General features: G+C 39.6%; 3 protein-coding genes across 3 annotated transcripts; all 3 read left to right on the forward strand.

Annotated features, from left to right (window-relative positions):
- Positions 1-15073: 15073 nt before the first annotated feature.
- LOC104225988 (uncharacterized) lies at positions 15074-15565 on the forward strand. Its single transcript, XM_009777871.2, has one exon. It carries the CDS (start codon positions 15074-15076, stop codon positions 15563-15565), a length of 492 nt encoding a protein of 163 aa, XP_009776173.2.
- Positions 15566-16232: 667 nt separating this feature from the next.
- Positions 16233-16955, forward strand: LOC138887077 (uncharacterized). Its single transcript, XM_070168790.1, has one exon. It carries the CDS (start codon positions 16233-16235, stop codon positions 16953-16955), a length of 723 nt encoding a protein of 240 aa, XP_070024891.1.
- Positions 16956-42016: 25061 nt separating this feature from the next.
- Positions 42017-52534, forward strand: LOC104233820 (polyol transporter 5-like). Its single transcript, XM_070170675.1, has 4 exons — positions 42017-42262; positions 42450-42812; positions 50458-50913; positions 51518-52534. The coding sequence occupies exons 1-4, from the start codon at positions 42109-42111 to the stop codon at positions 52138-52140; spliced, it is 1596 nt and encodes a 531-aa protein (XP_070026776.1). The 5' UTR covers positions 42017-42108; the 3' UTR covers positions 52141-52534.
- Positions 52535-65284: the final 12750 nt, after the last annotated feature.

The following is a 65284-nucleotide window of genomic DNA, read 5'->3' on the forward strand; positions in this document are numbered from 1 at the left end:
TGTCGGGAACTCCGAATCGTCTTCCTCAAAATCTTCTTGATGTTCTTGTTTGCTGCTTCTACAGCGCCATTGGCCTTGGGCTGGTAAGGAGTGGAATTCCTATGCGTTATTTTGAACTGCTCGCATACATCTCCCATCAAGTGACTATTCAAGTTCGCTGCGTTATCTGTGATGATAGTTGCAGGAATGCCGAAACGGCAGATAAGATTTGAGTGTACAAAATCCACTACAGCCTTTTTAGTGACCGACTTGAGAGTGACTGCCTCTACCCATTTTGTGAAGTAGTCGACGACAACCAGTATAAATCTGTGTCCATTTGAGGCCTTCGGCTCGATCGGACCAATGACGTCCATGCCCCAGGCAACAAATGGCCAAGGTGTAGACATGGGATGCAATTCCGTGGGAGGTGCATGAATCAAATCACCGTGTACCTGACACTGATGACACTTCCGAACGAAACCAAAGCAGTCCTTTTCCATGGTCATCCAGTAATAACCTTCTCGAAGGATTTTCTTTGCTAAAACATACCCGTTCATGTGAGGTCCGCACACTCCTGCGTGTACTTCGTGCATGATCCTTCTTGCCTCCTCGGTGTCAACACATCTTAGTAGATTGAGGTCCGGAGTCCTCTTATACAACAACTCACCGCTCAAAAAGAAACCACTTGCATGCCGCCTGATGGTTCTCTTTTGATCTCCGGTAGCATGCTCGGGGTATTCTTGTGTCTTCAAGAACCTCTTGATATCATGGTACCATGGCTGCGTATTCGATCCTGTCTCGATTGCGTTGCAGTAGCCGTGTCTTTCCCTGATTTGGATTTCCAAGGGATCGACGTGGGCGTTGCCTGGGTAAGGTAGCATTGAAGCCAAAGTAGCAAGTGCATCCGCTAGTTCATTGTGACACCGCGGGATATACCTGAACTCTATTGATTTAAAACGCTTGCCGAGGTCCTCCACGTGCTGTCGGTAAGGGATAAGCTTGACATCCTGAGTTTCCCATTCACCTTGGGCTTCCCGGATAATCAGGTCAGAATCTCCCATAATCAGTAAGTCTTTGACATCCTGATCGATCGCCATATGCATGACCACGATGCAGGCTTCATACTCAGCTGTATTGTTTGTGCAAAAGAAACGCAGTCTAGCTGTGGCGGGATAATGCTGACCAGAAGGAGAAATCAAAATTGCCCCGATTCCTACACCTTTGGCGTTTATGGCTCCATCAAAGAACATCTTCCAAACATGAGCGTTCTCCGAGACCACTTCTACGGTGTTTATTTCTTCATCTAGAAAATAGGTACTCAATGGCTGGTATTCCTCATCGACTGGATTTTCGGCCAAATGATCTGCTAGCGCCTGGGCTTTCATTGTCGTGCGAGTGACATAGACTATGTCGAATTCAGTAAGCAAGATTTTCCACTTGGCCAGTCTTCCAGTAGGCATCGGTTTCTGAAATATATACTTCAAAGGATCCAGCCTGCTTATAAGGAAAGTAGTGTGGGCTTGGGGATTTGAAAGATATTCTTTAATTTTGTCAAAAGCTTCTTGACATTCAGCCGTCCATTTGATCGCCGCGTCTTTCCTCAATAGCTTGAATATGGGCTCACACGTGCTCGTCAGCTGGGCAATGAATCGACTGATGTAGTTTAACCTGCCCAACAAACTCATCACGTCTTTCTTTGTTCTTGGGGGAGGTAGATCTCTGATAGATTTTATCTTTGTTGGATCTAGTTCGATACCTCTCCTGCTTACTATGAAGCCCAAAAGCTTGCCTGATGGGACTCCGAAAGCACATTTGGCTGGGTTCAGCTTCAAGTCGTACTTCCTTAGTCTCTCGAAGAACTTCTTCAAGTCTTGGATGTGATTTTCCTGCGTCCTGGACTTGACTATCACGTCGTCCATGCACACCTCTATTTCTTGGTGCATCATGTTATGAAAAATGGCAGTCATGGCCCTCATGTAAGTAGCCCCAGCATTCTTCAGACCAAATGGCATAACCCGATAATAGTAAGTGCCCCAAGGCGTGGTGAAGGCAGCCTTCTCGGCGTCTTCTTCATCCATCAATACCTGATGATACCCAGCATAACAATCTACGAAAGACTGGATATCATGTTTGGCGCAATTATCAACGAGGATGTGGATGTTGGGCAGTGGGAAATTATCTTTGGGACTTGCTCTATTCAAATCTCGGTAATCTACACATACCCGAGTTTTCCCGTCCTTTTTCGGTACTGGAACCACATTTGCCAACCATGTTGTATACTGGACTACCCGAATCACTCCCGTTTTCAGTTGTTTGGTGATCTCCTCTTTAATCTTGTCACTGACCTCAGTTTTGAACTTTCGTTGCTTTTGTTGAACTGGAGGACAATCAGGATGAATCGGCAATTTATGAACCACTAGATCAACACCTAGACCCGGCATGTCATCATATGACCAAGCAAACACGTCTTTAAATTCAAAAAGAAGTTGAATTATCGCCTCTCGCGTTTTCTTGTCCGTGTGAATGCTTATTTTGGTCTCCCGGATTTCTTCAGGAGTTCCTAAATTAACCGGTTCGGTGTCATTCAGATTTGGCTTAGGTTTATTCTCAAAATGTTCCAACTCTCGGTTTATTTCCCTAAAAGCCTCTTCTTCATCATATTCTGGTTCTGGGTTCATTATTTCACAATTAAATAGCTCGTTGTGATCTGGGCGTGAAGTCCGCAAGCATGTCATATTTAAAGCCGCATTATTACAACTGAAAGAAAAGATAAAGGAAAAAATAACAAAAATCAGAACAAAGGGAAAATGAGAAAGCAATGATGATTTTTTTATTTTTATTTTTCTTGGAATTTGGAAGACGACAATGTTTACAACTCAGGAATTCAAAACAACAATTGAAGGGAAGAAGACATCCAAGTTATATCTTGGAGATAACTTGTGACTCAGGAAAGGTGGCAGGACAGGTCTACCCGGACTTCCGTCTAGTCGGAAATGGCGTGGCCTCCCAGATTCGAAGTTTGGCGTTTGGACCCACATATAGCATCTCAGCGGTGCTTGTGCCTTCTCCTGGTTGAACCATGTGAGCCTCGTAGAGCATTTCTCTCATTGCCCCACATATCTCCTCGATTTCTTCAGCCGTGAAGACCTCATCGTCTTCTTCTTCAGTGTACTTTGGCCTGATGAAAGTTTCATATAAATCCGGCAATGGCCGAGGTAATTTCCAACCCTCATTTTTCCTTTTCTTTGCCCACTCTTCATCTTCTGGAGTGGGTTGGAAACCTAATCCAAAAAGTTTCTTGGTGGTCGGCAAGGTGATGGGTTCTGTTATTCCTTGCAGGGTTCGTCCAAGCCCTTTCCCTGGCCTGAACCCATGTCGGATCATCTCTTTGGCTACCATGATCGAGGCGTTGGACAAGAAAGGTTGGGGGCAAGGTCTTCCCTCTTCATGCTGCTCTGCCAACACAACTTCGAAAGCCTGATAGACCGTGTGCTCGCTCCCTTCCCTTGGTTCAAGATATGGGATGGATGGGTCCAGATAAATAGACTGCTCGTCTTCTCTGTGGACCACAATTTCCCGGTCTTCGTACTCGAACTTCACCATTTGGTAAAGAGTGGAAGGCACAACTCCCGCCGCATGAATCCAAGGTCTGCCGAGAAGAAAATTGTAGGACGTGTCCATGTCGAGCACCTGGAATGTTACTTCGAACTCGGCTGGTCCTATAGTCAATACCAGGTCTATCTCCCCAAGGGTGTCTCTCTTGATGCCGTCGAAAGCCCTTACGCAGACATTATTGGGGCGGATTCTTTTGGTCCCAATTTCCATTCTCTGCAGTGTGGAGAGTGGGCAAATGTCAACGCCTGAACCTCCATCCAACATTACCCGCTTGACATAGTAGTCTTCGCATTTAACCGTCAGATGCAAGGCTTTGTTATGAGCCGCTCCCTCTGGGGGTAAGTCGTTCTTGCTGAAAGAGACCTGGTTAATGGCGAAGAACCTCTCCGTCATCCGTTTCAGTTGTTCAACTGAGGTTTCAACTGGTACGTATGCTTCGTTCAGGGTCTTGAGTAAGATCTTTTGATGCTCGGCCGACCTCATCAGCAGTGATAGCATGGACACTTGTTCGGGGCATTTGCATAGTTGGTCTACCACTTCGTAGTCTGGCATTTTCATTTGTTGGAAGAAAACTTCCGCTTCTTCAATGCTTACAGGCTTCTTTGGTGGGAAGCGTCTCCGTGTGGCGTTGCTTAGCTCTTGGGTGTTCGAATACCTTCCCATGAAAGTATTTTCCCGAAGTTCTCACGTGACTTCTTTACCTTTGTACGTTACCAACGTCCTCTGATAGTTCCACGGTACTGTGGACGGGTTTGTCATCGGCTTTTGTGGCACGCGTTCGATAACCACTGGCTCGTTCAGCCGAGGTGGTTGAATCGTCCCCCGGACCACATAGGCCCCTTTTGGTACGTACATAGGTTTTGCCCTTTTGACCTCGAAGCTCTGCGGCTTCTCTGCTCGACCTCGTGGGATGAAAAGAACTCCATTCTTCACAGGCACCGTCTTCTTCTCCACCTTCTTTTCGGGCTCGCACTTTACAGTACTGACCTTTTCCCCTTTTTTTGGTTTCTGGGCTGTTTCAGGCTTTTTCCCTGCGTCGACGATGGCAATTATAGCTTTCAAAGCAGGGTCAAATTCTTTGTCTTCGCAAATCATTCCGATCAACGGCCCGTTGTTGTGAGCAGGTAATGGATTGTTAGTCACATTTGGGACCTCCTCGTCCCTTAGAACTATTTTCCCTTGCTCTATTAAATTCTCGACTACCCTTCTCAAAGCCCAGCAGTCATTTGTATCGAGCCCTTCCGCTCCTGAATGATAGGCGCATAAAAAAACCCGGTTTTGTAAGAAGGTGATGCCGGATTGTGCCTTGTCTGAGGGACCGGCTGCAGGAAACCCAACTGGACTAGCTTCGGGAACAAAGTAGAGTATGGCTCACCGATGGGCGTGAAAGTCCGCCTTCTAGGTGGTTCCTGAGGGCGGAAGTTATTTTAAGGAGGCTGTGGGTTATAGTGGTTGCGGTATGGAGGCTGATTTCTGGGAGGTGGAGCTTGGCCTCGGTTGGCTTGTTGTGGCGGATGGACATAAGGCTGGGTGTTCATGACCATGTAGGGTTGAGGAGCATATGCCACATTTTGGTGGGGGTAGTAGTGTTGTGGGGTCCTTTCTGGAAAACGGGGCCTGGGATTACGATATTCCCTTGCTTCTGCTGCTGCCATGGCCGTTTCTTCCTTTTTCTTCCCTCTTGCCATTCCTCCGGACCCGCTTTGGACGGCTTGGGAGGTTGCCCTTATGGCTGCCTGACTCAAAATTCTACCCGTTTTCAGACCGTTCTCCACCATCTCTCCAATCTTAATCGCTTCTGCGAAAGGCTTTCCCATGGCTGACATCATGTTTTGGAAATAGTCGGACTCTTGAGCCTGGAGAAAAGTTGTGACCATTTCCATCTCATCCATGGGAGGCTTCACCCTCGACGCCTGCTCGCGCCACTTAATAGCATATTCTCTGAAGCTTTCTGAAGGTTTCTTCTTCAAGTTCGACAGAGAATTTCGGTCTGGTGCAATGTCGATGTTATACTGGAACTGTCTCACAAAATCTCTGGCGAGATCATCCCATATATGCCATCGGGACATTTCCTGTTCCATATACCATTCTGAGGCTATCCCTACCAGACTTTCCCCAAAATATGCCATTAGTAATTCCTCTTTTCCGCCGGCTCCCCGCAATTGGTTGCAATATTTCTTGAGATGAGCAATGGGGTCACCGTGTCTGTCGTACTTCTCAAACTTTGGGGTCTTGAAACCCACTAGTAGGTGCACGTAAGGGAACATGCATAGATCGGTGTAGGAGACGCTTTTCTGTCCGCTCAAACCCTGCATGTTCTTCAAACTCTGTTCAAGGCTTCTCATCCTTTTGGCCATCTCATTTTGTTCAGCAATTCTGGGGTTCTGATCCTGCCCAGGTGCAAGCTCGCACTGAGGCTGTGGAGGATGAGTGCTGGTGGCGAACCTAGTTGGTTCCATTGATAAAGATGGTGCTTGGAATGTAAACGAGGACGAGTCAAAATTCGGCTTGTATGCAGCAAGTTGTTCCGTGATCGGGCAGGGTGGTGCAGTAAAGATGTTTGTGTTTACATCCATTGTTGACACTCGGGGATAAGAATCAGAGGGCGATCCAGCAGAGAAGGCCGAAATGGCTGGGTACCCGAATGGGGTGGCAGGATAGCTTTTGGGGACATTAGAAGTCCCGCTTGTCCTGGAGAATAACTCAGGGAATCTTGGGACGACGCTTGGTGGCTCTTTTCCGTTATTCCAGTCATCCAGCATTTCCAACATGCAGAGCCGTAGGATTCTATTTTCCTCCGCAGTTGTGGACTCGGGCGTGAGGACGACCGAGATCGAACTCTCTTCGGAAACAGGAACTGTCGGCAAAGGAATTTCTGAAGACATTTCTATGCTTCCTTTTGACCTTGTGAAATAAGTGTGAACACCGCCTCCTGACTTAATAACAGGTAATTGAACACTCCCTTTCGACCTCGTGAAGTATGAGTGCGAGGCCAGACTTTCACCAAACCAACCGCCTTTTCCAAAAACCTGAAGGAACACAACGACAAACGAACGGTTAATTCGAAACAAATAACAGATAGGCAATCTCACGTTGGGGCATGATGCACCTGTACAGTTAAGTGGATTCCTACATGTTTGCGACGAAAGCATGCGTCATTCCAGCTTCCTTTTTAGGATTCCCCTTTTTTTTCTCTCTTTTTTTATTATTTTTTTTATGTTTTTTTTTCTTTCTTTCTCCTTTTGTTACTGTTTTCAATTTTTGTGGTTAAAATGCGACCGGATCCGACGAGGATTGCCTACGTATTACGATGCCACGTGAATCAGATTATTACGTAGTTCAAAAACAAATGAGTGTAAGAAGAAACACACCTTTTATTACTGAAACGATCTATTACAACCAACATTTTTGAAAAAAGGAAGAGCAAACCTGAAAAATAAACATAGACTCGAACAGACTAAAACACCCTGATGCGAAAAGATAGACAGAAGATGTTACGATACAGACTCGACCTATGAATACATTATGGTTTTGAACATTGGTGCCCGCGGGGCATCGTTCGGCCTCGCCGCGGTCCTAGGTGTGAGATCCCTTTCAAGTTGCTCCAACTCATGCATGGTCTGCTTGACATAACTCATCACTGCCGAGAGAACGGTAATGCTGGTCATGTTCTCACACCGTAGACATCGTCTGATGATGGCGTGGGCGATGGTCCTGACCCTATCTCTGGTTTGTTTCTTTTCTATGAGCAGGCGTTTTATCTGATCACTGCACGTTTTTAAAACCTGAGAGTCTTGTATATGCTGATTCTTCAGTTGCCGTACTTCTGTCTTCATTTGGGCCAACAGGTCGTAACAGTATCTGCTCTCAAATTGGAAATCCTCAGCCCGTTTAGCTGCTTTGACCTCAAGTGTAGCCATCTCTCTCTTCATTTTAGCAACAGTTTTCTCGTGGTCGTGTTTCAATTGGTTCAAGTATCGGCGATGTTTATCTGTTCTTGTACCCCACTGTGCTTTGAGCTCTGCCATGACATTTTCAGACTCTTCTAAACCATCTCGCCATTCCCTGACTTCTCTTTTCAAACCTTTTATCAACTGCTCGTCTGATCGACTTCTGGGTTGTTCATCAAGGGCTAATCTCAATTTCTGGATTTGGGCCTTAAGTTCTTCATTCTCTTGGATCAATCTATTCTTTTTGCTTCGATCCGCAATGATTTGTATGCTGTTATTGAATTTCAAACTGTCAATTTGTAGCTTCAAATCACCGATCTCTGCCCGATACCCCTTTTCTTTTGCTAACCAGTTCCATTGCCCTTGGGATGACTCAACGAAATCTTTGAGATGAGGTCTCTTAGCTGGTCTCTCGTAGGATAGGTCACCTCTGAACCAAGCGTGATACCCTGGGGCAACTTCCCCTTTTGATGCATCCATCACACAAGTGTTTGCTGTCAGATGTTGGCACTCACTCCAGATTTGGCGAATTTCCTCTTCGGGGAAATGACCGTCCGGGCTGATTTCAATTACTTGGGTACTCAGATCTTCATCTTTTAGTACTACTTGATACCTCCCAAGTTGCCTCAAAACTCGATATGGTGCATACGGTTGGATGCTTTTAAGTCCCATTAACAGAAAGTGGGGCCTGGTTGCCGGCATGTATATGATCTCCTCAACGGGCAACCATCCGAGCGTCCACTGGATTTGGTTGGCAGTGAGAGTTCAAAAAAATGAGGTCCACGCTGTGACTCCCTCGGGTAGACTGAACCCTTTGATTCTTGTGTAGAATTCTCCAATACAAGTTTTTTCGGGCGAACCGTAACCCAAAAGCGGGGAGCGGTGGCATAAATGATCGGTCATCCACATTTGCAACAATAGGTTACATCCTTCGAAAAAGTCGGCTCTGGTTCGGCAAGCAGTAAGAGCCCGGAAAATGTCAGCCATAATCATAGGCGCCAGAGTACTTTTATCTTGGGTGAGCAAAGTACTGACGAACCCAGTTACTTTTAGATCGATGTTTCCGTCTTTCCTTGGGAACACTATAAGACCCAAAAAGGCTGTCATAAAAGCTACCAGCCTGTGTTCGTCCCACTTTTGTCGGTTGCCTCTACTACATAGTTTGAAATCCGGCTTATTGAACCCGCCCACGTGGCCGTATCTAGCATATATGAGGTGGAGACTGCAGAAACCTTTGGCAAGATCTGGATGGTGAAATGTTCGGGGTATTTTTAAGAAATCCAGAAACCGGTGTACCGTGATGGCTCTAGGTGCAATCAAGTATTTGAACCTTAACGGAGCTTCATCACCTCCAATGTATCCCGCTATTTCCTCCAACGTCGGGGTGAGCTCAAAGTCTGAGAAATGAAATACATTGTGCGCTGAATCCCAGCAAGTGACCAATGATCTGATAATATCACCCCGAGGCTGAATGTCTAGTAAATCCGGGAGATCTTTCAGATATTTCCTTACTTTGTCTTGCCCCTCCTTGCCTAAGTCGTTCCACCATAATCGCAACTCAAAAGGGATCTTGGTCATTATTGAAAAGGGTTCGTTTTGTATCGTGCTCATCCTGCACATTTATTAGGGTGATTATGCTAATGAAAAGACTTTTATTAGACTCAAAATAAAACTAACTAGATTTTTTTCAAGATTTTTTATTATTATTATTATTTTTTTATTATTTTTTTTTCCAAAGCGACGAACTTGATTTTCAAATGCGGCCTTTTAGCACTTCGAGAATGAAGACTTTAAGGCTGCGAGGATCAACCGATCAAAAATGATGACCAAAGATGGCCGTTTGTGCAATGTCAGCCTTCCGGCGTCCCGTTTGGGAACATTCGGCTGTTTTTACAAAAAACGGCATCACCCGACTCTTTATAAAAGTGGCAACATTTTGTCATTTTAAAAAAATGGGAGGTTGAACCCGATGAGAGTTGCATACGTATCTCACACCCTGCGAGAATCAAACCGGCGTAATTCGGTCGGATCAGAAATAGGGGAAACAAATAAAATCTTTTTAAAGAAAAAGAGGAATAACTATTTTTCTGGAATTATATATATATTTTATTTTATTTTATATATATATATATTTTTTTTTGAAAAGAGACTAAGGAAATATTTATACATTTAAACTTCTTTTTTTTCATTTTTGTTTGAAATTTCGAAAATCTTTTAAAGAGATACTACAAATGAAACCATAATTTTTTTTGAATTTTTCCTTTTTTTTATATATATTTTGGATTTTGAAAGTGATTAAAAGGAATAAATCAAACTAAAAGACAAACTTTGTTTTCATTTTTCTTTTTTTTAAAGAAAATTCCAGCGAGGTTTTGACATTACTTGGACATTGGTTTTTTCCAAAAATAAGTAATTATCTCCCTACCCTGTTATTCTTTTTTTTCTTGAAAATTTTTGGAAACCGGTCAGCATGCAGATCCGAAGCAAATAGATGCGCAAAACAAACGGGATGCAGCAGGACGGTCTTTTCATTTCAGGTTGCCTGTCCTAGACGGACCCAACCCCTGTGTTGAATCCCCTATGTCAAATGCAAACATGATGCAGATAAGCGTTCCTACTAGGGATCCAGCATGAGGTTTCGTTATACTAGGTTTATAACCTGGGTATATGTTCTAGACTGTGTACCCGAGCGGACGACTCGAGTCGAGGAGGGGGCAACTTACCGGGAACCAAAAGGCCATCCGGCTTCGTAACTTATCCGTCCTCTTTCTTATTTCAGGTGTTGACACTAACAGAATAGGGAGTCTCAACCAGTAAGCACATCCCCGGAGGTGAAGAGAGAAGGGTTTCGGCACAGTTTATATACAGTTCAGATAATATCAAAGCGGTAAAAGATAACATTTAGCACGTTATGTCAAAACATGTAATAAATATCAGATAATAAAAATATAACAATTATTCTAAGCTCGAATTCTTGAACCCTGAACCAGTGGTTCTGGGTTAGTAATTCCCCAGCAGAGTCGCCAGAGCTGTCACACCTCCTTTTTGCGCGCCCAGCCCCGAAGGGTTTAATGCGCGAGGGGAGTTTTTCCAATTTAAGTGACAATATTCGAAATGAGATTATTTATTTAATTCAGAGTCGCCACTTGGGAAAGGTTTGGTTTTTGGTGTCCCAAGTCACCGGTTTATCTTGAATCCCAAATCGAGGAAATTTTCGACTTTTCCAAATGAAGTCTGCGAATCAGAAATTCTAAGTAAGGAATTTTGTTGACCCGAGGGAAGGTGTTAGACACCCTCGAATCCAGTGGTTCTAGCACGGTCGCTTAAATTGTTATAATGGCTAAATATCTGATTTTAATACATGTTGTGACTTATGTGCTTTTATTGAATTTAAAACCACTTTTATTACTATTATTTTATTTTTTATACAATTGCAACGTCGTGAAAATGCATCTCGAACCACGTCACAATCAATGCACCCGTAGCTGTTAACACACTTCGACTTCGTTGAGATTTGGATTTGAGTCACATCAATGTGCACCCGAGTTTAAGAATGTAGTTTAATTAAGTCGCGCCTAAAGAGTCTAAACGCGCTATTATCTTTGAGGGGAAGACCGTGAAATTCACTAAACAGTCCCTCCCAAATTCTAAGTATTTATTATAATCAATTATTGAGGGCCCCGCAACGAGCATCTTTATTTGACGAGACTCGTCTCATTGTTTTTTAAAAGGGATATCCTAAAGTGACTACATTTCTATTATGTTTGTCTCTAAAAATAGAAGAAAAAAGATACGTGCTTAATTCAATTGCATTCTTTGGCCAACTCCGGATTCCTGTTAATCATCTGATTAGTTGTTTACGTGATGAAGGATGCTATACCTTGTGGGACATGCTTTTAATTTGATAAAAATTACGTACAAGCTCATGAAACGCTACACTTACTCCAAACATTTCTTGAGTTGAATTTAACTAGACTTATTTAAACTAGATTAAGGGAGTTAACTACCAGAAATTGTTACTAATGGGATTCAAACATGATCCTACATACTGCCTGACAAAGTTGAAACTCGAGAATGTAAAACTGTATTGTATTTGGCGAGATTTGAAAGCCATCCACCCTACATATTCAGAACATGCTGGAGAACGAGTTTGAATTAACAATTATACTAAATGGTTGCATATTCTATGAATTATAGTTACATCCTGTATACCACTTAAATGAATCACATATCACGATTTTAAATTAGCATAAGCTTCGATTAAGTACAAACTTACTAAAATATTCTCTATTGAACTACAAACTAAAATTTACACAATTTTAACAATATTTATAAAAACTGTAAGTAAAACAACAGAATGATCATAATTCCTTCAGATCTTTCAATTCATGCTTTTCATCGTTACATCAGTTACACCAATGTGGGACTCGAAATGTGTACCTGGGATGCTGAAAATGCAAAGGAAAAAGGAAGAAGATTGGAAAATCAGCAGCAGCAACAACAACAAAGCAACACAGCAGCAATGACGAACAAGTAACAGCAGAACAAGTTCCAGTGTAGAATGCAGTTATGGTCGATGGAAAAAAAGTAGCAAATGACAGCAATAACCAGTAGCGTAGGATCAGAACTCAGACAGGCCAAATCCAGGAATAAACTAATGCAACACACAACCAGTAACCACAGTTAGGACTTGGAAGAATCAGTGTTGATTATACAGGTTGAGACAAGTGAAATCAAAACAACAATAGGAAGAACAGTTTCTGATTTTATCTGTATGTTTTCTATCTCTTGCTCTCTATCTCTCTCCTGTATATATCCTCTCTCAGTGTATATCTGTATATGCCTGTCTTTGTGGTGTCTCTCTGTGTATGTGTCTGTATCTCTTTTTTTTGAATCCCCTAAACTAATGGAAGTTCTGCCTCTTTTATAGCCTAGCATCAGCTCTTTACAGTCTGTAAAACCTATTCAGATCCCTCCCATGTGGCCTGCCCCCTTTCCAGTTTCCACTCAACTATTTAAAGTAAAACCCTTCCCATGATATTCCCCTGCCAGCCCTTTATCATCTTATTTAAATTAAAACCAGGGTATGTGCAGCCTGAAGATGGCCTGACAGCCCATGCTATCCCATTTGCTCTAATTATTAAAGCACTATAGTGCACATGCTATCAATTCAGAACTCAAGCTGAACTGAAACCACAAACTAAACTATAAATGTTTCTGATTCAAATCCACAAACAGCTACACTTAGTTCCCAGTTGGATTTAGACAGAACTTCACACAAAAACCATAATATGAATCAGATTATTATCATTCAAAGCTAAACTAATCGGCGACGTATATCGACTCGACTGTACTAATTGTGACACAGGACAAGCAATCGATCAAACAAACATAAATAGGGCCTAGGCTGTTCTTGACAATTTTTGCACGATACAGGGGAAAAACAACACGCAATATTGGTTTGATGATATCAATTAAATCGCAATATGTATACTACTACACAGATTCAACACAAAAAGAATAAACAAACGACTAAATAAAAGGTCTTGATAGATATGGGGCACAAGCTGACCACAGGAATCCCAACATAAATAAACAAACTAAATAAATAGGCTGATAGACTAATCTAAAACTAAAATAGACAACAAATGAACAAACCTGAAAAGCTTAAACATAGATGACCCAGGCTCGAGCTTGATTCACCCATTTGAGGCCGGACAAATCCTAACCGAGGTGTTCTCGAACGAGAATACTTCGATTAGGATCTACTAGACCCCAAACTTTCATTTTAATCCAACAGACTCCACAAATTCTTGTGTTCTAGGGTTCGATTTTTTCAGATTTGGGTTTTCGGGATTTGTGGGTAGATTCGGACCAAACCAAGCTTGGTTTGGTCACGAGGGAGGTCAAGGGATTGTCTAGCGTGAATCCGGGGGGTTTGGTGTAAGTCGAGGTCCAGCTCGAATCTTCAAATGAAGATTCGAGAAGGTGGGAGGGTATTCGAGACAAAGGGACAACAGATCTATGTTCAGGGTGGTGAGACGGTCCTATGGTGTTAAGGTGGTGGTCACCGGCGTCCATGCCGTCAGGTTTTTGGTGAGGGGAAAGGGGGGCGGCTCTAGGGTTCCGTGGTGGCTTGGGTTAGGTGAGGGGGATGAGGACGAAGGAGGGGTGTTTGGATAGGGGGCGGGGTACGAGAGGAAAGCTTATATATGGGGTGGATGGCTTGATCTCGGCCGTTAGATCAATCGAGATCAACGGCCTGGATCTGAAGGTTTAAACGAACGGTGTCGTTTGGCTTAGTATTAGGGCCAGGGTTGGTTCGGGTAGAACGGGTCGGGTTTGTATGTGGGTACGGGGGATATGATGAGGGCCGTTAGATCAGGGTGGCTTGAACGGCTGAGATGGGTTGCCCCCTGAAACGACGTAGTTTTGGTGTCAAACTACGTCGTTTGGAGACCTGGAGATGGGTCTGCTGGACCGGTTTTTTGGGCCTCAGATTTTAAATAGGGGACCAGCCCAAATCTATTTTAAACCAAATTGCACCCTTTTCTTCCATTTCTGATTTTAAAACACAAAACCCAATTAAACAAAATTAAACCTCATTAATTAACACTTAAAGCAATTATTACACACATATTAAAATGTTAAAAATAGGTAAAATCAAACCAAGGCAACAAATAGGGCAAAAGATGCATATTTTGTGATTTTTTTCTTTTAATAACCGGAATATGGTTCAACTACACACGACACACATTTTTGTGTTTGATAAAATAAAAATGGACAAGATCACAAATAACTAATAAAAATGCCACGTAAAAATCCAAAAATTGTACAACAAGACCAATTGCTATTATTTTTGTTTCTTTTGGAGTGATTGTCGCGAAAACAAAAATCACGTGCTCACAATGGGTAAAATTATAATACGTACTTTATTTATTTATTCTTAAAAAGAGTGCAAAATCAAACGTGGACAACTAAAGTGAACAGAGGAAGTAGTAATTAAGAACTAGTCGATGAGGCTTAAGTAGAAAGTATAATGAGAATGTACAGAGAGAAACTCTGGTGATCGTTGAGCAAGGTAGCTAACCTCGACGGCCACGATGACTCACCGTAATCACCTTACACTCCCTACATAATCACCTCTTCCAATTGATAATAGGAATAGATTAATTACACCAGAAAGTGGTATTCCTCAGAAAGTAGCCCCAATGCAATTGTTACACTGGATGCCAGGTATGGGGAGTGCCCCTACTGTCATGCAAGCCCCACCGGAAACGGAGAAGGATGAATCGCAAGTAATGGAACCAGGATTGCTGACAGCGGTGCGGAAATTAACCTACTCAGCTGGGTCTCAAAGTACAAAGCAAATCATGGTAGAGGTAGACAAAGACAACATAGTTCAAACACAAGGCATACAACTAAAGTTCTATCCTTCGGTAGTCAAGGATGGAGTGAAAATGGCTAAGCTGAACCCACAGGAGATAGAACAACAGTGTAAGCAATGAAAAACAACTTTGATTGGATATATGCTAGGGGGAAATCCGTCGTTCAAGGAGATGCTCAAATTTGTCTATGGAGTATGGAATTTAGTGACGACACCAACGGTACTTCTTCATGACGATGGATATTTTATTTTTCGATTTGAATCTATGGAGGACAAAAACTTAATTCTGCAAAATGGACCTTACACCTTCAACAATAGACCTATGGTCTTGAAGGATTGGGATCCAGATTTCCAAATTCAGAATGAATTTATGAGAATAGCTCCTATATGGGTTAACCTACTAGAGCTGCCTATCCAGTGTTGGGCTGAGGAAAACTTAGGTAGGATTGCTAGTCTGCTAGGCAAATCTACTTGCACTGATAAACTTACTGCACAGTGTGAAAGAGTTTCATATGCTAGAGTACTCATTGAAATGGATATCACACAACCACTACCAGATGAAGTACTCATTGAAAAGCCATATGGAAGTAGCTGGATGCAGAGAGTGGATTTTGAATGGAAATCAAAACTTTGATTGGATTGCAACAAGTTTTGGCATGGTACTTGTGAGTGTCAACAAGCAACACAGTAGGTTGAGGATCCAAAACAGCATAAAAGAAGAAGGAAGAAGAGAACAAGAATGGAATGGAAGCCAAAAGCAACAGATACAGAAAATAACAGAACATAGGTTTTGCCTCAGGAGGAACCTATACAACAGGAGACAGTAGTAGAGATACAAGTAACTAATAGAGGCAAACAGGCAGTGGTTACCCAAGGATCAGCTGGCAGAAAGAGCCATAAGGATATTAATTATGAAGAACTAGCTAGAAAAAATTCATTTGCACCCTTGACAATACTGGAAAGGCCATCAAATTAAAGTCATCAAGGACCATCTCTAGTAACGATAAAGCTCAAAGGGCATCTGAGAGTACCAATCCTATTAATCATAATCCTCCATGATTATTGTGGCCTGGAATATAAGAGGACTAAATAAGTCCTACAAGCAACGAGAATTCAAAAATTTCTTGTTGATGAATAAGGTAGATATGATAGCTTGCCTAAAGACTAGAGTCAAACAACAAAAAGCTAAAACGATACAAATGAAGATGGGTGCTAAGTGGAAATTCGAGGATAACTATGCTTATGCACCAAATGGTAGAATTTGAATAGGTTGGAAAGTAGCAAATATTCAAGTCACAGTAATGGATGCCTCAGATCAGATAATACACTGCCTAGTCAAGGATAAGAATTCATCATTTACCAGCTACATAACATTTATATATGGACTACATACAGTTCAGCACAGAATCCCACTCTGGAGAAGCTTGAGAAATATTCAAAGTAATGGACCTTGGCTTATAATAGGTGATTTTAATAGTGTGCTACATATGGATGACAAAATGAATAGAGTCTCAGTTCACCAAACAGAGATAGCTGACTTTCAATATTCTATTGATGATATTGGGGTGGGGCAAATCACAAAAAGAGGCTGCAAATTCTCATGGAGCAATAAGAGGGATGCAGATGACAAAATTTATAGTCATATAGATTGGGTTCTTGTAAATGCTAATTGGTTCCAACAATATAATGTTGTGGAGGCTCTCTACATGTTTTCATGTTGCTCAGATCACTCGCCTATAATGATAAATACTGATGTTGCTAAGTTGAAAGTGAAAAAGCCTTTTAGATTACTATCTATAATGATGCAATTGCAAGAGTATAAAGAGGTAGTACAGGCTACCTGGAGCCAACAGATTCAAGGTCACACAATGTATTCAATATGGAAGAAGTTGAAGTTAATAGAGTTACAAACCAGGGTCCTTCAACATGAGCACTCCTCAGTTGATCAAAAACTAGTTCAATTGAGAGATACTTTGAAGGAGGTACAGGGGAGCTTAATGAAGACTACTTCAACAATTTACTAATTGAAGAGGAAAGAAAGACCATGGCACTTATAGAGAAATGGGAAGCAGTACATGAGCAAATAATGAGACAGAAGTCAAGGGCCACATGGATCAAATTAGGGGACTGCAACACCAAGTACTTTCATGCTTATATGAGAGCCAGACAAGCAAGAAACAAGGTTAATTGCATATATAATGAACAACAGATCAAGGTCTCTGAGCCTAAACAGATACAGAAGGAGTTCACTCAGTTCTTTCAACAATTATTGGGTAAAACAGTAGATGAACTACCAGGCATTGATATTAATATAGCAAGAAATGACCATGTCAAACCACGAATCAACAACAATAGTCTGTAACACCAGAGGAAATAAGTTAGATTGTGCAAAGTCTTCCTAGTGACAAGGCACCTGGTATTGATGGATATCCTGCTGAATTCTTTAGGAAATTTTGGCCAATTATTGGAGGGGAGGTTATAGAAGCAGTACAAAAATTCTTTGAAACTGGCAGACTGCTGAAAGAAATCAACTGCACAACAGTCACTTTGATCCCCAAAGTTCAGAATCCTACTTATGTGAAGGATTTTAAGCCTATTGCTTGTTGTCCAACACTGTACAAGATCATTGCTAAGGTACTTACAGCTAGACTTAAACTAGTTGTTGATCTACTGGTAGGGCCTTCACAATCTGCCTTCATAGAAGGTAGAAACATACTTAACAATGTTATAATGGCGTATGAACTGATTAAATGGTACACTCAAAAACTAGTCTCTCCTAGATGCATGATCAAGGTAGATATCAGGAACGCATATGATTCAGTAGAATGGAGCTTTTTGAGATCAATACTACTTGAATTTGGGATCCTATCCAAGATGGTAACATTGAACATGGAATGTATAACTACTATTAGTTATACATTACTATTGAATGGTGGATTAACTGACATATTTGAAGCAAAGAAGGGGTTAAGGCAGGGAGACCCAATGCCTCCATACTTGTTTGTGCTGGCAATGGAATACCCGAACAAATCATTAAAGGCTCTCATTCAGAATCCTGACTTTAATTTCCACCCAAAATGTGCAAGGCTACAAGTTCTACAAATTTGTTTGCTGATGATCTACTGGTGTGCTGTAGAGCAGATGAAGTATCCATGAAGCTAATGATGGGAGCTTTTGAACACTTCTCTACTGTTTCTAGGCTGAAAGCAAATTTGGAAAAGAGTTCATTATACATAACAGGAATGCCTATGGACTTCAAAGATAAAATGTTAAATGAGTTACATCTAACATTGGGAACTCTTCCATTCAAGTACCTTGGAGTTCCTCTGTCCACACGGAAGCTCACTATCCACCAATATATGCCACTAGTTGAGAAGATCGATGATAGAATCAGAAGCTGAATGTCAAAATTTCTTTCCTATGCTGGCAGGTTACAATTCATTAAGAGTGTCCTATTTGAAATGAAGACCTATTGGGCACAAGTATTCCTCATTCCAAAGAAAGTCATTAAGCGTGTTAATAACATCTGTATGAGCTACTTATGGATTGGAGTACATGACAATGCTCATAGAGCTCTTGTTGCTTGGGAAACACTGTGCAAACCAAGAGCAACTGGGGGTCTAAATATTATCAATTATGAGATATGGAATAAGGCTGCTTTGACTAAACTCCTATGGGCTATAATGGCAAAGAAGGATAAGCTATGGATTAGGTGGATACACAGTCATTACATAATACAGAAGGATATTACTACCATGGATGCTCCAAAACAGGCCAGCTGGTTAGTGAGGAAACTTTTCACTGCTAGAGAATGGTGGTCAACTGACTTAACAATCATAGAATCCTTTGCAACTGATGGAAAGTTCAGTATTAAGAAGGCCTATTTACATGCTATTCCAAGGTATCCTAAATCCCAATGGAAATCACTAGTCATGTTGAATGGAATTATGCCAAAACATCAATTCATACTATGGATGGCAGTACAAAGAAGGCTAGCTACTGTCGACAGATTGGCAAAATAGGGACTACAGGTGCCACAATCATGTGTGTTATGTGAAAGAAATATAGAAGAAATACATGTCACCTATTTTTTGACTACTCCTACTCATAAAGCCTATGGAAAGGAATGCTAAGTTGGCTAAGATATCAAAGAAGTGTCACAAACTGGGAAGCTGAAGTAAAGTGGTTATCTGCCACTGCTAATAATAGAAACCCAAGGAAAACAATCCTAGGTGCTGTGTTTGCAGCAGTGGTGTATCATATCTGGATGGAACGAAATGATAGAAGATTTCAGAACTAGAAAAGAGAGGCCATGGACAGAGCTAAAGACGTTACAATCCAAGTACATATAACAGGACAACAAAAATGCAAATGGAAACCTGTATTGGTAACACTGAATAGTTATCCTAAATTGTAAACATATCAATTAGGATAGAGGAAGATCCACGCATGTTATAAGTGGTCTTTGATAGGCAACCTCACGGTTGTATAGTTTCTTGTTTTATTGGTTGAGTCTTGAGACCTGTCAAAAAGTGCAGGTATTGGACAATCGGTTATAATTATTTTTGAAGACAACGTAAGCTTGATTCTACGTGCTTACCCATTTAACTATTTCCTAGCGATATGACATGATTTATAATTAGAAGTCATAAATTATACATACACACCCTTCTCTATATACATACGTACACACATATTTATATGTTTGTAATTATGATATGCATTTGCATATTTAAATAAATTCGTTCACTGATCATTAATTATTATATCATGATTAAATATCTTTTATTCTTGAATGTTCTTGATTCCATAAGAGGGAAATAATTATTAAGGAAATTAATTAAGTATCGTCTTCCGATCCTCTTTCTTCAGGCATGGGATTGTACGGATCTAAGTCTAAGAACTAGATATGTCAACGTTCACAAATCAGAGAGTAATTAAATATGTCATATCCAATATATAAAACTATAAAAGCATTAAGTAAGATTGTGACTTCTTGTTGGCAACAGTTTGTCGCCATAATTTGAGCTGCATATTTACATTTTATATATTTATAGTTTCATATATTGGATGTGACATATTTAATTACTCTTTGATTTGTGAACGTTGACATATCTAGTTCTTAGACTTAGATCCGTACAATCCCATGCCTGAAGAAAGAGGATCGGAAGACGATAATTAATTTCTTTAATAATTATTTCCCTCTTACAAAATGAAAAAGGACTTTACAAGTTTTGAGAGAGAATTTTCGGAGAGAGAGAGAGGGTTCTAAAAAACCTTGCCTCTTCAAATGAAAGAGGTCTTCTATTTAAAGAAAGAAAAAAAAAACATAAAGAATCTTTGAATAGTAAATTGGGTTTCACATCTGGGTTTCTTATACAATGTTTATACTGTTGGGAACAATATATCTACTGTTGTGTGGGGCTCTGAACAGTATATTTATTGTTCTTGTGGGGTCCTCGACGGCTTCACTATTTCCCGCTTTCTCTTTTTTCTAATTTGTTCATCGTTTGGAGGAAATCTTCCGCTTCTTTAATTGCATTATAAGACAATATGACCACAGTAGATTCAATCGAACCCATCAGAGACTGTCTGAAATTCAGATTTCTAGCATCTCTAAGAGCTGCTAAAAAGGTCTCTGGTAACCCTTTAAGGGTTAAAGGTTTAAACGCAATTTGAACCATACCAATATGCAAGTAATGATAATGATGTTTATATAAATCAACTTTAGCTGAATTTAACATACATTTTATATCGTATCGTGTTGTTTAACAAACGAATAGTCTATTCAGAAGAATTTAATGTACATTTTATATATATATATATATATATATATATATATATATATATAAGCAAGCCACATAAGGCATAGCCGAAGTTTGAAAATATTTACAAGTTTAGCTGCTTTAAATCAACTTCAGACAATCGCGTCTGAAGCTTGGCTTACCAAAAACTAACTTCAGACAGTTTGAAAGTAAACAAGCTTTCAACATTTTTGTCTGAAGTTATAACATTATTGAGAATGCATGGAATTTTTTAAAAAGTGGCTATGGCTGTGCAAATAGGCTGCCCTGCAAAATTACTTTCATTAACACACATCCAAAAACTGATGGAGTAATCGTTTTCTTGTTCTATCCTTATTTGATATGCTAATTTATCAATGTCATCGTAAAAGAACTTCTAGTTTCAGAAGGTTGGTTATGCCTCGTAGGTTGGATTTCGGGTAAGTGCACAGATAGTCATTCTCAGGGATGTTATATTGAGATTAGTCATTATTTATTACGTCCTGAATTTCTAAACTAAAACTCTTAAATTCAGGACAATTTAGAATACTTTTGTTCTGAAAAATTGACCTGGATAACTAAAATCAAGGACGCACAGGCTAATTCCTAAATAACAGGCCTTTTTAGTCCAAACGGTGTCATCGATCACCGGAAAACTTTAGTTATTACACATATAAACATTGTTCAAAAGATATATATATATAAACCATATGACATTGCTGAACAAAAGATAGTGTCTGGTCTGATGGTGCAACGCCTCACTTGCGACGTCGAGGTTTGGGATTCGAATACTTCGTATGCGTTTCTTTTGCATTTTTTTTCTCTTCGTGGGTTTGGTGTTGTTGCTCTTCTCTATTTCTTATCTCCCATATTTATTGTAGTAATTTGTTCATCACTTTAAATTTCGACATCGCTTACAAAAAGTCCTGCGTAGAAACCAACTTTTCAAACTAATGCTTCTACTCTCTCTGTGATAATGTATTCCACTTCAGGTATATATATATATATATATGTTTTCTATAACAATTTTTTGTGTAAGATTATTATGTCCAAGATGTGGTATTATTGTTAATTTATGTAATACATAAACGTTGATATGCATTAAGTTATAAGTTTACACGTAACCATGTAAATGTTGTTTACAACGTACCTATATATTTTTATCTATTACAACAGATTCTTATGAACGATTACTTTATCTAGATAATCTGATAATTATTAAACTTCTTTTACACTATTATTATACATAAGTTAAAACTCTTCTCAATAACCAACAAATTCAACATCCTTGTATATACATCTCGCTATAGGAGAAAGGGAATTAAACAACGGAAATAACGACAATGACAGGCAAAGACAAGTTAAGGTGTACCAGAATTAACATTTTTTATATTTTCACTTTTTCTAAATGGAAATCCTCGTAACAGCCAAAATTTGTTCGAGACTAAAGATGATTGAACTGTTTCCTCAAAGATGATTAAAAGTGATTAGGATTCTTAAATATATTATTGAAAATATATAAATCATTCATGTATTTTTCACTCACTGATCAAACACGCACCGAAAAATATTTTTTCCACTTACTAAACGAACACCCAAATCACGTGGAGTATATTCTATAGACCCGTCTCCCTCTAGTGTTTGACAGCTTAAACAATTATATCCAAGCAAATCACGTGGCGTTGGAAAGAGAAGTCACATAGTCACTGGAGAGTTGGCCAACATAGTCTAAATGATGAGGTAATATACAAATACTGAGATATTTGTCCAATTTCCTAAACTAGAGATGAAAAAGAATTGTAGAGAAGTTATTTCTCAAAATACATATGCTCAATGAATTGGTAGTCTGATGCATTTGATGAATTTAACTACACCTGATATAGTTTACGTTGTACAAATTAAGTAGATATACTCGTAATCCTATTCATTGATCATTATTATGCACTTGCAAGACTTCTAAAATGTTTGAGAGGTATCATAAACTTTAGTATTAATTCTAGTAGATTTTCTGCTGTATTAGAATGATAAAGTGATGCTAATTGGATCTCTAATTTAGATAAGACAAAATTTATTAATATCTATGTGTTCGGAAGTGATGGTAAGCAACCTCTACTTCCAACCAAGAGGTTGTGAGTTCGAGTCTCCCAAGAGCAAGGTGGGAAGTTCTTGGAGGGAAGGATGCCGGGGGTCTATTTGGAAACAACCTCTCTACCTCAGGGTAGGGGTAAGGTCTACGTACACACTACCCTCCCCAGACCCCACTAAGTGAGATTATACTGGGTTGTTGTTGTTGTTGCTGTATGTGTTCGACCTTGGTGGAGGTGCAATAACATGAAAATCAGCAAAATAGACCATAATTGCATTATCAATTATGGAATATTAATTTGTAACGTTTGAGTTGGCTGGTATTGAGGCTGAAAAGTTGAGAAATTTCTTAGCGAATATTGCTATTAGAGTAGAATCAACCTTTTGTGTCTATACATTACGATTGCCAAGCTGTAATAGCTGTAGCGAAAAATCTTTCGACGACAAAATAGACAAATTTATCTTTGATGTGATAGAGCAGCTGCTGAGAGATAGAATTAAAACTATAATTTATGTGAAGACAGAAGTGAATTTGGCCGATTCACTGGCTAAAAGGAATATCGAGGGGAATGAGATTTTTGCCAATTTCTAGAGCACTCATGAAAATCAGGCGCGCGCATGGCCACTTAGTGCAAAGTTGTGATAACAACAAAGATTGTGCAAGTATAATGTGATAAATAAGACTCTAAGTTTATAAAAGAATTCCTGGTTTATAGAAGTTCTAAACTTCACCAATTGTTCTGTAATCTTAATCTTATTTTTTCTAGGTATGGTTCATAGTTACGAGACATCAGATTCGATGCATTATACTCATAGATAGAAAATCCAGCAAAATATACTACTAAATTTATTCCTTTTGAGATATGTGGGGATTGCTAAAAAATGAATGTCACTACCAAAAAAAAAACAGTGTTTAGCGACGACAGTATTCCGTCGCTAAACCACTATTTTCCGTCGCTACAGTTGTTTAGCGACGAATTCAAGTTTGTCTCTAAAATGCTCGTAGCTAGGCTCATAGCGATGAAAAATACCAAACCGTCGCAGAATTATCGATAAAATATATCTGTAGCAAAGTTTAGCGATGGAAATAACCGTCGCTATATTGCTTGTTTCTGTCGCTATTTTGACGACTTTTGTCGCTACAATACATAACAAAATTCGTCATTTATTCTTATTAGCAACGAAATCGTTCGTCGCTAGTCGTGTTATAACTAATTCTTCCAACTTTTTGCAACAAATATCTTTTATCACCAATTGGTCGCAAGATTTAATTTTACGTGGTAATTTTAGCTACGGAAAGTATCCGTCGCTAATTTATTTTTAATATAAATCTAATTTTTTAAAATTCTTTTTATTTATTATTTTAAATGTATCCTGTTCAAGCATATTACATAAAAGCTATTAAATACACTTAATAAAAAGTCACTGATATTAATATAAATTAACAATATATTCAACAAAGTCCAAACATAATGCATATAACGGTATTGTTAAGTACAAAAAATCCACAAGGACCAATAATAAAGTCAAAACAAAATAGGCTAACTATGCGAGGCTGGAGAGTTACGGTCATCATCAGAACCCAATGCATGAACCTCATCAATGTTAGCAGCAGTAGAAGATGTAGGAACTGTAGGTGCCACATCTAATGGGTGGTTGGTAAGATCAGTACTTGGCTGATATGAGGGTAAGAAAACTAGTTCGCGTACCCGCTCAACGAAGTGTTCAAACTCTTGATTAAATTCATTTCTATTGACATATAGTAGGTCTTTATTATTTCACATAATGGGTGATTATGTAACGACCTGATTGGTTATTTTGAGCATTTGCACTTCGCTCGCCAGTTTCTCGGGCATGACTAGCCCCGTATGATATATTATGACTTACGTAATCCTCGGTTTTGGTTTTTAGGTTAATCGGAACAGATATGGAAGAATGATCATCAGCTTGAAGCTTTAAATTTGAAAGATTTGACTAAGTTTCGACTTTTTAGTATTCGATCTCGGAGTTGGATTTTTATGATTTGGTTAGCTCCGTTAGGTAATTTTGGACTTGGGGCGCGTCCGGAATATGATTTGGAGGTCTGTGATAGAATTAGGCTTGAATTGGCGAAATTGGAAATTTGACATTTCTCAGTCGGCAGTGGAAATTTTATATCGCGGTCGGAATGGAATTCTGAAAGTTGAAGTAGGTTCGTAATGTCATTTGTGATGTGTGTGCAAAATTTCACGTCATTAGGACGGGGTTTGATAAGTTTCGGCGTTGTTTGTGGAATTTGGAAATTTAGATATTCTTAAGCTTGAATCCGAGGGTAATTTGGTATTTTAATATTGTTTTGAGTGAATCAAAGGTTCGACTAAGTTTGAACGATGTTATGGGATGTGTTGGTATGCTTGGTTGAGGTCCCGTGGGCCTCGGGTGAGTTTTGGGTAGTTAACGGATCAATTCTTCGCTTTAGAAGTTGGCAGATTTATGGTATTTTGTTGCAGAGAATTCCTTCTTCACGTCCGCGATAAGGATATCGCGTTCGCGAAGGGCTATTGAGAGTAGAGGGATTTTGTTCTTCGCATTCGCGAAATGGAGGACGCGAACGCGAAGGTTTGATCTGAGAATGCATCGCGTTCGCGAAGAGGGCGTCGCGTTCGCGATGTGAGTTGGTTAAGGTACCCATTCGTGAGTGAGGCATCGCGTTCACGTAGAAGTATTTCCAGGTCAGAGGCAGTTGTGCTTCGCGAACGCGAGGGCACTACCGCATTCGTGAAGAGTAGAATCTGGGCAGCAGTGTTAAGTATCAAAATTAAGTGTTTGGGCACATTTTTCATATTTTGAGCTAGAGACCACGAAATTGGGTGATTTTTGAAGGCAATTTCAGAAAGGTGATTGGGCTAAGTGTTCTTCACTTGATTTTGGTTAGATTCCATGATTGTGTCTTGATTTTTATCATTTAATTTGGGAATTTGAGGTAAAAATTGAGGAAAATAGAAGAAAATTTGGAGAGTGAATTTTTGGGATTTGGATGACCATTTGACGTCGGATTTTTGTAAAGTTGGTATGTATGGAATCGTGAGAGGATAAGTATTCTAGTGTTGTAATTTTTATCGGATTCTGAGACGTGGGCCCGGGGGTCGGGTTTGGCCAATTTCCGGAATTATGATTTAATTTGATAATTTTCGTGTGGGCTTTGTTCCTTTAGCATGTATTGATGATATGATTCTGATTTTGGATAGATTCAGGGCGATTTGAGGCCGAGTCGAGAGGCAAGGGCATCGCGGGTTAGAGTTTTGTCCGGTTTGAGGTAAGTAATGACTGTAAATCTTGTCCTGAGGGTATGAAACCCCGAATTTCACATCGTTTTACTACTTTGAGGTGACACACACACTAGATGACGAGCGTGGGTGCGTGAACCATTGGGGATTGTGACTTGGTTCATCCAATACGAATATTAAGTCGCATATTTGACTGAAAACTACTTGATACTACTGTGCTTTAGAAAGTATTATATATTTTGGGCTAAATGCCGTCTTTGGGTCTCGTGCCAAACTGTTTGGACCCTTAAGGGCTTTTTACTACTATTCCTTACTATTTTGATTTAATATCTATGCTCAGCCATGTTGTGTTTTATTGATTTCATAATTCAGCCTTATTTACTCCGTTTTGATACTATAAATGATATCTTGGGCTGAACACCCTGTTTTACTATTACCCCAAGTGGCTTGAGAGGTTTCTGACTGAGTAAGGTTGAGGGCCTGTGTTATGAGGATATTTTGGGATTGGGCTGCATGCCGCAACAGGTTGTTATTGATTTATGATATTGTAAGGCTGAGGGCCTGATTGATTTATGCCACGAGGTGGCTTGTTGTTATGAGGTTTAGGGCCTGACTGATTTATGCTACGAGATGGCTTGTTATAGTGCTTGGGTTGTAGGAGCCCCTCCGGAGTCTGAACACCCCCAGTGAGCGCGGTTACCCAGAGTGAGTGATATGATGTTGCCCGAGGGGCTGATATTGATTCATGTTGTGCCCGAGGGGCTGATTACGAGTGACTGTGAGGTAACTCGAGAGGCTGGTTCTGATTGATGTTATGCCCGAGTGGCGGTTTATGATACATGTCTTGACCGAGTGGCTGTTTGTGATTTATGTTGCCCGAGGGATTGTATATGAGTGAGTTTTGCCTGAGGTGCTGATTATGTTTTCACTATTTTATCACTTCGTTTGAAAAATTGTAAAAAAGACATTTTCAAAGGATTTTCACTGAGATTGGATTTTTAACGAGACTATTTGATTTATATACTATTTTGGAAACATACTGTACTTATCGTGGCGTTATAATGTGGATCATGTATTTTCTTACTACTCAGCCTCTATTTACTTTTATTATTTACTGAGTTGGCATACTCGCATTACTCCCTGCACCTGGTGCGTAGATTCAGATATTTCTGAACTCGATAGCGGGTGTTGATTACTCAGTGACAGGTCCATCGGAGTTAGCAAGGTAGTTATCTGGCGTTCGCAGCCTTGATCTTCTCCCTCTCATCTTCCTTAGGCTATTTTAGTATTTCCAGACTGTGGTAGTATTCGTTGTATTCAGACCTTAGTAGATGCTCGTGACTTGAGACACGCCGATGTCAGGCTTTCTTTCCGCACTGTTGTTTTGTTTTAAACACTTTATAAAGGTTTATTGTTAAATAGCTTTGATTTTATCCTAAGAATGAAAATATTGATTGGTTTTGGGATTGTGTCGACTGGTCTAGTTCCAAAATAGGCGCCATCACGACCGGGTTGGTTTTGGGGTTGTGACAGATTATTTCTGTTCTAGTCGTTATCCCATTATGACCAATAATTAGCCATTATAATATCCCTATCTTTCCTTAACCATATATACATTTCCATTCCTTTTGTGAAGATGAATATGATTTTTTCCTTTTGTGAGTGAGATCAAGTATATAGAAAATACTCTCCTTTCTTCTTCTACTAGATTTTCTACCAAGAATAATCTTTGTTAGTTTCTGTTCCTAGTTTTATATTAGAAGAGCTTGTTGAATCCTAAGATATACACTCAAATCAAATGAAATATTCTTAAGTACAGCGTCTTTGACATGCCTCAAACTTTGAAAAATTCCCTACTGATTTCATAATCAAGTATTTTTCGTAAGATTTACAACACTCGTCTCCCTCTAGTGTTTGATAGCTTAAACAACTATATCCAAGCAAATCATGTAGTGTTGTGTATTGGCCGAAAAAAGACATGATACGTGGGCTATCAATACGCTGACGGGGTATGATACGTGGAAAATCGATGTAAGGACAAGTGGCATTATTAATTAGACGAATTAAAGAGTACAAAAAAGGTACGGGGGAAACACCCACGGGGTTACATAGAGGAAAGAACCGGACCTGACAACTATAAAAGGAGAAACATGAGCAGAATAAATAAAGGCTGCATAAAAGGGGAGATACATGAACCTGATGTAAATAAGGAAGGGAAATCGGTACAGTTACAAGGAACCTTTAGTCATAATGTATCTGTTATGGTTAAATATGGTAACGAGCAATCAATACAATTAATACCATTAATAATTCCAAATTAAATAAGGGAGCCATTATAATTGTGTGCTCCTAGCTATATAAGGGCTGACATTTCATTTGTAAAGGCAAGTAACAATTATTATTTGTCACGACCCTAAAACCCGACCCGTCGTGATGACGCCTATCGTGAAACTAGGCCAGCCTCAACTAAATAATCAACACGATAATATTAAGTTTGAAAACATTTACGGAATCTTTTAACAGTTAAAGAACTATTTGAAACATAATAAATTCCAAGAATAGATACAATCCAGCCCACAACCGGGGTATCACTGAGTGCATGAGTATCTAAGGAAAAATACGTAGTCTCATATAATGTCTAAAAGAACAACTGAAATACAACTGGAAAGTAAGGTGGATAGCCAAGGCCTGCGAACGCCGTGCAAGTACCTCAATAATCTTCTAAGTCAGAAACCTCGATCAAACATTCGACACTGGATCCAAAGTGCCTGAATCTGCACATGAGGTGCAAGGGGTAACGAGAATACACCAACTCAGTAAGTAACAAGTCCAACCTTTGGACAGATAGGTAGTGACGAACTCAACCTCCTCAAGGATAACAGAAATAATGTACAAAAATGTAGGCATGCTTTTAGTTAAATAAACAGCTCGAACAGTAAAACAAAGCAAGAATGAACAAGGTAAAGAAGTGTAACTCTGCTACATCTACATGTCAATGCACATGCTGTATGAAATGCACCATGCTGAGTGCCTCATGTGCCCACAACCTAAAATGCTCGTCCACTCATTACTGTATATGACTCATATGGCCCAGGGAAGATCCATCCAGTAATATATACATCTCTAACAACAATCACTCAGTACTGAAGAAGGACATTCCAGCCTACGGAGAAGATCCATCTCCAGATAATATCAATAACAAACTCACAACCATTTGGTACTGTATATGGCTAACAAGGCCCAGGGAAGATCCATCCCGGAATATATACACATTACTGACAACAGTCATCCAGTACCAAGGAAGGCTATTCCAGCCTATGGAGAAGATCCATCTCCAAATATAAATACTTCAGACAAGATCCATGTCCAGGGAAGATGCATCCCTCAATATCATCAACTGCGCTCACTGGGGGTGTAAAAACTCCGGAGGGACATCTCTCATTAGCCCAAGCACTATAACAAAGACAACGAAGGCTTGTTCGATATCTCGCTGTGGCGTGCAGCCCGATCCCATACTGCCACTCAATATCAGGCTCTCGGCCTCACTCAGTCATCACTCTCCAATCTCACACACACGAGCTCAAAATGTCATGATACTAGCCCGAACAATGCTATGATATGTCAAATAACAATCATCGAGACTAAGGCATGATATAATATGCATGAACAAGACTGAGAACAGAATATCAATGAAGCTAATGATATGACAGCAAGAAACGACCTCTCGGGTCTCAACAGTATTGGCGTGAAGCCTTAACATAATAATTAGTATGATTTGCAATTCATTAACTTAATCACATAATTACAACACAGATATCAACAAGAAGGATCACTAAGCAGTTCCATGGAATGATCCAGGACGCAATTCTCACGGTGCATGCCCACACGCCCGTCACTTGGCATTTGCGTCACCTCAATAGTAATCATAGAACACATAGTTCGGGGTTTCAAACCCTCAAGACCAAGTTGAAAAGCGTTACTTACTTCAAGCCAAGCCAAACTCTAGCCCGCGATGCCCTTGCTTGTCGATTCGGCCTCCAAATGATCCATCTCTAACCAAAATCAGAACCATAACATCAATATACACTAAGGGAACAAAGCTCACTCGAAAATAATCAAATTACATTACAAATCTCGAAATTGGTCAAACCCGACCCCCAGGCCCACGCCTCGAAATTCAATAAAAAATCACATCACAAGAATCCTCATCCTCCCACGAGTCAATACATGCCAAGAACATAAAAATCTAACCCCAAATGGCCCCTCAAATCCCCAATTCAACTCTCCAAATTTTCTCCCCTTTTCCCCTAATTTTCACCCCAAATTCCCAAATTAAATGATAAAAATCAAGACATAATCATGGGATTTAACCAAATTTGAGCGAGGAACACTTACCCCAATCAATCCTCTGAAAATCCCTTCGAAAATTGCCTTCTCCAGAGCTCTCTAATGAAATTTGAGATTATGGACTAAAACCCTCGATTTTTAACTTAAAGTTTCTGCCCAGATGCGACCTTCATCGCGAACGCGACCACCTTCTCACGTTCACGAAGCACAAATTTCCTCTGACTAGAATCACTTCTACGTGAACACGACCTTACCCTCACGAACACGTAGGCCAATTGAATGGGGTCCCAACTGTCTTTTCTCTTCTTCGCGAACACGTTACATATCTCGCGTTCGCGATGCACTCTGCCCCTAGCTCTTCGCGAATGCATCCCATACTTCGCGATCACAAATACTAATTCCTCCTCAATCTCCAAATACTCTTCGCGAATGCAAGCTCCCCTTCGCGAACACAAAGAACAAATCTCTACAACCAAAATGCCAGAAAATTTGCTACCTTTCCAAAATCCGAAATGACTTGTTAACAACCCGAAACTTACGCGAGGCACTCGGGACCTCAACCAAACATGCCAACACATCCCATAACATCATTAAAACTTGTTCCAACCTTTGGAACACTCAAAACAACATCAAAACATTAATTCACCCTCGGATTCAAGCCTAAGGATTCCAAGACTTCCGAATTCCGAATTCGATCAAAATGTCTATCAAACCTCGTTTGAATGACCTGAAATTTTGCACAAACATCCCAAATGACACAGCGAACCTACTCCAATTTCCAGAATTCCATTCCGACCCTGATATCAAGGTTTCCACTACGGAACGCAAAACACCAAATTTCCAACTTCGCCAATCCAAGCTTAAATCTTTCACGGACCTCCAAAATACATTCCGGACACGCTCCCAAGTCCTAAATCATCTAACAGAGCTAACCAAATACTAAAAATCAAATTTCGAGATCGTTCACTCACAAGTCAACTTCCGGTTGACTTTTCCAACTAAATGATCAGTTTAAGAGACTAAGTGTCTTATTCCTCTTCAAAACCTCTCCGAACCCGAACCAACCAACCTGATACCAAATAATACAGGTTAACAAGACATAAAGAAGTAGAAATGGGGAAACGAGGCTGAAGTTCATAAAACGACAGGCGGGGTCGTTACATCCTCCCCCACTTAAACATACATTCGTCCTCGAATGTGCCCAGAGTTGTTTCGAAAACCATCAGATCGTTATATAACCTTACCATGTATATACCCGGGGGTGATCCCATGTAACCCTATATCATATAGGTTCGATAGCACAACTTAACTGAAATTTCACAATCCAACCTAGCCCATAAACCTTAGAACCAAATTTCCACTCTCGAAGTTTATCTATGCGATCAGAATCTCACATCTACACCCGAATAAATCTGAAAACGTTGTAGCAAGCCATAACCACAATTCAAGGTGGAAATCACAGGATATACCACACAACTCGAACACTCATAGCGAAAATTTCAGATCACAACAACTACTCAAAACAACTGAATACCGATGATAAACCTCTTATCAAATAAGGCTCATTCCAACACTTCTATACTGCCAACGATGAATTAAAACACACAGAAAGTCATCACCATTCCTCAGATCAACCAGTTATAGAGCTCCCTCTCCTTTGGCAAGGACCATAGTAAATTTCTAAACTGAATCCCGATATTATCCTTCCAACATGCTGAAATCTAATCCGATAGTATTCCTTCTAGATCCCAATGACCTCATCGCATCCAACGTGACTACTCTAGTGACATGACACATTGATGCAATCTAAATCCACAACTTGTGCGACTCGTGCACCAATAAGCAACAGTCCAAATGTACTCAAATCATGGAAAGATGACTCAAATGAGAGAGCTATACCGCAAGCTCACCAGTACCACCATAACACAACGCTGAGAACCCATCACGCATCGTAGAACCAGAACACACGAATCTAACCGAAGGATCATACTTCCACATAACTCCGCTCCAATGCGTGACCTCATCCAAACACTGGTCCATATGAACCACCTCAAGCCACTATGCTCAAAATCAACAACCACGCGCAATTTGATATCTAGAACCAAAAGCAAATCATCATGACCACGACGAAGCGAATGACCTAACACCACACAAACCCAAAAGAACATAACCGATACGCCATCCATCGAGCAATATTCGATACTCTTTCCGCTCGAATTCCACTATAAGACCCCAATAGAATCGCACCATATGTGCCTACAACCAACAAATCATAACGCCTCGCAACACGGAAGGTAACTCATAGATCACCCCAGAAACCTACTAAGCTCAATAACAATCGAATTAACACATCTCCCAACAATAACAACTCGGAGTCAACAAAGCTGACTCGATGTAGAACACACATCCATATTGGCCTACCGACGAACCCCTTATCAAGGATCTCCTAAAGCTACTCCTTCAACTCCTTTAACTCCGCCGGTGCCGTAAGACACGGTGTCCGGTACCAAATCAATACCGAAATCAACAACCCTATCCGGAAACATGCCCGGTAGCAGGAAACACATCTGGAAAATCCCTCACCACCGGAGTTGAATCAATGGTAGGAGTCTCTGTACTGACATCCCTCATGAAGACCAAATAAGAAAGACAATCCCTTCCTAACCATACCCTGGGTCTTTGATAATGAAAAAGCACCCTACTGGGAACATAACCCGTCGAATCTCGCCACTCAATCCGTGGCATTCCTGATATAGCCAACATCGCCAACTTAGTGTAACAGTCTGGAACAACACGTCACAGAGACAACAAATCCATACCCAATATCAAATCAAAATCCACCATGCTAAGCAACAACATATCTACTCGGGTCTTCAAACCCCCAATAGTCGCCACACAAGGCCGATACACGCGACCCACAACCACAATATAACCTGTTATGCGAACTCCAAGTCTCTAAATCCATATAGTATACGAATCACCGTATCCGATCCCAACTCCACATCCGAATATATAACACACCTCTAATACCCAATTATTTCACGAGGGATACTCCTAAAATCCTCCTATGCCACTAAGCAAACTCGAATATCAGCAGTCGATCAAATTGGAGAGTGTCGCAATACTAATGAAGTATCCTTAACTCAAACACCTTGCCCTTTCTGAAATGTATACCCTCATCAAGCCGCACCAATTAGTGATATCATTTACCTAGATATCTGAAACTGCCCATGCTGCATAAAGACTTATGTCCTCCCTTCTTGAACTGAACCGTGACCTCACACATGCAAATCTCAACCCTACACAACATATCGTACATACCATGCCATCCTATAACAAATATGAGAACTTCATAATCCATTCTGAGACAAAAGCAACTACTTACTTCACTAGCCAAGAACTTTCCCATTCGATCCAATCTAGAAGAAAATTGCTATACATCACATGCTCCTCACGCCAATAGAAAATATACATCTCTAACTGTGGTAAAAACCATCAAGAATTCTCCGAATCCCATTTGCACAAAAACCCAATCGTGAGAACTGAATCCTTCTAGCTCAACCAAGCTTCGCAGGTCACCATAAACCCAAGAGCATTGCCACGAAACACCTGTAGAGACTCATTACCTCATAAGCACCCAAAGAACTAATCATATCCCTTACCATGCCGATCCGGCCTACTACCAAGCTGTCCTATTTATCCAAGTTACTTCTAAATTTCCTTCAAATTGATATTTTCCATTTGCCATAACACCACAATCATTAACCCAGACTCAACACACGAGAACCAAGCATAAAACCGCACCGGCTAAGGCTCACAAGTCTCTGAATACTCTCTTAAATATTTCTAAAAGCACCATATTCAAAATATTTACCCTAAAGGGACTTCCTGCGGATTTAAAACCATTACCTTTACCTTCCTGATACTGATGTGTAGAATCCATAATGATGTAGAAATACCACAAGTCTTAACACTCCCCAATGTAAACCTCAGTTTCTGGCCAAATACACCCCCTGGAGATCTCTGATTATTACATATAAGTCTCGAATCCATTAAAACCATTCTTGGGAGTCATCCACTCTATTGAGGTTTCAATTATACTGATCAAACGAACCGAACGACCTATGCCCCATTAGCAATACCTAAAGAAGTAACCCAGCCTTCTAAGCAATCGAGTGATATCCTACTCCATACCCGTTACATCCCTTACAATAACAACTAATTCATCCAACGTTTCTCATATGACCACAAAGCATAACACAACCCTGATCCAAATTTTTCCTTTACTCGAGTCATCCTCGATCTCAACCCCTGCAAGCCACAACTGATTCACTAATATACCTCAAACTAAAACCAATACAACACATAACTGTGTAATCACTACTCAATAACGGACTCCCCCACTCGGTTCAAAGTCATAGGTCAAAACACACAGAACTCACTATGCCCATACTCTACTACTGCCATAATACCATGGTAAGGTTTAACTAAATCCTTCATAAGCTCGTGCAACACAACCCACTAGTACTTCAAATCATCTGCAAATCTCGCATTCACCCTCGTAACAGTCAAGACAACTCGCATACGCGATCCAAATTCGAATTGCAACACATATAATTTACTAGTAAAAGAGGACTTTCAACAAACAACATAGGGTTCACACCAATGCAGAACACTCCGCATGAGATAATCCACATGTTCCGCCTCAAACTAACTTCCCTTTATACCCTTCCACCGCCATAAACATCACGCAATCACCAAATCTTCCTGAGTCTGAACTCAAATCGCGACATAAAAATCCACCTCACTCCCTAGTTAACAACATGAAAAGATCCTTCAATACACCCTAACTCAGGCTATACATCAAATCACGATGGAAATCAAGCACCAAATAGTTCTTCTTATCCTCAAGCAGACCCTTCTAGTCACATTCAAATCATATGAACACATCTCGCAGTCACATCATACTCACCATATAGACATCCCGTCATCACTTCCACTAATAAGGATACTACTAAACATATAAATCTAGAAGCATGTGCTCATAAAATCAACACTTCAGTGTTCAATCTACAAGCAATTCCTGGCCTCAAGTCCTCCAAACAGGCCCAATATCAATATACAGAAATCACATCTCGCCCTTCGATCAGGGAATCACAAGCCATCGATACACAACTGATACCGAGCGCTCATGCACGCACACAAATGCGTGGAAGTAATTCAAGGAGTTATTCAATCTGAATCAATGTCGCACAATAAGAATTCAAGAATGTGAAGTTTATTTCCTAAAGGTTCTATAACATCTCGAAGATAAGTACAGACGTCTTCGTACCGATCCGCGAGACTCTACTAAACCCGCTCATGACTCGTGAGACCTATGTAACCTAGGATCTGATACCAACTTGTCACGTCCCTAAAACCTGACGCATCGTGATGGCGCCTATCGTGAAATTAGGCCAGCCTCAACTCAACAATCAACATGATAATAGTAAGTTTGAAAACTTTTACGGAAGCTTTTAACAGTTAAAGAACCATTTGAAACATAATAAATTCCAAGAATATATACAATCCAGCCCAAAACTGGGGTGTCACTGAGTGTATGAGCGTCTAAGGAAAAATACATAGTCTCATATAATTTCTAAGGGAATAACTAAAATACAACTGGAAAGTAAGGTGGGTAGCCAAGGTCTGTGAACGCCGTGCATGTAACTCAATAATCTTCTAATCAGAAGCCTCGATCAAACATCCGCCACTGGATCAAAAGTGCCTGAATCTGCACACGAGGTGCAAGGGGTAACGTGAGTACACCAACTTAGTAAGTAACAAGTCCAATATTTGGACAAATAGGTAGTGACAAACTCAACCTCCTCAAGGATAGCAGAAAAATGTATAGAAACGTAGGCATGATTTTAGTTAAATAAACAGCTCGAACAGTAAAACAGAGCAAGAATGAATAAGGTGAAGAATTGTAACTCTGCTACATCTACATATCAATGCACATGCTGTATGAAATGCACCATGCTGAGTGCCTCATGTGCCCACAACCTCAAATGCTCGTCCACTCATTACTGTATATGGTGCATACGGCCTAAGAAAGATCCATACTGGAATATATACATCTCTGACAGTAATCACTCAGTACTGAGGAAGGCTATTCCAGCCTACGGAGAAGATCCATCTCCAGATAATATCAATAACAAACTCACAACCACTCGGTACTGTATATGGCTCACAAGGCCTAGGGAAGATCCATTCTGGAATATATATATATATCACTGACAACAGTCATCCAGTATCGAGGAAGGCCATTCCAGCCTATGGAGAAGATCCATCTCCAAATATAAATACTTCGGACAAGATCCATGTCCAGGGAAGATCCAACCCTATATATCATCAACTGCGCTCACTGGGGGGGGGGAGGGGGTAAAGACTCCGGAGGGGCTTTTCTCATTAGCTCAAACGCTATAACAAAGCCAATGAAGGCTTGTTCAATATCTCGCTGCGGCGTGCATCCCGATCCCATACTGCCACTCAATATCAGGCTCTCAGCCTCACTCAGTCATCACTCTCCAGTCTCACACACACGGGCTCAAAATGTCATGAAACTAGCACGAACAATGATATGATATGTCAAATAACAATCATCGAGACTGAGGCATGATATAATATGAATGAACATGACAGAGTACAAAATATCAATGAAGCTAATGATATGACAACAAGAAACGACCTCTCGGGTCTCAACAGTATTGGCATGAAGCCTTAACATGATAATTAGTATGATTTGCAGCTCATTAACTTAATCACATAATTACAACATAGATATCAGCAAGAAATAGTCACTAAGCGGTGCCATAGAATGATCCAAGCCGCAATTCTCACGGTACACACTCACAGGCCCGTCACTTGGCATTTGCGTCACCTCAACAGTAATCATAGAACACATAGTTTGGGGGTTTCGAACCCTCAAAATCAAGTTTGGAAGTGTTACTTACCTCAAGCCAAGCCAAACCCTAGCCCGCGATGCCCTTGCCTCTCGATTTGGCCTCCAAATGGCCCGTCTCTAACAAAAATCAAAATCATTACATCAATATATGCTAAGGGAACAAAGCCCACTCGAAAATAATCAAATTACATCACAAATCCCGAAATTGGTCAAACCCGACCCCCGGACCTATGCCTCAAAATTCAATAAAAAATCACATCAAAAGAATCCCCATCCTCCCACGAGTCTATACATATCAAAAACATCAAAATCGGACCCCAAATGACCCCTCAAATCCCCAATTCAACTCTCCAAATTTTCTCCCCCTTTTCCCCAATTGTTACCCCAAATTACCAAATTAAATGGTAAAAATCAAGATATAATCATGGAATTTAACCAAATTTGTGTGAGGAACACTTACCCCAATCAATCCTCTGAAAATTCCTTCCAAAATCACCTTCTCTCGAGCTCTCTAATGAGATTTGAGATTATGGACCAAAACCCTCGATTTTTAACTTAAAGTTTCTGCCTAGATGCGACCTTCATCGCGAACACGACCACCTTCTCGCGTTCGCGAAGCACAAATTTCCTCTGACCAGAATCACTTTTACGCGAACGCGACCTCACTCTCGCGAACGCGTAGGCCAATTGAATGAGGTCCCAACAGCCTTTTCTCTTCTTCGCGAACGCATTACAAATCTCGCATCCGGATGCACTTTGCCCCTAACCCTTCGCGAACGCGAAGACCAATTCCTTATCAATCTCCAAATACTCTTCGCGAACGCGAAGAACAAATCTCTGGAACAAAAATGCGAGAAAATCTGCTACATTTCCAAAGTCCGAAATGACCCGTTAACCACCTGAAACTCACCTGAGGCCCTCGGGACCTCAACCAAACATACCAACACATCCCATAACATCATTAAAACTTGTTCCAACCTTCGAAACGCTTAAAACAACATCAAAACATCAATTCACCCTCGGATTCAAGCCTAAGGATTCCAAAACTTTCGAATTCGATCAAAAAGTCTATCAAACTTCGTCCGAATGACCTGAAATTTTGTACACACATCCCAAATGACACAACGGACCTACTCCAATTTCCAAAATTTCATTCCAACCCCGATATCAAGGTTTCCACTTCCGACCGAAAAATGCCAAATTTTCTAGTTCGCCAATTCAAGCTTAAATCTTCCACGGACCTCCAAAATACATTCCAGATGCACTCCCAAGTCCAAATCACCTAACGGATCTAAACAAATCATAAAAACCAAATTCCGAGATCGTTTACTCACAAGTCAACTTCCGATTGACTTTTCAACTAAATGACCAACTTAAGAGACTAAGAGTCTCATTCCTCTTCAAAATCTCTTCGAACCCGAACCAACCAACCCGATACCATATAATACAACTGGGCAAGACATAAAGAAGCATAAATGGGGGAAACGGGGCTAAAATTCATAAAACGACCGACCATGTCGTTACATTATTAAAATCCATACTGCTATTGTTAACTTTATTCTCCAAGCTTTAAGCCTTAATTTTTTGGAGTTATTATTAGTTCATTTCTTATTTTCTCTATCAATCATTTTCGTTCTTTGATCCATTTTGTCACACCTCCTTTTTACGCACCCGCGAGGGCGCAAGAGAGTTTTTTCCAATTTAAGGACAATCGAAACGGGATTTGTTTATTTATTTCAGAGTCGCCACTTGGGAGATTTAGGGTGTCCCAAGTCACCAATTTTAATCCCGAATCGAGGAAAAAAATGACTCCATATTACAGTCTGCGTACCAGAAATCCGGATAAGGAATTCTGTTAACCCGGGAGAAGGTGTTAGGCATTCCCGAGTTCCGTGGTTCTAGCACGGTCGCTCAACTGTCATATTCGGCTTATTTATCTGATTTTAAATACAATTATGAACCAATGTGCCAATTTTAACTTTTAACCGCTTTATTATTATTGTGTTTTTACAAGAATGTGAACATCGCTTAAAACACGTCTTTGGACTGCGTCACATGAAATGCACCCACAATCCGGAACGCATTTTATTTGATGTTTTGAGATTTGGATTTGGGTCGCATGAAATGCACACCCAAGCTTAAGAAAGTAAATTATTGAACACGCGCCTAAAGAGACTATCGCGTTGTTATTTTGGGGAGGCCGTGAAATTCGCTTAACGACCCTCCTGAGTTCTAAGTAATTTTAAACAAGTATTTACTGAGGGCTCCGCAATTTGTATTTTTATTCGGCGAGGCTCATCTCATTCTTGTTTTTTTAAAGGAATTTGCAACGTCATGGAAATGCATCTCCGACCACGTCACAATCAATGTACCCGGGATTAGAGACATATTTCGACTTCATTGAGATTTGGATTTGGGTCACATAAATGTGCACCCGAGTTTAGGGAGATAACATTATTAAAGGCGCGCCTAAAACAACTAGCGCATTATTATTTTTTGGTAGGGCCTTGAAATTTGCTAAATGGCCCGTCCCGGAATCTAAGTATTTTAATATATACATTTTTTGTGAAGGCTCCGCAATATGTACATTTTTATTTTTGCGAAGCTTGCCTCGTTTTTTATTATTATTATTATTTTTATTTTAAAAGGATGTCATTTTTACTCCTTTAACCATACTAAACCTTACCGCTTCTCTACAACTAAAATCTCATAACTTGTCAAAAGTTTAATAAGATAAGTTAAGCGAATGAGTGTTTCGGGCGTAGTAACAACATGTACTAATACTAATTTTGTCCAAATAAACTAAGAAAACGAAGGGAAAAATGAATCAACGTCAAACTGTGTCCTAGAACTCCTAATACAACTAAATCAAATGACATCAAGTAAACAAGAATAACATAACACAAAGATGAACCAAAATGCATACGGTGAGAACATAATCAGAAAATTATCATACCAACTTTTATATTGCATCTTCGGACATTTAACGTAACGTTTCCTTATCTAATGCTTGAGGTTTACTAACCTGAACAAACAAAAACGGATAGAGCCAGGGACCAACCCTCTACATCGACCTCAACGAACAACCTCGACGTACCGGACCTCGACGAACAACGACGAGCTCTATGGAAACAGAAAGCTCGGACCAAGTCTGTCAACGACCTGAGATTGTTGGTTGCTGCTGTATATTTTCGACGCAGCAACTGGTACGTGAATATGAAGCAAAGGGGTCGTTTGGATGTGAGGAAGGATCAGATATGGAAGGTCGTTTGGGGCTGTGGTCGACGCGGCTACTGGTTGCAAGCTTACGAGGGGTCGTTTGGGCAGTGGTTCAAGGCAGGAGGCGTTGCTGGACTGGGGGTCATTTGGCAACGTCGGAGTTCAATGGAGGATGGTCGACTGGTGGTGGGTTGTTGACGACGGGGGCGGTGTTTTGGTGGGGGTGACGACGAGGGGTCAGCTGGATGGAGGTGGGCGATGGAACTGGTGGTTTTGCTGGACATGAGGAGGAGGGGGTTTGACGGGAGGTGGTGTTTGTTGATGGTTATGGCGGTTTCACGGTGGAGCGTGCGACGGGCTGTTTGGTCGTCGACTGGTGAGGCTATGACGGGAGGGAGGCTGCTGACGGGGGTTGCTAGTTGTGACGACGTAAGGGTCTGTTTGGGAATGTGACGGAGGGAATGGTGGTTTGTTGATGGTGGTTTCACGGTGGGTGCGAGGGTGGTTTTTACAGTAGGGCTTCCGTTGGTTCCTTTTTAGGAAGAGGAAGATGTACAGTAGTCCCTTTTCAATTTTTTCAAGTTCCCGTTGTTTTTTTTCCAAAATCCCCTCTTTTGCCTTGGCCTTGTCCGTGTATTTGATACCCAATGCCAAGAAAAATGAGCCCCACGCGTGGTGGGGTTCAAGGTTTGTGTCCCCCACGCGTGGTGGGGTTCCCCATGTGTCATGGACTCGGTTTATTATGGGCTAGGTCCGAAAATTAGGCCTAAAGCCGGGTAGTTCGAACCCGAATATTATTCTTTTGCCCGGATCCGAGAATAAGAACACGACGTTGCTTAACTAGTCCTATGTAAGCAAAATAGCTACCAAAATAAGACTAATATTTAACAAAACTATATCTTTTTAATATTTTTTCAAGATTTAAAATAGCTACAAAATATTAATAAAACTATTTTTTTGTAATTTTCGTTTTTTTTAATAAAGACAAAATATAAAGTAATATTTTTGTATTTTTCCAAAATTAAAATGACTACAAAACATTAATAGAATTATATTTTTTTGTAATTTTTCGAATTTATATAAAGTACCAAAATAAAGTACAATTTTTGTATTTTTTCAAGTTTATGAGAAATACATAAACTAAAATTTATATATGTATTTTTGTGATTTTTCTTTTTGCAACGAAATAAAGTAAAATAGTTAAAATGGTTATATTAGACCCAATTTCACATATTCACGCTAAAAATGTGAAAATTCTCGGGGAGGGTCAAAAATCCGGTGTCTACACATTTCTTCCAAAATTATTGGGAAAGTGAAGTAAATCTTGGTTATCAGTAACCCGATTTCTTCTAAATATTGACTTAGACCGAGAAATCTATTTTTGGTTAAACGTTAGGAAAGAAAAATCACCGTCACTAAAGAGTTGGCCAACATAGTCTAAATGATGAGGTAATATACCAGAGTGAGTGATCCTCAGATTAATCTCCCATTCTCATATGTATCTGTAACTCTTTCTTTCTTGCTGAATCTCATGGAAAATCAAAATCTTGATAAAAGCGTCATCTCCGACCAACCTCGTGAAATACCTTTTCAAGAATCTGTTCCTTGTAAAAAATCAAAACGAAACAAATATGCTTTTGCTTGCTCTCTTTTAGCCTCTATGACCTCCGTTTTATTAGGTTATGGTAAGATATTCCGTTTCAATTCTCTATATTACTATCATGATGTTGTTACATATATATAAATGTGATCTTATTGTATGTATATATCTCAAATTTCTTTATATGTGTATATATAGTTCGAATCAGAAGTTATCAATTCAGTTGAACGCACAGAACCTATCTTAAATCGAATCGACTTTGGTCTATGCAGATACAGGAGTGATGAGTGGAGCAGTGATTTACATAAAGGAAGACCTCAAAATCTCAGACGTACAAATCGAAATCCTTGTGGGAACAATCAACATCTACTCTCTTGTGGGTGCTGCTCTTGCTGGTCGAACTTCAGATTGGATAGGTCGTCGATATACCATTATTTTTGCTTCTGCAATATTTTTTGCAGGAGCAATATTGATGGGATTTGCTACAAACTATGGTTTTCTCATGTTTGGTAGGTTTGTGGCTGGTATTGGAGTTGGATATGCTCTTATGATTGCTCCAGTTTATACTGCTGAGGTTGCTCCAGCTTCTTGTCGTGGGTTTTTCACTTCTTTCCCTGAAGTTTTCATCAATGGAGGTAATTAAGCTCTTTCTCTTTTCTCTGTAGCAACAACAACAACAACAACAATAAACCCAGTGAATTCCAACAAGAGAGGTTTAGGGAGGGTATTGTATACCCCTATCCTGAGAGGACAGGGAGCTGGTCATTATCGTTAGACCCTCGGCTAAAAAAAACATGAAAAAAAACAGTGACAACAAGTAACGACAATTTTTTTATGTGGTTATAATTCAATGATATGGACTTATGTCTGTCTTCTTCTGTAGCATGATGAAATGAATATTTGCCTGTTATCCTCTGGGATGAGGTACTCATTTTTCCAATGAAGATAAAGGATTAATTGGAATACGTAATATCGTGCTACCATTTTGTATGGATGCAGGACGGGGTGTGGGGTGGGGGGAGGGCAGGGCAAGTTGAACCTGCAAAAAAAAAAAAAAACCTGCCCTATCGGATTTAGCTCTTTTTCCTGATTTTATCCTGCCTTGTCCAGCTCCGTCCCATTTAATTTTTTCTTCAAAATAGTGCACTATTCCAACTTCATAACACAATTTTTCAACGTGAATGAAAATGAATAAAAATCTTATACTAGTAATTTATATTTTTTTCCTTCTTTTATGGCCTATGTTACAATTTGATTTTTTGAGCTGATACAATTTTATTATTTTAAGATATGAAATAATATCTTTTTATTTCTTTAAGGTGCTATATAAAAATTATGATTTTACTTAGTTGAAAGTCTATGCATTTGTTCAAATTTTTAATCCGGTCTTAAAATTCAAGACCAAATAATTAGTTATTTATCTATTATTCTTTAGTATGAGAACCACGTGTGTATTGATCAATATATACGTACAAACAGATTGACAAGATGCTTGCTTTGGACGTTGGGATATGAGTATTTTGAACAATGTTATCGTTGAGTACGATACGAGTGCTTCCTATGGCTCTTATTTGAACTCTAGCTGTGCTTCTAATAACGCTTATGCCGTAACGTTGTCTAACTATTATTTATAATATTAAATGGTATTCTCGTCTTCCAAATTTACTAAATACTGATATAAAAGGAATTATAAAAAGATATCACCCAAGATATTTTTTTACCATTTGTAATTGCTTTTACTTAATTTCTACTGGGTCTGAGTGATTGGAGCTTATGGAAGCGTAGCTGTAGAATAAACTAACAATATTCAATTCAACAAATCTTATAAGTTACTCTCTCTGTTCCAGTTTATGTGAACATATTCCTTTTTGATCCGTTCCAAAAAGAATGAACCCTTTCTAAATTTGGTAACAATTTAGCATAAAGTTACAACTCTACCCTTAATGAGAAGCTTTTATAATCACACAAATACGCTGGGGCCCATTTGGACATGTTTAGGACCACAAATTCCAAAGTCTTCATTTTTTTTTTAAATTCCATGCTCAGTCAAACAAGTTCATATAAATTGGAACGGAGTATAACATAAAAAACAAATCTGCTCTCGCCCTGCCCCCTGCCCCTGCCCCATTTAATATCTTAAAATTTTTAGATTTGACCCGCCCTGTCCCATTTAAGCATTGCCCAGTCTTGGCCCTTTAAGCCTTTGCTTTACCCGTTCTGCCCCATTGTCATTCCTGCTATTTTGCGAACGTACTATTTGCCTTTTAATGTGGTTATCCAAATTCTACATTTTTTTTGGTTTCATGATAAACTATTTTTATTTAACAATTTTTTTGGTTTCGTGATAAAATATTTTTATTTGGACTAATTGTAATTATTATTACAATTTTAATGTAATTAATGGGCATAGCAGGATATTACTGTACCACTCTTCCACTTTATGTGACAAAATTTACAAGTTGTGTACATTTTTAATGCAGCGGAGATTGTTGAACTCATCACCGAAAAATTATTCCAAGTCGGAGTTTGTTTCACTAGGAAATAAAGTTTTATCTGGGAGGAGAGTAGGAGAGGAAGAGAACCTTGTTATTATCTGTTTTCTGCCTTTTTTTTCACACTCATATGCAGAAAAGAGTGTGTTCTATTTTTTTAATTAAAGAATAGAACTATTTATAACTTCTTGGTAATTACCCATAAAAGTTATCTTTTATTTAAACTCTTTAACTTCTTCTAATCGGGTCAGGTTAGCCCACATGGGTGACCTAATTTAACTAACAGTTATCGCAAGATAGAATTCACTTATAATAGTTACACTAAGAGTGTATATTGTTGAAATGTCAAATATTTCAGCTTCCCACATCGGTGGGTTAGCAATAGTTGGGGGGATTTTCCCCCTATAAAAGAAGGCTTAATGTTTAGGATTTAAATACACCTCTCATTTGCCTTCTCATCTGTTTAAGGCATTTGTATCTTCTCTCTTTAGTATTATTTCACTTGTATTTTTGGAGTGAAATAAAATATTGGTTGTGTCCGAGGAGTAAGCAAAATTAGCCGAACCTCGTAAATTCTGGTGTTCCCTTTATTGTTGCTTTATTGTCTTATTTATTATTTGGTGGCTGTCATAATTTTTGGTATAGTAGTTGTGACTTATTCACACTATATACATTTGGCTTCCGCAACAATTGGTATCAGAGCCAAGGTACTGTCTTAGTATGCTCTGTGGTTGCAGCATAGTCTGATCTTCCACATCAGAAAAGATTTATCTTGGTAACTGTGTCAAGATTCTGTCTTAGTATGCTCTGTGGTTGCAGCTTAGTCTGATCTTCCACACCAGAAAGGAAATAATCTTGATTTGTGTCGTCAGCTATTAAATAATATTTGTGTCAAAGATGAGAGACAATAAACAAGAAGAATCTACATCAAGTGTCAACAATACGTCATCATTGGCATCTTCGCTTATGACAAGAATTGTGTCAAATGCGAAATTTGCGGTAGAAATATTTGACGGGTCCGGACATTTTGGGATGTGGCAAGGCGAGGTTCTAGATGTCCTTTTTCAACAAGGGCTAGATCTTGCTATTGAAGAAAAGAGACCAGATGCTATTGGAGAAGAAGATTGGAGAATTATCAATCGTGTTGCTTGCGGTACCATTCGATCCTACCTTGCTAGAGAGCAGAAATATCCATACACAAAGGAAACTTCTGCAAGTAGATTATGGAAAGCACTGGAGGATAAATTTTTGAAGAAAAATAGTCAAAATAAATTGTACATGAAGAAGAGACTGTTTCACTTCACCTATGTTCCTGGTACCACGATGAATGAACATATCACCAGTTTCAATAAGTTGGTCACAGATTTGCAAAATATGGATACAACTTATGATGATGGTGACTTGGCCTTGATGTTGTTGGCGTCACTTCCTGATGAGTACGAGCACCTTGAAACTACTCTACTCCATGGAAATGACGAAGTTTCTCTCAGAGAAGTTTGTTCGGCTTTGTACAGCTATGAACAAAGAAAGCGAGAAAAACAGAAGGGCGGAGAAGGAGAAGCACTATTTGTGAGGGGTCGTCCTCAAAGTCAAACGAGGACAAAAGAAGGGAAGATCCAAGTCAAGATCCAGACCCAGCAAAGATGAATGTGCCTTTTGTCGAGAAAAAGGGCACTGGAAGAAAGACTGTCCGAAGTTGAAGAATAAGGCCAAACATAACAATGGAAAGGCCATTATGGATTCAAATGTAGCTGATTGTGATGATTCAGACTTCTCATTAGTTACAACAGAGTCATCAACATCATCAGACATATGGTTGATGGACTCGGCTTGTAGCTATCATATGTGTCCCAACAAGGACTGGTTCGTGGAATTTCAAGAAGGAGAATATGGAGTCGTCCACACAGCGGATAACAGCCCTCTTACCTCATATGGCATTGGTTCAATACGATTAAGGAACCATGATGGAATGATCAGAACATTAACAGATGTTCGATATGTACCGGATTTGAAGAAGAATCTCATCTCTGTGGGAGCCCTAGAATCAAAAGGGTTCAAAATCATTGCAGAAAATGGAGTGATGAGAGTATGCTCCGGTGCACTAGTGGTAATGAAGGCTAATCGGAAGAATAATAATATGTACCGCTATCGTGGCAGTACAGTTATTGGGACAGCGACAGTGACATCCAGTGACGACAAAGAGGCAGAAGCAACCAAGCTATGGCACATGCGCTTGGGACATGCTGGAGGAAAATCCTTGAAAACTCTATCAGATCAAGGATTGTTAAAAGGAGTAAAGGCTTGCAACTTGGAGTTTTGTGAGCATTGTGTCAAAGGGAAACAGACAAGGGTTAAATTTGGTACAGCGATCCATAATACTAAAGGCATTTTGGATTATGTACACTCTGATGTTTGGGGTCCTTCCAAAACACCTTCATTGGGTGGGAAGCACTATTTTGTAACCTTTGTTGATGATTTTTCTCGAAGAGTGTGGGTGTATACAATGAAAAACAAAGATGAAGTGCTGAGAATTTTTCTCAAATGGAAGACGATGGTGGAGAATCAAACAGGCAAGAGGATCAAGTGTATTCGCACAGACAATGGATGTGAATATAAAAATGATCATTTCAATAAGGTCTGTCAAAATGATGGCATCGTCCGACACTTCACTGTCAGACATACACCACAACAGAATGGAGTGGCAGAACGTATGAACCGGACCTTGCTGGAGAAGGTACGGTGTATGTTGTCCAATGCTGGCTTGGGCAAAGAATTTTGGGCTGAGGCAATTACATATGCATGCCACCTCATTAATCGTCTACCATCTGCTGCTATTGATGGCAAAACACCATTTGAAAAATGGTACGGAAAACCTGCTGTAGATTATAACTCTTTGCACGTGTTTGGCTCAACTGCATATTATCATGTGACGGAGTCAAAATTGGATCCAAGGGCAAAGAAGGCTATTTTTATGGGAATTACTTCTGGAGTCAAAGGATATCGCTTATGGTGTCCTATGACAAAGAAAGTAATATTCAGCAGGGATGTTACCTTTGATGAATCTGCTATGGTAAATAAGGTAACAGAAGACACCAAACAAAATAAAGGTGCTTCTAAGCAGGTGGAGTTTGAGGGAAAATTTATTTTTCCTACACAAGAAGCAGAGGAGGAAACAAATGAAGATTACCCTCTGGAAGAAGAGCCAGTAGAGGAGATTCCAACTCAGGAACCTCAACAACAACTTGAATCAATAGCAACCAGCAGGCCAAAAAGAACAATAACGAAACCTGTTCGTCTCATAGAGACGGTTGCTTGTGCAACCTCAATTGTAGCTGATGATGTTCCTACCACTTATAAAGATGTTGTCCAAAGTTCAGAAGAAGATAAGTGGAGGATTGCCATGAATGATGAAATACAGTCCCTTCATCAGAATCATACATGGAGATTGGCCAATCTCCCGAAGGGAAAGAAAGCAATTGGGTGCAAATGGGTATTTGCAAAGAAGGAAGGATTTCCTAACCAAGTAGATGTTCGCTACAAAGCAAGATTGGTGGCCAAAGGATATGCTCAAAAGGAGGGAATTGATTACAATGAAGTATTTTCTCCAGTTGTAAAACATTCCTCCATTAGAATTATGTTGGCTTTGGTAGCACAATTGGATTTGGAACTAGTTCAGATGGATGTAAAAACTGCGTTTTTACATGGAAACTTGGAGGAGGAAATCTACATGACTCAGCCAGAAGGATTCAAAGTTGCTGGAAAAGAAAATATGGTGTGCAAACTTGAAAAATCGTTGTACGGATTGAAACAATCTTCTAGACAATGGTACAAGCGATTTGACGAGTTTATGTTGCGGCAAGGGTACAAGAGAAGCAAATACGATCATTGTGTGTATTTGCACAAGCTTAAAGATGGTTCCTTTGTATATCTTCTCCTATATGTTGATGATATGTTGATAGCTTCCAAGAATTCGGAAGAAATTGATAAGTTGAAGATTCAACTGAAGAAGGAGTTCGAGATGAAGGATCTGGGTGAGGCAAAGAAAATTCTTGGCATGGAGATAATTAGAGATAGACGTTCAAAGAAACTCTGTTTATCTCAGAAAGAATATTTGAAGAGAGTACTACAACGTTTTGGCATAGATGACAAGACTAAGCCAGTTAGTACTCCACTTGCTCCCCATTTTAAGCTAAGTACTACTATGTCGCCAATGGATGAAGCTGAACGAGAGTATATGTCAAAGGTACCATACGCAAATGTTGTTGGTAGCTTGATGTATGCAATGGTTTGCACAAGGCCTGACATTTCACAAGCTGTTGGAGTTATTAGCAGATATATGCACAATCCAGGGAAGGAGCATTGGCAAGCTGTGAAGTGGATTCTACGGTATATTCATAATACTGTAGATGTCGGGTTAGTTTTTGAGCAGGAAGACAATCAGTTTGTAGTTGGATATTGTGACTCAGATTTTGCGGGTGATATGGACAAACGAAGATCAACTACTGGTTATGTGTTTACTTTTGCAAAGGCACCAGTTAGTTGGAAGTCTACTTTGCAGTCAACAGTTGCTTTGTCTACAACAGAGGCAGAGTACATGGCTATTACAGAGGCTGTGAAAGAGGCAATTTGGCTTCAAGGATTGCTAAAGGAGCTTGGTGTTGAACAAAAAGGTATCACAATTTTTTGTGATAGTCAAAGTGCTATTCAATTAGCGAAGAACCAAGTTTATCATGCAAGGACGAAGCACATTGATGTTCGGTATCATTTCGTACGAGAAATCATAGAAGAAGGTGGAGTCACGGTGAAGAAAATTCATACTACGGAGAATCCTGCTGATATGCTGACAAAGGTGGTGACTGCGGTCAAGTTTCAACATTGTTTGGATTTGATCAACATTGTTGAACACTGAAGATTGAAGATGAAGACACAACCAAAATTTGTTATAGAGAGAAAATTGAAGACGTGGAATTTTTGCCAAGGTGGAGATTTGTTGAAATGTCAAATATTTCAGCTTCCCACATCGGTGGGTTAGCAATAGTTGGGGGGATTTTCCCCCTATAAAAGAAGGCTTAATGTTTAGGATTTAAACACACCTCTCATTTGCCTTCTCATCTGTTTAAGGCATTTGTATCTTCTCTCTTTAGTATTATTTCACTTGTATTTTTGGAGTGAAATAAAATATTGGTTGTGTCCGAGGAGTAAGCAAAATTAGCCGAACCTCGTAAATTCTGGTGTTCCCTTTATTGTTGCTTTATTGTCTTATTTATTATTTGGTGGCTGTCATAATTTTTGGTATAGAAGTTGTGACTTATTCACACTATATACATTTGGCTTCCGCAACATATATAACCTAAATTACAATTCCAAAGGTAATTAATTGACAAGTGAGGTTTGCCCTAGTAGTTGAAAATTTCCACAATTTCAGGAGGTCGAGTGGATGAGGGTTTGACTCAAGCTAGAGGGTAAGTGGGAACACTATTGATACTCGTGATGTGATGGTGGGGTGGGGTTAAAAAAAGGTATAATTAATTACTACTCCCTCCCTTTCAGTTTATGTGAACCTATTCCCTTTTTGGTTCGTACCAAAAAGAATGACTCCTTTCCTTATTTGGAATCAATTTACCTTTATGCAATGATTTATAGCCACACAAAATATATGTGCCTCATTTTACACCACAAGTTCAAAAGTCTTCTCTCTTTTCTTAAACTTCGTGCCCAGTCAAATGAGTTCACATAAATTGAAACGGAGGGAGTATATTCTTACCACTCCTTTTTTCCCTTTTGGCAGGTGTGTTACTTGGTTATGTATCAAACTATGCATTTTCAAAGCTCCCAACAAAATTGGCATGGCGATTCATGCTTGGAATTGGTGTCATTCCATCAGTCTTCTTAGCCCTTGGTGTTCTTGCCATGCCCGAGTCACCACGTTGGCTAGTCATGCAAGGTCGTCTTGGAGATGCCAAAAGAGTTTTGGACAGAACTTCAGATACATTAGAAGAGTCCAAAATGAGATTAGCTGACATAAAAGAAGCTGCTGGTATTCCACAAGATTGCCAAGATGACAATATAGTTTCTGTCACTCGACGTAGTTCTCATGGTGAAGGTGTTTGGAGAGAATTGTTCCTCCATCCAACCCCTGCTGTTCTTCATATTCTCATTGCAGGTATTGGCATTCATTTCTTTCAACAAGCAAGTGGTATAGATGCTGTAGTTTTGTACAGTCCGAGGATATACGAGAAAGCAGGTATGTACGTATATATTGTTGAACTGCCTGATTAGTTTATCTAAAAGTTTAAGCGATTAGAGAAGCATCCTTTTATTTACTTTAGGGAAAAGTGTTAAAAATTACCCTAATCTATGAAATATCTTAATTTTACCATCAGTTATCTATAGACTTTGGAGCCACTTATACTCTTGCCATCTACAAATCTTCTTGTATTTGCCTTTGACTCTAATGTTCAACATATTTAATATTGGTGGGTAAATTTGGACTTTTTTCCTCAATAAATTTGACATATGGATATGCACCTAGTTCAAGCTGGAGCTCCATACAAATCAAGGGCAAGTACAAGATATCATGTCGAACCATGTGACCATGTCATTTTAAAGCTTAATTAAATTGTTATTTATAGAGGGTACACTTTATCTCATTTTTGACAGACATTACTAAAGACAACGACAAACTACTTCCAACTATATATAGCTGAGTTCAACTCTGCTGTTGATTATATATTGTATCTATGTTTGTCTGCCTGCTCTAATACAATGTTAAAAAGTGTCTACTTTACTTGAAAGCTTAACTTACTACACAACTTACACTTTTAATTAATTAATTATATCTTCGACAGGCATTACTAAAGACAACGACAGACTACTTGCCACTATAGCTGTTGGATGTATGAAGACATTCTTTATCTTGGTAGCTACATTCTTGGTAGACAAAGTTGGAAGAAGAGTTTTACTTCTATCAAGTTGTGGTGGTATGATTCTCTCCTTATTAGGCCTAGCAACAGGCTTAACCATAATTGATCACTCAGATCATAAGCTAAAATGGGCAATAGTCCTTTGCATATGTACAACATTATCTAGTGTTGCATTCTTCTCAATTGGCATGGGTCCTATAGCATGGGTATACAGTTCAGAAATCTTTCCATTGAGATTAAGAGCTCAAGGTTGTAGCATAGGTGTGGCAGTGAATAGAGCAATGAGTGGAGCAATTTTGATGACATTCATATCATTATACAAGGCTATTAGTATTGGAGGGGCTTTCTTCTTGTACACTGGAATTGCAATAATTGCTTGGATTTTCTTTTACGCATTGTTACCAGAAACACAAGGTAGAACACTAGAGGAGATGGAGGAATTGTTTGGTACTTTCTTTAAGTGGAGATCTACAATGAAAGAATTGAAGAAAAACAAAGTGGAAAGTGATGGTAGTGCTCAAGTTCAAATGGGAAATAGCCAGCCTTAAATGGTGTTCTGACCTGCCAACTGGAGCGTGAACAATCTATCCTAGGGCCTAATATCGGGGGCTTGGCTTTGATATCATGATAAGAATGAACATTGCATCTAATTCAACCCCAAAAGTTAGCGTAAAGAGAAAAGATTGCTCAAGCCATAAAGAGTCTAAGGAACTCATTCATCTCCGACATGGGATTCCATCATATGCTAACTGTGTGGTAGAGTATATTTTTTGAAGTCTTCAAAAATCTATATCCTGTTTCCATTTAGTGGTAGTAATCATAAATATCTTATATTGCAACTCATCATCTACACAGAACTTACACTACTTGTTTCCCATTTAAAATTCCAAAACATATGTGTCTTCCATGTTTTTTGGCTATTAATTATTTCTTTTTATTTTATCTTTCGGAAACATACTCCATAAAGTTCTAATTACCGCATAAGTTTTTGTTAATATTATAATAAGCAAAGCACGTGTAAGAGATCACTGGTTTACATAGAGATATTCTAAATTGTGTGGGGGAGGAAAACATGACTATAACTTCTTGAAAACCCTTTCTCTTTTGGTTTCTGCGCAGTCTTCCTCTCACTAGAATTTGCATTAAAAGAGAGTATTAAAAGAAAGGTGTTGCAAATGTTAAAGCAATGATAGTCTGCACCAATCTCAATGGTAATAACACCAAAATCTCAAAAAAATTGAAGTGCACTATTTATCAAATATACGATAAAAATCATCTTAAGCTTTAATTTTCACCTTGTTTGATCTTAAAAATATTTATATGGCATGCTCCCTCAAGATCTACATGACAAAATCCATAGTCAATATATCCCTAATCATCAATCTCATGATCACATTTATTGGTGTCTCACACCAAACTAGCTTTTGAAAGTTAAATCCCTCTATAGACAATTACGTGCCAAATCAAACAACACCTCTTTCCAATGGTTATGGAACCTACAACTACCTCAAAAAATAAAACATTTCCTTTGGCTAGTGTGCCATCATCGATTGCCAACGACTAGTTATCTTTACACTATTCATATTACCCAGAATTCATTGTGCCGGGTGTGCCAACTCACTGAAGAAACTATTGCACATCTGTTTTTTGAATGCCACCAAGCACAAACAATATGGCAACAGCTAGGCATTCAGTATCTATAAATCTCAACACATTCCACGAACAAACTCACTTAAAACTTTCACGCTTCCTCCTCCACAATAACCCTACTACAACTCTACCAAACTCTCCTACTATCATTCCTTATACCTTATGGCACATATAGAAAAGTTGCAATCGCCTTGCTTTTGAAAACATCAATCATCCTCCAAATATTCAGCACATCCTAGGTCAAGCTACTGAGTATTTCCACCTGGGTATTAATCATAATACATATATTCCTAAATCTACTTACATAGATGTTAAGTGGAATCCTCCTACAAATAGGTATTACAAATTAAGTTCAGATGACGCCTATAGTTTAACGGACCAAAAAAGGAGGTTTCGGGGTGTAATTAGAGATTCAACGGGAAATTGGTTACTCGGTTATACGGGTACAAGGCCAACAGAAAATCATCACTACATGGAACTCACTGGCCTACAAGAAGATTTACGACTTGCTCTCCAACACAAACTCACACCATTGGAAGTTAATGTGGATTCCACTGAGGTAATTTCTCTACTCCGCTACATCAATCCACAATACTCATCCTTAACGCATGAATGCATGTACCTATTACACCAGCTAGATAGACCATGGGTGATGCACACAGGGAGCAAAATCAAGTAGCAGACACGCTCGCCAAATATGAGACAACATTAGCCTACAATGCCTCCATAAATGTTTTTGTACAACTACCTCCTTTTGCAATGAAAGAATTCCTAGCAAACCAACGGATGACTCCAAAGCATAGTTAATACTTATTGTTGATGGGTAAATTTGGACTTTTTCTTGAATTATTTTGACACATGGATATGTGCCTAGTTCAAGCTGGAGCTCTATATAAATCAAGGACAAATACAAGATACAATTTGCTAACATTAAGAGTATGGATGACTCCAAAGCATAACAGAGGGCAAAATCATTTAGCGTAGTAGTTAAATTCGAACCTCTTCTCTATACTTAATTATTCATGAGTCAAGCACCTGAAAATTCTTTTGATAATGGGTGACGAAGAAAATTGAAATCAGAACCTTGGTATGCTCTAATATACATCATGTTGAACCATGTGACCGTATCATTTAAAAGCTTAACTAAGTTGTTATATATAGAGGGTACACCTAATCTCATTTTCAACAGGCACTACTAAAGACAACGACAGACTATACTTGCAATAATATATAGCTGAGTTCAATTGTGCTGTTGATTATCTATCGCACCTATGTATGTCCGCCTGCTCTAATACCTTGTTAAAAAGGTGTCTACCTTACTTGAAAGCATTTTGTATTGGAGGTACAACATGCTCCACGTAATTAAGCTAAAATGGGCAATAGTCCTTTGCATATGTACAACATTATCTAGTGTTGCATTCTTCTCAATTGGCATGGGTCCTATAGCATGGGTATACAGTTCAGAAATCTTTCCATTGAGATTAAGAGCTCAAGGTTGTAGCATAGGTGTGGCAGTGAATAGAGCAATGAGTGGAGCAATTTTGATGACATTCATATCATTATACAAGGCTATTAGTATTGGAGGGGCTTTCTTCTTGTATACTGGAATTGCAATAATTGCTTGGATTTTCTTTTACACATTGTTACCAGAAACACAAGGTAGAACACTAGAGGAGATGGAGGAATTGTTTGGTACTTTCTTTAAGTGGAGATCTACAATGAAAGAATTGAAGAAAAACAAAGTGGAAAGTGATGGTAGTGCTTGTGGTAGTATTTTAAAAAATTTAATAGCCATGTATCTTTTTAATTTTATAAGTGTCCTATCTATTTCCAAGTGGCTTCTTGCATGAAGCCTTGTGGCCAAATACTCTTAGATAATTGGTACATGGCAAGAGTTTTTGCTTGTGGCAATATTTCAAAGTTATTGTGGACAAATGACTTATTTTGTCCAAGTATCTTTCCAAGAGAAAGAGTGGCATTTTGCATGTTTGTTCATGGACAAGTGTTAAACCACTTGTCAAGATTATCACCATTATTCTTGTCGTGCCCCATCCGGATTATCACAAAAGAAAGAAAATTATCTTTCACCTTTGTGGTTCAATCATTACCTAACTATGTAGCCATTATCATAACAATTATTAAGCTTTCTTCTGTAGTACCATTTCGTCCAAATTGTCATTCACAAGTTATTTCTTTTATAGTTTTCCAATTTGCTGGATTTATTATTAATATTTTGTTGATTCTTGTATCCTCTAAATAAATAGAGATGAACTTGTTTAATCCTGGAGAAACATTTCACATTGCTGAAATAGTTTCTTAGGATAGTGCCCAGCATGACTCAAGCCAATTTGTGTATCTACTTACAAATAATATTATTGCAGTATTATTATCGTTATTTTCCGGTGTCATTTCGCTACAATCTAAGAAACTATGGCAAGTAATTCTACTATGGAAATTTTTGATGGTGCTACCAATTTTGGTGTTGTCTCTACTGCTACTGTTCCAACTGTCCTGCCAGATATCCATGGTGTTGCAAATACGTTATTGCATCCACAACTTTGGCAGATACTAATGTCAAAACACAGGTATGTGAATAGACGTGGTTACATATCCAATGCTAATATTAAAACCTTCAAGAAAAATGCACATCAATGCAAGAGAAGAGTTGGGATAAATGATAATCTCGCTAAGTCAAAATTAAATTTGATTAGAGCGGATAATATAATTGTCGCGGTCATTTCTCAAATAAATAATATGGCCAATGTGAGAAATTGAGTGATAGACTCTCGTGCTACTAGGCACATTTGTGCAGACAAAAATTATATCCAAGTTGAGGAAGGAGAAGAAACTATTTATCTTGGTGACTCAAGAACAACTCGCGTTCTTGGAAAAGAAAAAATTCTTCTTAAACTCATCTAGTAAAACTCTAGCATTGAGTGATGTATTGCATGTTCCTAATATCCAAACAAATATGGTTTCTGTGGTGTTATTAGAAAAAGTTGGAGTGAAGGGTTCATTTTAAAATATGAGGTTGTATTGACCAAAAATAATATTTTTGTGAGCAAAGGATATTGTAACCGTAGTTTATTTGTGCTTAATATTTCTGATACTAGCAATGAAATGCATCTTCTTCTGCTTATATGGTTGAGTCTATTTATTTATGACATGCTAGATTAGGATATGTTAATAGTGTATATATAAGAAAAATGCAGTCACTAGGATTAATATCTGATTTAGACTCAAATAATATTAACAAATGTGAAATATTTGCTCAAGCTAAAAGTACTAGAAAGATTTATTTTTCTGTAAATAGAGAAACTGAATTGTTATCCTTGATTCACACTGACTTAGGTGATTTAAATCAGACTATGACTAGAGTTGGTAAAAGATATTATGTGACTTATTGATGATTTTTCTAGATATACTAAGTTGTATTTGCTTAAAAATAAGGATAATACTTTTAATGCTTTTATTTCTTATAAAACTGAGGTTGAAAATCAACTTAGTAGAAAAATCAAAAGAATTAGATCAGATAGAGGTGAAGAATATTTTTCTTTAAATGATTTTTGTGAAAAGAATGGAATTATTCATGAGGTAACTCCGCCTTATTCACCTGAATCAAATGGAGTACCTGGAAGTAAAATAGAACATTAAAAGAGATGATGAATTCAATGTTAGTAAGTTCTAATGCACCTGATAATTTGTGGGGTAAAGCTATTTTATCTGCATGTCACTTACGAAATAGAATACCACATAGAAGAACTGGCAAAATTCCGTATGAATTGTGGAAGGATTATAAACCTAACTTGAAATATTTAAAAGTGTGGAGGTGCCTTGCTAAAATTCTTTTGCCTGAACCTAAAAAGAGAAAAATATGTTTTAAAACTGCTAATTGCATGCTTATTGGATATGCTAAACATTGTGTTGCATATAGATTTTTTATTTTAAAAAGTGACGTGCTTGGTTGCAATACTATAATTGAGACAAAGAATGTTGAGTTCTTTGAATATATTTATCTATTGTATGATAAAATTTCTCATACACTTTTTGAAATAAATATTGAAATTACTTTTAATGGGGAATTGAGAAGGAGCAAAACGCACAGAAAAGAATATTTTTCTTATGGAAATGATTTTCAAACTTTTCTTGTCGATAATGAACCATCAAATTATTTTGAAGCTATATCTTCTTTAGATGCTAAATATTGGAAAGAGGCAATAAAAGTTGAAATCGATTCTATTTTGAAAAATAATGCATGAATTTTAACTGATTTACCTCCTCGTGCAAAACTTATTGGTTGTAAATGAATTTTCAAAAAGAAATTTAATCCTAATGGGTCTTTAGATAAATATAAAGTTCGGTTAGTAGTAAAAGGATTTTGCCAAAAAACAAAATATAGATTATTTTGATACATTTGCACCAGTGACTTATCCATCAAATCGATATCAAAACAGTTTTTAAATGGTGTTTTGGAAGAAGAGATTTATATGGTTCAACCTGAAGGTTGCATCATTCCTGGACAAGAAAATAAAGCTTGTAAATTAATTAAATCTCTTTATGGCCTTAAACAAGCTCCTAAGCAGTGGTATGAGAAATTTGAACAAGTCTTACTGAGAGACTGTTTTTCTTCGGTTTAGGTGGATAAATATGTTTATACTATTATGGTAGACAATGATTATGTGATAATATGTCTGTATGTTGATGACATGCTTATATTTGGTACAAGTTTAAATATTTTGCAAAGTACTAAATTATTTCTCTTTGCTAATTTTGATATGAAAAATCTGGGTGAAGTGAATATAATATTGAAGTTAAAGTTAAAAGGAGTGAAGATGGAATAATATTGTCACAAGAACATTATGTTAATAGACTTCTCAAGAAGTTTGAATATTTTAATGTCACATCTGTGAGCACTCCTTTTGATGCCAATTCTCATTGAAAAAGTTGCTCACTTTAAATATGTGCAGATTATTGGGAGTCTGATGCATTTAATGAATTTTACAAGGCCTGATATAGCCTATGATGTGTGTAGACTGAGTAGATATACTCATAATCCCAACAGAGAGCATTGGTCTGCATTAGATAGACTAATGAAATATTTGAGAGGACCAAGAATTATGGTATCCTATATAGTGAATTCCCTTCTACTTTATAATAGTACAGTGATGCAAACTGGATCTCTGATTCAGATGAGATAAAATCCACTAGTGGTTATATATTCACCCTTAGTGGTGGTGCAATGTGACGATCCGGCCGGACGTCTTAAGAATTTATACCTCGATCCCCTATTAACTGCTCTCCCCGTGTTTGTTCCTGCTATTGTGAGTTGTCGGGAAGAATTGTTTGGAGTTTCGGAGAGTTTTGGGACACTTAGTCCCTAAATGAGAGCTTAAGTTTTAGAAATTTGACCGTAGTCGGAACAGTGTGAAGACGGCCTCAGAATGGAATTTCGGTGGTTCCGTTAGCTCCGTTGGGTGATTTCGAGTTTAGGAGCGTGTTCAGATTGTGTTTTGGAGGTCCGTAAATAATTTAGGCTTGAAATGCCGAAAGTTGAATTTTTGAAGTTTCCGGTTCGATAATGAGATTTTGATCCGAGGGTTGGAATGGAATTCCTGAAGTTGGAGTAGCTCCGTAGTGTTGAATGTGACATGTGTGCAAAATTTCAGGTCATTCGGACGAGGTTTGATAGACTTTTTTATCGAAAGCGTATTTTGAGAGTTTTTGAAGTTCTTAGGCTTGAATCCGATGCTAATTGGTTGATTCGATATTGTTTGAGATGTTTTGGAGATTTATATAAGTTTGGATAGTGGTATATGACTTGTCCGTGCTTTTGGTTGAGGTCCCGGGGACCTCAGGATAATTTCGGATGGTTAACGGGGAATTGGAACTTGGAGTTTGCAGCTGAAGTTCTTAGGGCTGCTGTCATAACCGCATCTGCGGTTGGGAGGCCGTAGATGCAACTCCCGCATATGCGGAATTCATCCGCAGAAGCGGCCATATGAGGAAAGGCGAAGAGCCGCAGGTGCGGATGAGTTCACGCACCTGCGTGACCGCAAATGCGGTGAACATGTCACAGGTGCGGACTTGGGGAATTAATGAGTTTTTACAGGTGCGGTCATTCTTCCGCAGAAGCGGGACCGCAAAAGCGGAATTGCTGGGCAGAAAATAGGAACTTCGAGGGTTTGGTTTCAAAAGTTGGAAAAATTGATTTGGAGCTCGGGAGAGGGCGATTTTAGGAGGAATTTGAAGAGGAAATCAGTGGGTAACAATTCATTAACCCTTTCTAGTTATATTCCATTAATCTATTGTTAGTTTTGTCATTTAATTTCGGATTTGAGATGAAAATTTGGGAAAAATTAGAAGAAAGTTCTTACACCTAGAATTCAAATTTTGATTGGGAATTTGACCTTGGATTTGGATAAATTTGGTATGCATGAATTCTTGAGAGTATGAGGATTCTGAAAATATAAATTTTACCCGATTCCGAGACGTGGGTCCGAGGGGCATTTTGGTCATCTTACCTAATTTTGCGTATTAGCCTAGAATTTATTTGTAGAATCAGTTACTTGAAGTGTTATTTACATTATGCAATTGAATTGAATAGATTAGGGCCATTTGGAGTCGAGTACTCGTGGCAAGAATATGGTTTCAGGTTGATTTTGAGCCGGTTCGAGGTAAGTGGCTTGCCTAACCTTGTGTGAGGGACTTTTCCCCTTAGGATTGGTATTGTGATAATTGAAATGCCTTGTACGTGAGGTGACGAGTGCGTACTTGCGCTAATTGTTGAAAACCCTATTTTCATTAAGTAACTTTAATTGTGTTTTCCCTTCCTATTTATTCTACTTGCACTTTTAAACCTGTTGTTAGCTTAGAGAAGCATGTCTAATTGACTTAATTGCTTTATTTGCTTTAACTGCCTTATTTGGATTACGTGAAGCATGCTAGGTTAGAATTGCTTGTGTTACTTTGGTATGAAGTTGAGTTTATTTGAGTATTCATTGTGCCATTATTGTGTGTTTTACTTTGGGACTATGGGACGGCATCCCGGGAGATCCCCTGCACGCATTTCTGATGTGAGCTGAAGTGCGGGCTACTAAGAGATCCCCAGACGTATATTGAGGATACCAAGAGATCCTCCGAATACCAAGAGATCCCTAGCATATATTGAGGATACCGAGAGATCCTCGAAATCCCAAGAGATCCCTAGCATATATTGAGGATACCGAGAGATCCTCGGGATACCAAGAGATCCCTAGCATACATTGAGGATACCAAGAGATCCTCGGGATACCAAGAGATACCTAGCATACATTGAGGATACGAAGAGATCCTCCGGATACCAAGAGATCCCTAGCATATATTGAGGATACCAAGAGATCCTCGGGATACTAAGAGATCCCTAGCATACATTGAAGATACCAAGAGATCCTCGGGATACCAGAAAATCCTTGGCATATATTGAGGGTACTAAGAGATCCTCGGGATACTGAGAGATCCCCGGTTATTATCTTTGTGAAGAGTGGTATTTCCTTGTGATTGTTTTTGTCTTTGTTTCAGTTGTTATTATCCTTATTATCCTGTATTAATTCTTACTATTAGTTTTCAACTATACTTCTTATCTAATTCTGTTATACCTGATATTTTATTTAATCTCAGTAGGGCCCTGACCTTCCTCGTCACTACCCGACCGAGGTTAGGCTTGGCACTTACTGAGTACCGCTATGGTGTACTCATGCCCTTTCTGCGCATGTTTTTCATGTGCAGATCCAGATACCTCCATTCGGACTTATCACTCGTGAGACGAGGCGCTTGTAGAGACTCCGAGGTATATCTGCCTCATCCGCAGGTCGAAGAGTCCTTTTCTACTCCCCCTTTTTGCATTGACCCTTCTGTACTTTTGTTTCCTTGTTAGATATTCTGGAGTTAGATGCTTGTAGAAAATTCAAGGCTTGTGATGGGATTCCGGATTTTGGGAGATATGTTTAGCTATCGAGAGTTATTATTGTGTATGCTAAGCGGCTCTTTAAATTACTATTTTATTTCACTACTTCGATTTTAAATTATTTCTTCCGCAAATTGGTTTATTTTTACGCATTGTTAGGCTTACCTAGTCATAGAGACTAGGTGCTGTCACGATGGTTCACTGAGGGCGAACCGAGGTCGTGACAAGTTGGTATCAGAGCTTTAGGTTCATAGGAGTCATGAATCACAAGCCGGTTTATTAGAGTCTCGCGGATCGGTACAGAGACTTCTGTACTTATATACGGGAGGATGTGTAACCGTTAGGAAAAATTCCACTTCATTTGATTTCCCTGTCGTGCGAGGTTCTTGACATCACCATCCTAAACCTCTGTCTTCCATTCTCTCACAGATGGTGAGGACACGTGCTACCAGAGATGATCAGACACCTACGCCCCTCTGCGAGAGCTGTCAGAGGTCGGGGCCAGGGTAGAGGCCGAGGACGTGCACGCGGTATAGCCAGAGCACCCGCGTGAGCTGCCACCGAGGATCCACCAGCAATTTCAGCCAGAGCCCAGGCACCGGATACGTCTACTGCTACTACTACTCCAGCATTTTAGGAGACATTAGCACAGTTCCTGAGCATGTTTGGTATGTTAGTTCAGGCGGGGTTGATTCTGGTTGTACCAACTACTTCACAGATCGGGGAAGGGACCCAGACTTCTGCCACCCCCTCTCCAGAGCAGCGAGTTCTCATTGGTATGGTTCCAAGTGTCATAGCAATACAGCATGTGGTCCCAGTTCAGCGGGTGGTGAGGACCTCTTGCTGAGTAGAGGACAGACGAGGTTAGAAGAGAGAGTATAAGGAAGTGAAGAAACCTCGTATACTGGAGAGACCCACTGGTTCTTATTTTGAAGGAAGAGTACGACATGGTAGAGGTTTTGTGGGACAACCAGCTGAGTTTGCATCTCAGATTTCACATAGTGTTTCAGGTGTTCAGGGGTCTTGGAGTACCCGTACCACACAGTTCCCACCAACACGTCCTCCCAGAGCTTATTTTGAGTGTGGTGACACATGCCATATGGTGAGGGATTGCCCAAGACTTGGGAGGAGTGCACCTCCATAGATTTCTCAGCCACAGCGCACTCCGTGGAGTTCTCAGGCTATGATCATAGCACCAATTGCTACCCCACCTGCTCAACCAGCTAGAGGGGAAGGCCAGACCAGATATTATGCCCTTTCTGCCCATATCGAGGTTGTTGCCTCCGATTCTATCATCACAGGTATTGTACTGGTTTGTCACAGAGGTGCATCGGTTCTATTCGATCCAGGCTCCACTTATTCTTATATGTCTTCTTATTTTGTTCCGCATTTGGGTGTATCTCGGGATTCTTTGAGTTCCCCTATTTATGTTTCTACTCTTGTGGGAGATTCTCTTATTGTGGACCGCATTTATCGGTCGTGTTTGGTTGCTCTTAGTGGTTTTGAGACCAGAACCGATTTATTGTTGCTCAGCATGGTAGATTTTGATATTATCTTGGGTATGGACTGGTTGTCGCCCCATTATGCTATTCTTGATTGTCACGCCAAAACCGTGATGTTGGCTATGCCAGGTGTACTGCGTGTTGAGTGGAGGGGTACTTTATAACACACTCCTAGTAGAGTTATTTCTTTCCTTAAGGCTCAGCCAATGGTTGAGAAGGGGTGTGACGCGTATTTAGCTTATGTGAGAGATGTCGGTATTGATACCCCTTCAGTTGATTCAGTCCCAGTAGTACGGGATTTTCCCGATGTGTTTCCAGCTGATCTTTCGGGCATGCCGCCAGATAGAGATATTGATTTTGGAATTGATCTGTTGTCGGGCAGCCATCCCATTTCTATTCCTCTGTATCGTATGGCTCCTCCGGAGTTGAAGGAGTTGAAGGATCAGTTACAGGAATGGCTTGATAAGGGTTTTATTCAGCCCAGTGTATCACCTTGGGGTGCTCCTATCTTGTTTTTGAAGAAAACGGATGGTTATATGCGTATGTGTATTGATTATTCCTAGTTGAACAAGGTTACAGTGAAGAACCATTATTCTTTGCCTCGTATTGATGATCTGCTTGACCAGCTTCAGGGCGTACGAGTGTTTTCTAAGATTGACTTGCGCTCAGGTTACCATCAATTGAAGATTCGGGAGCCAGATATCCCGAAAACTACTTTCAGAACTCGATATGGTCATTACGAGTTTCTTGTTATGTCATTTGGGCTGACCAATGCCCCAGCAGCCTTTATGCATTTGATGCACAGTGTGTTCCGGCCGTGTCTTGACTCATTCGTCATTGTCTTTATTGATGATATTCTGGTGTATTCCCGAAGTCGGGAAGATTATGAGCAGCACCTGAGGACAGTGCTTCAGACCTTGAGAGAAAAGAAGTTACATGCAAAGTTCTCGAAATGTGAGTTTTGGTTGGATTCCGTGACTTTCTTGGGTCACGTAGTATCGAGTGAGGGTATATGAGTGGATCCGAGGAAAGTAGAGGTAGTGCAGAGTTGTCCTAGACCATCCTCAGCTACAGAGATCCGTAGTTTCCTTGAATTGGCGGGTTACTACCGTCGTTTTGTGGAGGGGTTTTCATCGATTGCAGCCCCTATGACCAGACTGACCCAGAAGGGGTGCTCCGTTCTAGTGGACGGAAGAGTGTGAGGCAATATTTCAGAAGCTCAAGAGAGTTTTGACTACAACCCCAGTTTTGATATTGCCTACAGGTTCGGGGTCTTATGCCGTTTATTGTGATGCCTCGAGGATTGACTTTGGGGCGATTTTGATCCAGGACGGTAGGGTGATTGCCTACGCGTCTAGACAGTTGAAGGTTCACGAAAAGAATTATCCTATCCACGACCTTGAGGTGGCTGCCATTGTTCACGCCTTGAAGATCTGGCGTCATTATTTGTACGGTGTGCCTTGTGAGATTTATGCTGATCATCGGAGCTTGCAGCACCTGTTCAAGCAAAAGGATCTAACTTTGTGCCAGAGAAGGTGGTTAGAGTTGCTAAAGGACTATGATATCACTATTTTGTATCACCCGGTCAAGGCCAATGTGGTGGCCAATGCTTTGAGTCACCGGGCAGAGAGTTTAGGGAGTTTTGCTTATTTACCAACATCAGAGAGGCCTATGGCGATGGATGTTCAGGCCTTAGCTAGCCAGCTTGTGAGATTGGACCTTTCGGAGCCAGTCGGGTTCTAGCTTGCGTGGTTTCTCAGTCTTCATTATTTGATCGTATCAGGGAGCGTCAGTATGATGACCCTCATTTGTTTGTCCTCAAGGACAAGGTTCTTCACGGAGATGCCAGAGATGTGTCTATTAGTGATGAATGGGTATTGAGGATGCAGGGTCGGATTTGTGTACCCAATGTTGATGGGCTTCGGGAGTTGATTCTAGAGGAGGACCATAGTCCGCGGTATTCCATTCATCAGGGTACCGCGAAGATGTATCAGGATTTGAGATAACACTATTGGTGGAGGCGGATAAAGAAAGATACAGTTGGATTTGTAGCTTGGTGCCTCAACTGTCAGCAGGTGCAGTATGAGCACCAGAGGCCGAGTAGGTTGCTTCAGCAGATAGAGATTCTAAAGTGAAAGTGGGAGCGGATCATTATGGACTTTGTAGTTGGGCCTCCACGGACTTTGAAAAAGTTTGATGCTATTTGGGTGATTGTGGATCGGCTGACCAAGTCCGCGCACTTTATTCCTGTGTGTACTACTTATTCTCCGGAGTGGTTGGCAGAGTTTTATTTTCGAGAGATTGTTTTTCTGCATGGTATTCCAGTTCCATCATTTCGGATAGAGTTACTCAGTTCATATCACGGTTCTGGAGGGTTGTTCAGCATGAGTTGGTACTCGGGTGGAGTTGAGTATAGCATTTCACCCTCAGTCAGACGGACAATCCGAGCACACTATTCAGATTCTTGAGGATATACTCCATGCATGTGTGATTGAGTTTGGAGGGCCGTGGGATCAGTTCTTGCCATTGGCGGAGTTTGCTTACAACAACTGCTATCAGTCCAGTGTTCAGATGGCACTTTATGTGGCTTTATATGGT

This window comes from Nicotiana sylvestris, chromosome 3 (assembly GCF_000393655.2).
Source record: "Nicotiana sylvestris chromosome 3, ASM39365v2, whole genome shotgun sequence".
NCBI classification, from domain to species: Eukaryota; Viridiplantae; Streptophyta; class Magnoliopsida; order Solanales; family Solanaceae; genus Nicotiana; species Nicotiana sylvestris.

Bases quoted from the DNA above. Each gene is read 5' to 3' on its own strand.
- LOC138887077 (XM_070168790.1), top strand. From the start codon at position 16,233: ATGGATGCCTCAGATCAGATAATACACTGCCTAGTCAAGGATAAGAAT.
- LOC104225988 (XM_009777871.2), top strand. From the start codon at position 15,074: ATGCTAGGGGGAAATCCGTCGTTCAAGGAGATGCTCAAATTTGTCTAT.
- LOC104233820 (XM_070170675.1), top strand. From the start codon at position 42,109: ATGGAAAATCAAAATCTTGATAAAAGCGTCATCTCCGACCAACCTCGT. The intron at 42,263-42,449 runs GTAAGATATTCC...TGGTCTATGCAG, and splicing joins CTCCGTTTTATTAGGTTATG to ATACAGGAGTGATGAGTGGA. The intron at 42,813-50,457 runs GTAATTAAGCTC...CCCTTTTGGCAG, and splicing joins TGAAGTTTTCATCAATGGAG to GTGTGTTACTTGGTTATGTA.